This window comes from Thermobia domestica, chromosome 8 (assembly GCF_964235325.1).
Source record: "Thermobia domestica chromosome 8, izTheDome1.hap1.1, whole genome shotgun sequence".
Taxonomy (NCBI): domain Eukaryota; kingdom Metazoa; phylum Arthropoda; class Insecta; order Zygentoma; family Lepismatidae; genus Thermobia; species Thermobia domestica.
This window is the reverse complement of record NC_137461.1, coordinates 253,626,854-253,698,942: the sequence shown is the minus strand read 5'-3', so window position 1 is coordinate 253,698,942 and position 72,089 is coordinate 253,626,854. Positions and strand designations below refer to the sequence as shown.

Genomic DNA, 72,089 nt, shown 5'->3' with positions numbered 1-72,089 from the left:
CAGAAGAAATGCATGAGAAATTAACGTACCTCTATCATTTAAGTAAATGTTGGAAGTGTCGTCCATTCATGCGAATGCATGCTCGTACCCGTTTTCGCAAAGATCTCGTGATAACGTGTCAGCATCCTGTTGAATATGTCCGCAATATTGTTCCACCCTTTCTCGAAGGTCTTCTAATGTTGCAACAGGGGTAAAATAAACTTGCAATTTCACATGGCCCCAAAAAAAGAAATCAAAAGGATTTAAGTCCGGGGAGCGCGGTGGCCTAGCAATAGGAACCCCACGTCCTATATACTTTCGTCCGAATTGGGCATGTAAATGTTCTCTGACACGATTAAAGAGATGTGCTGGCGCTCCATGATGCATAAACCACAGTCGCTGACGCCTATCGAGAGGTATATCTTCGAGTAGAAGCGGCAAACCGTGTTGGAGAAAAAATCCAAATATGAGACTGCATTAGGAAGAAAGAATGGTCTTACGAGCTGATCACCTGAGAGTCCTACCCACACATTTAAGGAAAACCTACGCTGATGTCCTAACTCCACTATTGCATGTGGATTCTTAGGGGCCCATACAAGAGAATTGTGAAAATTAACAATGCAATTCCGGGTGAATTGTGCTTCATCAGTAAATAGGACGTCATCAGTGAAATGAGGATTGCCAGTAATTTATCTGCGAAGCCACTGACAAAACTGCATTCTCGTGGGAAAGTCTGTGGGAGGGCAGAGGTTGGACACGTTGCAGATGTTATGGGTACAACTGCTGTTCATGGAGAATGTGCCATACGAGAGCATTGGATACGCGTTCGGCAAGTCCCACACGTCTTGTGCTCATTCCTGGGTTTTCGTCCACTGCCTGTAGTACGCGTTCTTCTAATTGAGGGGTACGTACTGTCCTTGGCCTTCCCGGCCTGGAACAATGTGTAAAGCTCCCATGTTCTCGTAGCCGCTGATGTATTCTGAGGAATGTTCTTCGGTCTGGTTGCTGTCTCGTAGGGAAAGTCTCGCGATATAACCTAACGACCTCTACCGCATTCCCGTTTGCTTTGCCGTACATAAAGTGCATGTCAGCATACTCAATATTACTGTACATTGTATCAATGGCAAGGCAAACAATAATTTAGCAACACATTAATAGCACTAATTAACACTGCACAATAGTATCCCCGTGGCTTTGCAACACTACTGAAACTATTGCACTGTTCCCCGCAATACGATGAAGTAAGTACATCCACAACACTGTAAAGGCACGCGCGTTTGACACCTCTTCAACACACAGAACTACTACATTCACTGTAGGCAAGAAAGACAAGTGAAGACAACGAACCTCTACACTCTAAATCATCCTCCCAAGCGACTACTCCGGTACAACGAAAGCATGTAGACCTGCAGCAGAACCCTTCAGGCAACATAACAAACAAACGTGGAAAGGCAAGCGTGTTTCCAATTCAAGTCTGTAATCGAAATAATGTAGTGTTCTTCCATTCCATATTTCCTGGTTTACCAGCTGATTGACAGAACTGCGTGCACAGTTTTTTTTTTCTTTACGTATACGTACAAAGGATGAACCAAATAATGAGCAACCTACAGGCGCTCGATTGATTGAGTTATTGATGTTTTAAACGAGCTTAGGAGTTTCGAAGGACGGGACTTACGATTTGGAAAATCTGAGATCAGAACCACTGCATTCAGTGGGCACTTCAGCGGATTTGAACCCGTAACATCATGCACCCAAGGTGAGCTCAACGTCTGTTGCAACCCCGATTCAGTATTTCCAGCTGGCTTGCATGTTCTACCAGTGTTCCTTTCGGCCATTCCATTCATGTTCGCGCATCGTTTGTTTTACCTTGGTATTGGTACAGTAAAGGACTACCCTGTACATGTGCATTCGTCTTAGAAATGTGCTCTGAAGTAGTTCAGAACATGCACCACCACTTTTCTTCGATTGCCTCTCTCACTCCCTGTTGGTTATGCAACCACACACGGCACGTAAACATTGTGCGGCATTTTGTATCTTTTCGAGATTTTGACATGGTACCACGACGTATGAATTACTGGTGGATAGACTCGCCCTTGATGTTCATCTCGAGCCCCTTTTCCTTGGACAATTTCCCGGGAATCCGTCCGTTACTTTGGGGAATCCCTTGCGCGCGCATTGCAGTTATCAACCATGCATTTCTGCATAGCGCATGTCTGACTTCGATAGTCATCCATTGGACCGCCCTCTGTCCGATTCATACTTTTTGAGATATTCGTCTCTAAACTTCATTTTCCCACACTTTCGACAGCCCCTATCTCCGTTACGAAGCGTTTGCGAATACATGTTTACTAAGACTTTTTTGTTAGTTTTGGCATGTACTATCTACGGTTTAATTTATGACCATTACTTATTAAACACCCTATATATATATATATATGTTCCTCTATAACTCTGGAGCAATTTCAACCAAACTTAGTACACATACGACTTACAATCTGGAAGAAAATACTGTGAGATAAGACAGCAGTAGCACCTTTAAGGGTGGGGGTGAGAAGAATGACATGCAAAAATAGTCGATAAGACTTTATATTAGTGTGTGTTTACTGAGCGGCTGAAATGAATAGTGACACTCCGGATGTCCTTTAAGTCCAAGTTTAGCCCCATCGTTATGGGAGTGAGAACAGATGAAAATTAAAATGTTCAAAATGATTAGATTAGTGACGACACAGGTTTGAGTAGTTTGTGAAAAGGATTGAAGATAAAGAAAATGAAATGAAATTTTGAGTTTTACGTCCCACGGTTATGCCGGTTAGGCTAAAGGAGACGGTGATAATGAGTAATGAATGAAAATGGTGGAATGAAGAAAGTGGGAGGAAACGGGAGAACCCCGAGAAAACCCACGCACACGGTGTTTGTCCACCACAAAGTTCACTTGGCGGGGGCTGGGATCGAACCCGGGACCCCTAGCACCAGAGGTGAACGCTCTACCACTGAGCCACCGCGGCCCCTGAAGATAAAGAAAAAAAGATTAAGTCTACAGGTGGAACTAGAGGAAGACGATAAAATCAAATATTTGAACATAACAACAGAAGGGAGATTCAAAACAACGTGATACAGGAAAGAATGCTCAGCAAATGTGTATTGTCACAGAAGGAAGTAAATAAAAGGACTAAAAGGAATTTTATTAGAAATATGGAAAAAGGACAGAAATGATAGACAGTGAAGATGAAAGCAGGAAGATAGAGATGTTCCATAGTTTATTAGTGCAGAACGGATACAGCAGAGCAAAGTTTAAGAAAAAAGAGCTAGAAAAAAGGAAAAGAAAGCGAGAAAAACAAGAAAAGATAGCTTGAAATGGAAAGTATAGGAGAAGAAACAAGTCCTGAAGAAGCTATTGAAGAAAGTAAGAGTAAGTAGATACAGAAAAGGGAGTAGGTAGGAGAGTATTAGATTTATTGAAAAGGAAGAGAAGAAAAACAGATTTAAGTGAAGAAGGGGTAGTATATAGACTTCGGTGCAAAGAATGAGAAATGAGTTATATATGAGAAACAAGGGAGAAGTTAGAAGAAAGGATTAAACATAAGGACTACGTTAGATTAAAGAGAAATAATAACGCAATATAAGAATGTGAGAAAAACAGGACACAAAATAGACTGAGAAGAGAAGAAGCATTATTAGAAAATGGAAAGAAGTTGAATGGATATGAAGAGAAGAGAAAATGATGAACTGGAATAGTGGACTGAATATCCATGATTTGTGGAGAAAGTGGTTAGAGCATAAAAGCACAAGTGTTAAAGTACGTGGAGAGGCACAAGTGTCCAACTAAGATAACATTTTTGAAAAAAGTAAAAGTTTCATAATTAAAATCGAGATGTGTATACAATTAAATGTTGTTGAAAATGGAAAGGAAGGATCTCACTCGTTCTTACTAGTTAGAAATTACCTCCTCCCATCTTCTGAGATATATAAGCTGTGGCATTTAGATTTTGTGATACATTTCCGAAACTGTAACACTATTTTTTATTAAAAGTGATTTGCCTTGGTCAGATTTTACTTTAATTTAGGACAAAGACGTTCCAAAGCTAGAATAAACGGTATTCATATTTATCACATATGTATTCACAATTAGAAATGGAATGAAAAAACCGAAGAAAGAAAGAAAAAAAAAGTAAGGGACATTACTCATTTTGTGTTCAAAATGATATAATACCCTCATGTGCAACATATATATTTTTTAGGGTCTGAAAGTGATGGGAACATTGTAAAATAATAATTTTTTCACAGTTTTTGACCATTTTAGGACCCTCAATATCAAAACTTTGAATCCAACTTTATATTTAAAAAGAGTACTTTGAAACGTTCCTTGTCACATATTTTAAGGTACCGAACCTCGTTTTGCAATTTTTCCCAAGTTTGCCGGTTATTTATTAAAATGCTTCTTTAACAGATGAATTTGATATCTATTTTATATACAATTGAAGTTGTGCTTTTCCAATTTGAAATTTTGGATGCATTTAATATTATAAATTCAAGAATTACGAAGTTAAAGCTTTAATGTACAAAAATAAAGTATAAGAGTTGAAAAATGAAAACAAAAACACATTCAAGAGAAAACGATATTTGCATTAGAGCTATATCAATGTGTTTTCATATTACATACACACATTATGTATAATATTTATTATACATATTCATTTATTTTAACATACAAAGCAATAAAGTACACATAAATATCGTCTGATAATGGGGACAAATCAAAAACCAAACACCACATAATTTGCGATAATTCATTCAATCTTTGTCGCTGTCTTTGTTGATTGGAAAATTTTCAACTTTAGAGCCTGTTTTAAATAAATTAGTGACGAAAGAGAAAGGAAAATCGTGAACTCTGGCACAGAAATGTTCGAAGTTTTGACCTTGAGGGTCCTAAAATGAGTTACAAGACTGTGAAAAAACTCTTTTTCATTTGTATTTTTATTTTTATTATATATATTTTTTTGACAATGCTGCCATCACTTTCAGACCCTGAAAAAAATATGCGTTACACCTAAAAGTATTACAACTTTTTAAACAAAAAATCAACGATGTGTCCGCCTCAGTTATTTTTTTTAAGTGTTTTTGAAATTTTCAACACACACACACACACAAAAATAAATAAATAAATAAATAAATAAAATAAAAGAAAATTTTAAAAAATTCGATTTTTTTGAAAAAATGTTCACATTTACACCTAAAACTAACATTTTGAGTCAATAACGACCCAATTTCGATCAAGGGCCGATTTCCCTATCTTACTAGGAAAGATCTTTTATACAATAAAGACATGTGAAACTGTTGAACTGGTTAATTTTTGTTGATGAAATTTGTGATGTAATTCCAATCTTTATCTAAATTCCCGTTTTCGGGATTTAATACTGGATTTTTCGTCATAATGAAACATTCCTTTCAGTATGTTTTAGCCATTCGTAGAACCTTGAAATCCTGTGTTGTATGTTTAGTTTTCTGCAAATGCTTCGATAGTCCAGAAATAGCCTCTTTCTCCTCACGGGACCCCCTTAAGTGCTCTTTTAATCTTCTATTGAATGTTTCTGGAAATTAAATTTCGGTCTGGAATTTGTTGTCAATTCTACAAAAATTAAAAAATCAAAGAAGGTAATGATTTTATTTTCTTTCCTTTCCAATGTAAATTTAATTTTCGAATCTCTAAGTTCTAGCTGTCTTCGGTTATGTAAACACTGCCTATTAAAATCTATTTTATTCAATTCACTTAGTACAGTATCGACAATGAACGAGTGTATACTAGAGCATTACTTCAATATAGATCTATACACTGGTATGATTCTTTGAGATTTTAATTTACTACCTGTATACTATTTCGGCTTATACATGGTTCCGGTTACACGTAGAGTTAAGAAGAAACAAATTCTATATGAAATGAATAAATTGAAATGAAATATCCGTACAATTCGGTCAACAAATGTCCATATGAATCGAGTATGACTCGAAATATAATTGGTATGAGAAAAGTTAAGTGTCAGGCATTATTTAACATACAACAACACAAAATTAAAATGAAGAAGAACGGATTAGCAAAAATATGAACTCGAGTTTATCCTGGTATAGTCCATCCACATATCTGAGTGATGCTACAATACAGAAGTTGGAATACAGAAGTTGATTTTTTAACAATTTCTCCAAGAATACAATGTCCCTTGTTACTGCCTTCTACATTTGTTATTGTAATTTTTTTAAAAGCTTTATTGTAACTTTTTTTTTTTTTTTTAAAAAAAAAAAGCTTTAGTTCTCAACTTGACCAACATTCAAACCATTATAATCAAACCACATGGAAATCAATTTTGAACACATTTCACATTACCATCAAAAGAATATGGATAAACACCAGAGTAAGTACACATTCCGAGAAAGATAAACATTTTACAAGATTTTTCTAAATTAGTATACAAAAGTAGTGTACGGAGGAGGCATGTGTTATTAGCAATTGCTTAGCAATGCCTCAAAATTGCTTAGCAATGTATTACACTCTAATACTAAAATGTAATCAGATAATAATTGTGTGATTACGGTTAGAATTTTAGTGGTATTTATCGATCATCCGATTAGTCACGATACTTCAGGTTAGCTTTTATATGTATTTAGGGCAGAGACATAAGCAGGAGGTTGGTCCTGGGGGTCCGAAACCCCCCTCCTCGAAATTGCGATTTTTGTGTAAATTTAGCCTAATTTTAGGGGCAATTATAGGGATTTTAATATAAAAGACTCTCATATTAAGTTTGGACCAATCTCGAAATAAATTCCTGCATACTCTACTGATTTAGGGCAAATACAATTTGATGATTTTATAGTTTTGACGTATGATGGCTGATTAATAAGCCAGAAATAAATAAGAACCATTTTGGAGATCATTTTCCATTCACCAAATCTGCGTCTCCTGCTTCTTGTTTCATGTACCTAAGGTCAGTTAAGGGCATGAGCTACGAACATTTGAAAGTCATTCTAAGAAATGTGCATTTTCCTAAAAGCTAGGTCCGATACTACCAGCCGTCTTACCTTGGAGAATGGGCTTGGTAATTAAAAGGTTAAAGAAAATACTATCACAGTTAAAATCTTTATTCAGCTATATGATGATGGCCAGTTATACTCTTCCTGTTACACGTGGAGTTAAGAAAGGAAACAAATTCTATATTTGTTCTCGGAACAGATGAAACATATTCGCAGGACAGATGCGGTCCGCGTGCCGCCATTTTGTCATCGTTGCTTTAGACGATAGCTTTGCCTTCAACCCAAGGCCTTATTAAGTTACCAGCAACTTCTGCGTTACTAAGGTATTCTATAGGGTTCAAAATTTCAATGTCACTTTCAATTTGTTAAATAAACGCACAAAATAATGTGAAGACTTGGAATATTCCGGTTAACAATGGAAGTTGGTGTCAGACAAGCGGCCTCTTCTAAAATTGCGGCATGCAACAGTGGCGGATTTAGCCAGGGTCGGGGACCCAGGTCTCTCCAGTTTTTTGAATGACAAAAATAATTTAAGCTATTACTGTATTTATAAAATTTTATAGTAAACTCATGATATATACCTATCATAGTGTGGGTTCTGGCTGATCCCCCACGTTTTACCTTCTAGACCCATCACTAGCAAGCAATCACTCTTTTTGTTAAAATTTTCAATGATATTTGCGCTTAAGCGCACGTCAAGTACTCCGCTAGGTATAATAATGTTACCCTTAAGGTCCTGGGTTGTTTGTGGATTATTGACATACCTTGTTCTTATAAATCCCTAGAACAAATCTAAAGGCGTCAGATCACATAAAGAATCTTAAAGAATTAAAATCTTATCGCTTCTGCCACAACAACTGACATGCGGTTAAACGCAAATGTCATCGAAAATTTTAACAAAGGACGAATTGCCTGCCCCAGTTCAGACGGAGTCGCTTGTCTGAACATCATCTTTCACTGCTAATCGGAACACGTGTTATTTTCTTTCCAATATTAAAGATATCACTTTTACTTCCATTTTTTAGTGGGTTTATTTAGCAAATTACAAGTAATACTTAACTTTGAACACCCTTTACTAATTTGTAAATCAACTCTCATCACATTACAGAAAAAAAAAACCAGCTGCATTTTCATTTAAAAAAAACTGTTATTAATTTCTTATTATTACAAATCACATATCCATACATCAAACTTACTTGTCCTCCAGTCTTGCCTCTTCCGTACTGGCGTCCTTCTACAAACCCTGCATCCCAATCCGTTCGAATGATTCTATCATCCAGTCTTGTTCCATTGATATATCTCATAGAATTTTCTGCATCGTGACGAACATAATATCTGGCATTCAAGTTAAGGATGAATATACTCTCCTACAGTCAATAAAGACGATCAAGTGAAGTGTACATTTGTGAATGAATAACAGATGGATAACCACCGTTACCAGTGAAGATTTTAACGGATTGACTCCATTAAGAAATTCGGCCGAGGTGATAGCCACTATTAAAGTCACCATTAACCATGAAGATAACGGATTGACTCCATTAAGAAGTTCGGCCGAGATGATAGCCACTATTAAAGTCAAAATTAGCCATGAAAATAACAGATTGACTCCATTAATAAGTTCAGCCGAGATGATAGCCACTATTAAAGTCAACATTAGCTATGAAGATAACGAATTGACTTCATTAACGAGTTCGGCCGAGACGGTAGCCACTACTTGCCACCGTTAATCATGAAGATAACGGATTGACTCTATTAACGAACTTGGCTAAGATGATAGCCATTATTAGTCACCGTTAATAATGAAGATAACGGAGTTACTCCATTAACGAGTTTGGCCGAGATGATAGTCACCATTAAAACCACTCTTACCCATGCAAACTTTAACGGATTGACTACATTAACGAACTCGGAGGAGATAATCGTTATACCTATCTTCTGAAATCCGCTTTTGTTCAATAGTTGTCACGTGTAGTAACGCACGAACGCACTAACCTTATAAGGCGCGCTCACATGATCATAATAAGGATTATAGGTTTACAGGTCTACATATAAAATGAATTCTATTATTATTATTATTATTATTATTATTATTATTAAGTTGTCTGCCTTTCGGCAAGTCCTGGGACTAATGAGGATGTTCTTTTTTTAAAAATTTTAGATTTGGGCCTGGAAATGTTTCTTCCACTTTTCTCGATCTTCAGCTTCTTGTAACTCCCAATATTTTCTCCTATCTTTCAAATCATCGATCAGCTGTGTTCTTCTTCCTATTCCTCGCTTCCCTTCCACAATTTCTTCCCAAGATGTACCCAATCCAATTGGCCTTTCTATGAAGGATGGTGGCTACAAGAGTCCTCTTCTCTCCTATCCATTTTAAAACATCTTCGTTTGTTGCTCTCTCTCTGTCCATTTTATCTTCTCCATCTTCCTCCAACACCATATTTCGAAGCTCTCTAAATATTTCTTCTCTAAAGCAATTCCGATTTCAATCCAATAGAGTTAAATGAAAAATTCTCGGGTATGAGTTACGATGCGTTGCTACTTTGTATGTGAAAGTGATATCTAACAATTTGATAAAATGTAAGCCAGATAATAGATAATTACATAAATCTTCGCTATACGTTTTAATTATACTGGGAAGAGTAACTTCTTTTGACATAGCTGTACTTCGGAGAAAGGAAGTTGGAAATTGCTATTAGTTGCTAAATCAAAGCTTACAAAGTAGTTCATATGAAATACTTTCTTTAAGATTTATAATTCAGAATTGCATAATGTCGTATGTATCTGTCCGAGTATGCATATTTAACATGCCAGTTAATTCAACGCCTTGGGATGAATTACATCTTATGAAGGGTTACAGCCACTGCTTAGGAAGATTTCAAAGACTGCGCACCCTCAACTAGACAGCAAGCATCGGGAGTAATATGCTGACCCATTATTGTGGCTATCTAGACTGATTTCATTTAATCTTTATTGCAATAGGTCCAATCGAACCCGAAACAGCGCGCTGAATATTTGTTTATACAGAAAACATGCTCAAAAATTAAAACTTTGTAAGAGCTATTCTCTTTGGATATGATAAGTTATGAGAGATTTCCTTAATTTCTTTCACTCAGTGCTAGTGGCATTCTTACAGCACATAATATTCTGGATGCTAGAAGTTCATAGGCTCGGAAAAACGTTCTTGGAAGAGGCGGGAAGATCAACGACTACCTTGATTGGGAAATTGAGGATTTGAAGGTATCAATGTGAATGAAGAATTTTTTTCCACATTATTGTTTGCACTAAAACACCAGAAGCGGCTCTACAAGTCACATCGGCAATGGTAGTGAAACTTACTTTGCGCCCTTCCCCAGTCTTAAAATCATCCTCTGGTTTCGGAGCCTCCGTCGATGTTTTACTTTGAAGGAATTCTTTAAATTTTTGATATTAGGTACAAATATTAAGAGGAAAATTTGCCATTGTATAATCATATATCCAACATGTTTTACATACACCAGCACAAAATCGAATTATTCAAGAAGTGAAAAACACGTTGCTTTCAATTCAATTTTCTCAATCGATTCTGTGAATAAATTGCATTTCTAGTTGTACGTTCCATGGTACTGCCCTTTAGCCTAATGGAGGCTTTGAAATAATTGATGGAATGAAAATGTGGGAGAAACCCACAGACATGATGCTGTACACTACAAATTCGCGTGGACAGGGATCAAACCAGGACTCATCGCATCAGAGATGAACATTCTACCACTGAGCCACCGTGCCGCCCTCTCAATTGATACTGTAAAAATCATCCGCATACATACCCATTAACATATGTACATACATATATAGGAGTGTAATTTGAAACTGCTATAAAAAGTAATAGTGAATTTCGTTTGAGTTGATTTTAATTTAGCGCCCCTTTCAGCAGTGAGGCTATATGAGACGTGGACCTACAGCTTAACGTGGGATCCGGGGATCACATGAGCTTCTGCCAGGAATCGAATCAGGGTCTCCCACGAAGTAATAGTGAAAAGTTAACTAGCATCGTTTATAGAATGTTTAATTTCCTTCCTTCTAAAATAGAAACACGTTAATATTTTCATGATACATTAAAACAAGCATGTATTCAATCATTTCTAAACAAAATAACTCATTCATTTGACCATTGATTTCCAGCACCAAGACGTAGACTAAATCACGCGTGTTCCTATCGAGAATCGAACCCTAGTATTCCATGCTGAAGACGCGTTTGCAAACCATATACGCACAAGGAAGCTTTAAAATATGCATGAAGTTCCGCAAGTCTATCAGGGATCGAATTTGCTGACTCCCGTGAGTATTGTCCACCTTAAACCTACTCTACATGACTTGGCACTTGACTATTCTCTATTTTATAATTTCGAATCACAAGTACACAATGCTTACATAATCTATGGCTTTGCACGTTTGCTTTCACTTGTGGTGATTCAAGTTAAAATGCAGTTCAAGAAATAATTTGAATATGACTGTCGCAAACAAACTGTTTCGAAATTCTACTGTGGATTCGTCTCGTCTTTGATACATATGAGCTATCCTTTCATGTGTGTGTGCGAGAAACGGAACTATTGTAATCCATCCTACTTCACTCGGATTGAGTACGTAAGCATAGCCAGAGCTTACGCTCCGCCTTATTTCCTCTTGTCCCGCGGTCCCTCTGCCCACCGAAACAGATTTTCTTTCCATTACGAAAAAATGTGCGATTACATTGTACTAAGGGCAAGTGCTTAAAGGGCTGCTCTGTGAGGCTAATAATTGCTAGAGAGAGCCAAGCCAGAACACGTGAACAGAGAGTAGTAATTATGGTGACTTATGTTGCAAAACTTTCATAGACATCAATCAGGATTGCAAACTCATAATAAAATAATTATTTTTTCCTTTGGTCGTTCCTCATTGGTATACAAGTACAAATGTCCGTATTTTAAAATTATTTTTCTTTGTATTTATTGGGACGGTACGTGACTTTGTGAGTACGCTATAAAGCCGCCCCTGTAAAACACACATACAAAAAATAAAAGTTTAAAAAATCAGCAATAAAAGAAAACATAACACTCACAGACACAAAAACTAAAAGTTTAAAAAAAATCACAAATAAAATAAAATAGATCATTCATAGTGAAAAATGACCACTGCGGACTCTGAACTATCCATTCCACGAATGGTTTGTAGATTCGTGGCATATAACTGATAAGCGTAAGATTCAACAAAACTTTTAGCCGGAAGAGTAGTAGTGTCTGATACCTTGGAATTCATTATACTTTAAGTATGAACTAAAATTTCGTCACATGTTTCAGAGAACTAAAGTCATAGGGAAAACATAATTCAAAAATTATTTCCACTGGACTTATAGATATTTAAATTTGAGGAGAAACCTACTTTTCCTCAATTATCAAGGTTTCTGTTTCTTATTATCAATATTTCTATTTCTATTAAAGTTGAACATTCAGCAGAGACGCTATATACTGCGGAACCGATGCTTGAAGTGAAATCCAAACCAGTACTTGGGCTTTCATTCTGGACGGTGTCCACATTGAGAATCAAATTCAGGACCACCCACAAAGAAGGGATGCTCGTTAGCAACTTATCACGAATAGCTATGTTTCTATTTCAAATATGTTGACACGAAACACCTTCTCGCCTTAACACAATACAAACCAATCTTAGTTATGCTCTATTTTAATTTCTGGTTCAAACTACTTCGGCGCTACTCAAAGGTCTAACCGAGTGGGCAGTAAATCCGAACTGCCGTATCGGTATTACCATAATACGAGTTTACCTTCTGTCTTAGGATTTATTGACTTATAATAATCAAAGATGTTCTTGGTAGGTTGGATTGCAATTTAGTGTCCCTTTAAGCATCTAGGCTATATGAGACGTGGACCTACACCTTAAAATGGGATCGGAATATGAACTCCTATTGGAAATCAAAGTTTGGTCTATCGCGCCTCAGGTAGGTGCTAACCATGTAGCCCTACACTAAGTGCTCACTGAATTGCGACCATCTACCTAATACTTAGTTGATCCACCTTTTTGCTCAGAGAACGGCCTGGAATCAGCGTGGCATGGATTCTGGTAGTTGCTGACATGTTTCCACGGAGATCTGACACCATACATTGCTGATGGTACCCCATAATGAGCCCATAGATGTCGGAGCAGAGATCATGGTGCGAAGAGCTCGTTCCACAACATCCATAAATGTTCTATACGATTAGGATTCAGTGAGATAGGGAGCAAATTCATATGCTGCAGCTCCATGGAATGCTTCTTAAGCCAAGCAAGTACAACCATTGGTGGCACCATGCATTGTCTTCCTGGAAAATGCCGTCTTCATGTGAGTAGAAGTGTTGCATTGTATTGTGTACGTGATTCTGTAACACCTGCAGGTATATAACGGATGTCTCACTGTGGTCCATGCACACTAACGGTCCCAGTCCATGTCAACAGAAGCATCCCCAAACCAGACAGCCGCCCCCACCTACCTCTAGAGTACCCACCATGCACGAGGGGTCCATAGCTTCGTGCTGTTGGCGCCAGACATGCACACGACAGTCCGAGAGGTAGCACAAACCGTAATTTACCGAACTAACACACCCTTTTGCAATTATCCATGTTCCAATTAGCGTATTCCTGTACCCAAGCGCGACGAGGCCGACGGTGACAGGAGTGGGTTGTCTGCTGTAGAACTTCATGCGTGCCAGTGTTCGCCGTACAATTGTGTGGGATATGGGTGTTGTGCATCCATCATTGTATTGGTCACGTAATTCCCGGACACTGATAGTTCGTTTGGCTGTCATGAGCTGCTTGGCGCGACGCTCGCCCCATGTTTTGAACTTTCATACTCCCCTGCAGTTCCGTATCTTGGAGACCGTTACACAATTTTCTTCCAACTCATTGTACATCTTGTACACTCATGTTCAAAATGATTGTCGCATATTTATAACTGTCTTCTTGTAAGAATAATTTGATAATGATTTGTAATAATTTGATAATGATTTTGCAGAGTACTTTTAATACTGATACTATGTGTATAATAGGGAAATGTATATTTGTGATAGGTTTCATAGGAAAAGAATTATAAGTAGGAAAATTAGAATGAGTAAAACAAATTATTGCTAAATGGACAAGAAAGTTTTATTTTCGTTTTATTGTTCTTATTTACTGCTCTTTTGACATGAAACTTTCCACATACATGTCTTTGCCGATTATACACATACTAACATTATAAGAAATACCGGGCGAATTAGTTATCAAATTATATTCCTACAATATATTTATAGACAAGCGACAATAACTTTGGATATGAGTGTACACCTTGTTCCTCAGAAAACACAGTACTGTACTTGTATGTATTGGTTGGTTGAGAATACAACAGAGAATAAACTACCCAATCACCCTTAAACAAAGGAAAAGTACATACTTGATGAAGATATAGAGCCTTTATTATACATGAAAATTAATGAATACACACTGCACAGTAATTTACCTGCTAAGACAAATCTCAGAAAAATATTTGAACGGGGCTGCGCGCGGATTTTTTTTTTCTTTTTTTGCCCTGCCAGGGTGTGGCCGAGTTATCCGGACTACCGGGTTATCGAGTACCGAGTTTTAGTGACTCTACTGTACTGAATGACATTTAACAATGCTTTCAGACAAAGGGTATATATACAACTTACAATAGGATCTGACTCATTACTGAGATTTGTATCCGAGGCAGGAACTCCCACTGGAGATACAATTCAGGGCCAAGCACATTAGCAACTTATCACAACAGGGCACACTTACATAGTATGTAGTTATGAGCAAAACATATTATATATAATACAAAAGTGTTATATATAATATAAAAGTATTATATATAATACGTGGGGCGTTCAGAAATGATTGGCACTACAATTAATTTGTTTTCACAGGAACCATTTATTGAACAAACGATTACAGTTTATTTTAGAGGCATTCCCCGGCAATGTCTATGCACCTTTGTTACCGTTCTGGAAGCTTCCTTATTTGTGTAACAAACCATTCTTTGGGGATATCTCTCTGCCACTGGCAGACAAATGTGTGGAGTTCATCATTTGTGTTGAACTTTTTACCTCTCATGCCCTCTTTCATTGTGTCGAATAAAGCATAGTAGCTAGGAGCCAGATCAGGCGAATATGGAGGATGCGACGGTATACTAAACCCTAGTTCATGCATTATGGCAATTGACTGGCGACTGACAAGTGGCTGTGCATTGTCGTGTTGAAGAAGAACACCACGGCCCCATTTTCCTTGTTGGCGTTGTTGAATGCGTCGGCGGAGTCTATGCAGTGAACTGCAGTAGCTCTTACTGTCGATGGACGTATTGGGAGGAAGCCATTCCACCAGCAGTATCCCTTCCTGATCCCAGAAAACGGTCGCCATTTGTTTCCGCACGAATAGTCCCATCCGTCCCTTCTTGGGACAAGGGCTTCCAGTATGCCTCCATTACATGGACTGGAGTTTCTTTTCTGGAGTCTCGTAGAGGAACCAAGTTACGTCGACGGTGACCAGACGCTCAAAGAACTCGGTCGGATTTTCACTGTACTGTTGCATCAACTGCTGGCAAATCTCCATACGCTTTTGTTCTGTGCAACGGTGAAATCATGAGGCGCCCATTAAGCACACAACTTGTGCAGCTTCAAATCCTCATGAATGATAGTGTAGAAAGAACCCCGTGATAGACCTGTTTCTTCCTCTAGTTTATCAAACGTGATTCTCCTGTGCTCCATTATCAAATCATTCACTTGTGCGGCATTGCTTGGTCTGCGTGCAGTTGCTGTTTTTTTGGCAGCACTGTCTTTGCCTTCTTTGAATTCGGATATCCAATAAAACACGGATCTGCGACTTGGTGCTGTGTCCCACATACGGCTAATAATTTGTTATGGATGTCTGAAGTATTCACTCCTCCTCTCCAGAGAAACCACACTGCCCACCGTTGCCCATGTGTGTCTGCTTCCATGCTGTCTTTTCGCTGTCCACCAGCGTCCTGGCAAGTTGGAACAACTGCTGCTACAATGTACTACCTACGGAAAGAACAAAACCATTTAGTACTATAGTCCATCTTAATGCATTCATCAACAAACATTTCAAACTGCTACTGGCACCAGTTATAGGGGGGAGTACCAATCATTATTGAACGAACTAAATAGTTTTCAAAATTGAATGTCTTGTCATCAGGATATAGAAAATAAATTCAGACAAATGTGTCACAGCCAGACATATTGAATATAAACAGTGCAAGCTTGTAATTGCCCCCTCAAAATTAGCGATTAAATTAATTAGCTAAAAATTTGGTAACTTACAATTTAATCAATTTAATTTTGCATGAGTTAATTTTTAATTGATAATAATCGTTATAAAAATCTGTATCGTTATTTCTTCTCGAAAACCGACTGACATATATATTCCGCAAGAACTTTTGAAGGTATCAAAATTTACGTCTCTTGTCATCTCAGATCTTTAAAATGCGTCAGTCAGAATAAACTATACATCAAAGTCTCTTCTACATATGCTTACTGTTTCATATAGTCATCGTTCAGCTCAATGTATCTACAACAACGTTAAAACCAAGTGTCAAATCTATGGTGGTAAACTGGTCTGTACAATGTTTTGACAGCTTATTTCACCCTATCCACATCGTTGAACCTTGTTCTATGTTCCAAAGAAGTGATCCTTCAGAACTCTAAAGAAGTCTAAAAGTCAGATGGTGCCAAAGCAGGTTTTATGGTGGAAATGGCGCCACACACCCGCCATCTTGGCAATTGCTTGTGTTGTTACTAATGTCTTCAGTTCTTTGAAAACACATGTAGCACACAATATGGAATTCTAACCACAAATTAGGGCCTAAGCAAACACAAAAAAAAACACGTTAAGTACGGCTGCTAGCTCCTTGCTTGTGATGCGCCAATCTGCTTGAATCAATTCATTTACCCGGCGTTTGTGATACCGATGGACTCCGCTGCCGCTTTATTTGTAATATCGATCTTTCCTCTTTTGAACGTCTTTATTTAAAATCTGACATTCTTAACGTCCACTACAGTGTCCCTATAGACATTTATTAGCCTCCTATGAATTTCTACAAAGGTGTAAACTTTTGCCAGGAACTCAATCACAGCACACGTGTATCACATGTCTCCAAAATATGGCGTTATTTAGTCAATCTGAAACAAACAGTAAACATGCCAAGGTGTAATATACAACATACATCAACAATGCCTTACTTGTTACGAAAAATTGTACGAGGAGACATTACTTTTGACACACCCTGGTATACTGTATGAACTGTGTTTCTTGTAGAACTAACAGATACACAAAAAGTTACATTTAAAACATACATAATTTTCACTACTTTTTCCAGTTGTATGATTTTCTTAAAAAATAATTATCAGTTTTGATCGAAAACAGTAACTTCTACTAATAATCGATTACTTTTCCCATGGTCTTAATTTTATCGATCAAAATTTGCATTAAATTTTGCAACTCGAGACAACTCTCATTGCATAATAGTTGAAACTGTCATATTTAATTTTTACAGTTACTTTTCTTCTTACATTTTTAAAACATAATCAATTATAGTTTTCTTTATCTTAATTTTAAATTTTAATTCGTTACACTATTCACTAATCTATTCAAGTATGCAACAGTAACGCCCGACATCCTTTCCTGTGTATATTTTCTTTTCTTACGTCACACAACCCTTCCTTAATATCTCCACCTTGCCCCGGTGGTGGGGGAGGTTGCGTGCTCTAATGATCCCAAAAGCTACGCCGGAGATAGCTTCGCTATCAGAGGGTTTCCCATGCCGGACAGGTTTCTAGGGGTAGGAGCCAGACGAAGAGAGAGATTATGATAGTAAGCAGCAGTTCTACTATTACCACACTGAGGCTGAAGATGGTTGACATACGCAAAGCTCAATTGTGGACAATAATAGGCTGTTTCACTGCGAGGTGGCAGGACCTGGGACACCACCACCTTTCTCAGTCGCTAGAGAACAACATAGAAAGAAAAATAAGAAAATGGAATATTGAGGAATACGACATTACTGTTTCACAGAGGGTCGTCCCCAGCAGTCAGGGCCGCCTCAGTCATCATCAAACGAAATCCCTGCAGGATAGGAACCTGAATGTACGATCGCTGTTACACTGTGGAAAACTGGAAAACCTAAAGGAAGAAATGGAACGCATGGATAGAGTTATCTTCGGAATTAGCGAAGTTACGTGGCCTGATGGAGGAGACATGCCGAGCGGAGATTTCAGAATGATTTACTCAGGAGCTGTAAACGGTGCAGCAAGAGCCGGTTTCGTCTTGAATAAGAAGATAGGATAGAAATTTATGGGCAGCTGGAGATACAATGAAAGGATAGTAAAGTTGAAGATAGCAATCGAACCGAGGAGTATGACGATAATCCAAATACATATGCCTACATCAAGCTACACAGATAAAGAAGTAGAAGAAACCTATGAGTAAACAGAAGAACTATTGATGGAAGTTCAAGATCAGGACAACTAATCATCGTGGGTGACTGGAATGCAGTAGTCGGAAAAAGGAAAGAAGACAACTGGAAATTTCGGCCTAGGAGAAAGGAAAAATGAAATGAAATGAAATCTTTGAGTATTACGTCCCACGGTTATGCCGGTTAGGCTAAAGGAGACATTGATGATGAGTAATGAATGAAATGGTGGAATGAAGAAAAGTGGGAGGAAACGGGAGAACCCTGAGAAAATCCACGCACACTAGGAGAAAGGAATGCGAGAGGCGCACGACCAGTTGAGTTCTGCAAAAGCCATAATCTGACTGTAACAAACACACTTTTCGAACAACAACTAAGAAGAAGGTACACATGGACAAGACCAGTAAACAAAGAAAGATACCAAATAGACTATATACTGGTCCGACAAGCATTTAGAAATCAAGTGAAGAACAGTACGAGTTACCCTAGAGCGGACGTTGACTAAGACCATCATTTAGTTTTCATGAATAGCGAACTACGACTAAAAACGAAAAGAGTGACAGCACCAAACAAAAGATGGAACATAATCAAGCTAAGAAGAGATGAAAACAAGAAAAAAGAATTAGCAACGGCGATAAAGAAACGCCTAAGGTAGCTTTAGCAGGCGATGACAACTCGGAATGGGAAGCCATGAAAGCAGGGATTTTAAAAGCAGCCGACGAGCACATAGGAAGAGAACCGAAAACCCAATATAAACCCTGGATAACAGCAGAAATATTGGAAAAGATGGAGAAAAGAAGACAGTTCAAGACAACAAACAGGAATGAGGAATACAGAAGGTGCAGAAATCACATCAACAGAGAAGTAAAAACGATCTAGCTTGAGAACTATGGCACCTAAGCGGTTCAATGAATTACACAAGATCTAGTATGCGCTCTATCAAAATATCCATATTCTGGAATTCTCAGGAATGTTGCTGCGAAGTGTATAATGATAGTTGGGTTAAGGGGAGATGCTTTTAAGACTACTAACTACGGATAAATAATATTCAAGTAGATACCATTTAAAAATTATTTCATTTCTCTGTTATAATCAAAAGTGCGTAAAGTAACTTTTTTGTGTGTTGTTTTTGTTGTTGTAACACTCAACAATATTCTCAATTTATGGAACTGCACACACACACACACACACACAATTATATATATTTCAAAGGAAAGTTTCTGATAGTAAAGTGGAGTAAAATTTCAATGTTGAAATATGATACGGTAAGGTTTTCAAGTGCGCATTTAATGACTGCTTTTATTTAAGAATAAAAAAAATACGAATCCGACTATCATTTCTATTTTGCAATTACTTATTTGTATTATTTTATAAGAGCGAGGGACTGTGCAGATTAATCGTTAGAAAATAGAAATGCGTTACAAACAAAAATCTCATCGCTCAACTGGCAAAGAATTGAGCCCAGATCTCGTGTTTACCATCTATTATTCTACCAATTAGGTGCTTCCAATATTTTTTTAAAAAAAAACTCTGTTCCACGTCATTCTGGAAAATTAAACCCAATTAAATTTAAATTATTATTTTGAATTTGCCTGTCGGCAGTACAAAACCAGAAGTAAAAAACCCTTCAGATGCTGGAACGTATAGAACGGAATTCACTTATAAGTTAATTTAAAATATTCACCAAATAGTTGGTTGACTTTGTAAACTATTTTCTGAACCTATCACTTCACTTAAGATTTGCTTGAAAAATCGTAGTTCAGTGCGTGCAGACTTAAATTCGGTTCCTCACCACCCCAGCTTGTACCTAAACGATGACTTCATCGTTGGATTGGACGCACTGCTGAGGATAATTTGGTCTCCTTGCTAATAAACGCTACAAGATAACACACAAGTGTCCAAAACTCAAACATAATACAAGAAGTTGCATGTAAAGTCCGGGTAGGCATCGCGAGAACAGGAATTGTGATGGCGTGTATTGTTTATGAGGAGCATTTAATCGGCTATGATAAACTCTGCCTGGTCCCCTATGGACAGAAATCGAACACTAGTGCTTTGATTCGAAATAGGTGCATTCCGTGTGTACAGTGAGTTGAGTGCTGTAGTGAGCGGAGGGCACTGCTCAGTTGAATGTGGCAATAGATTAATGGAATATGGCATAAAGACGTCATTTAGATGCGTTTACCAAAGGCGGGATGATCGGGTGCTTGGAAAAAGGTGACACACAGTCAACAGTAGCATGAGCCATCAATGTGCCACAAAGTGTCATGTCAAGGTTGTGGAAACAGTTTATCGACACCGGAGACATCAGCCGTAGGCCCGGCGGAGGACGTCCACGAGTGACAACTCCACAACAGGACAGATACTTATCTGTAACTGTGTCGGAACCTGACCAGGCCAGCAAGACAACTCACGGCTGAGAGTGTCACGGCAGATTGTGTACCAGAGACTAAGAGCCAGTGGTCTGTATGTCCGACGACCAGCAACATGCATTCTACTGACTCAGGCACACAAAGGGCCCGTTTACAGTGATGTCGAGATCACTACCGGACCCCCAACGAATTGGGCTGCGTACTGTTCACGTATAAATCCCGATACAGTTCCCAGAGCGATTCCCATCGCACTTTGCTCTGGCGCGAACAGGTAACTCACTTATATCCCAAGAACATTATGGAAAGGAATCGATATGGTGATTGTGACGTACCGGTCTGGGCAGGCATTATGATGAATGGTCGTACTGACTTGCACATCTCTGATGCTGAGTCCATCACTTGCCAGAGGTACAGAGACGAGGTTCTGCATGCCCATACGCGGTTTTCCAGGAGGTCAGTAGGCTCACAATTTCTGTTCATGGATGATAATGTCCGTCCTCATCGAATCAGACTGGTAGAAGAATACATAGAAACGGAAGACATTCAACGTATCGAGCAGCCAGAGCGATCTCCTGATCTAAGCCTCATTGAACATGCTTGGGACGCCCTAGGAAGACGTGTTCGACGCGTCCGCAGCTGCCTTCCCCCAAGACACTCTAGGAGCTCTTTAACAACCTGATCTTGAGCATGGAACGTCGCGTCGTTGCCAGATATAAATGGTTGTTCTGGGCGACCATATCCCATATTAACCTGTTTCCGATGCCGCCAGTGTGTCTCACAGTGTTTCTGTGGTATGTGTATTTTGGTACCAAGTTTTGAGTTTGTGTTGTGTGACCATTGTACTATTTTTTTTTTTTTTTCAAATTTGGCCTGTTCTGTGTGTGTCCTTTATGTGTGATATGGTGGTTCAATTGGGTCTGACTTGTTTACATTCTTCGTGCCCTATGTACTCGAACAGTCATTATGCTTAAGTTTTGGACACTTGTGTATCTATAATTAAACAAGCACTCTCTTTCTATCTAAAAATGATTATTTCTTCTTTATATAATTTCGGCTTTCTCTCGAGCCTTCCAAAACAACATTTCCTCTAGTTTACGTTACCTTCATATATTTTCTCCTTACATTTTCATCTTCAAAAAATAATGTTTTCCAAATATTTCAGAAACACAGGATCATACGAAAACCATTTAATTCGTAGTATCACTTGTAAAACCTCGCATTTCTCGGTTATAGAAATCTGTCCTTGGAATTTTTTTAAACTATGAATGCCACTGATAGAGAGTTTAGGGAACTATTTTTACGAATGGCTGAAAAGAATGTGTTCTTCATCCTACCACCGCACGGCTCCAAAGAGGACATAAATTTATATAAGGAATAATTAATATTTTTCTTTCTTTTCTTTTCTTTTTCTTTGATACAAGTAACTACCTGTTGTATTACAACTTATATTCACATAGCAAATCAGGTCTCTTTTCCAACGCTCTTGTAACTTCCTTTGGGAGTACGTTAAGGACCACGAGTAAGTACCTCCGTTACCAACAACACTGGTAAAGCTTAGGGAATGTTGCTATGATGACAATTACATTAACACGTGAATGCTCAAAATATATGGTCTGGACTCAAATATCAGTTTCACGTCTGACCAACGAGAAATATACAGAACATTCATAGTGTATGATCAACTTAGAAAGCTTCCGCTTCTTTTTATGGATCAACCACTATTGCACGTGTAATACTTGGAAAGCAATCTGATGTATCACTTATAGTAACCCTGTACTACTGGTTTTCAATCTCAAACAGATATCTGTTGGAGTAACGGAAAATCAAAACCCGGTTCCCGGCCTCCTAGGTGCATCGCCAATACAGCAATAAACCTATTTGATCTCTTCAAGTATTATTTCGTAATTCTAGTATTGTAAAACAAGAATGTTAGGAACCAAAAAATGGATCAAAAGATTGTGATCTCGGCCAATAATCAGTTTTTGGATCAGGAGCTACAAAATTTTTGAATAGCCCCTAAATCGAGTTTTCGTATTTTCTACAGAATAAGCACATCATACTGAGTTAACTGACAGTTTGGGTTTGGCTACACTATATGTAGTTCTCAAGATATAAGGCCTAGAAGAAAACTTTTGATTGAAATAGTTATATTGGATCTTTTGATCCAAAAAGGTAATAATTTAAAATACTATCACTTATTTACTCATCTCTTTACGTTTGACAGTATTGAAAATGATGCACAAAGAAACAATGTTACATCATCGAGAAACGTTTGGTGTAAAATATACAACACAATCAGTATTTGACATTATTGAAACTAGAAGACAAAATGAACTGAATAAATCATCTTTCTCTACTTAAGGAAAAATAAATAATACACTTAGATAAAGTATGAAAAGAACATGTATTTCATGTGAAATGGTATTTTTAAAAATCAACAAGCTGATCAAAACATCATTACAGATTTTCAAATACCATTTACACATCATGAAACTTTGAATGAAAAAAGCACCGAACTCAATTGAAGTACAACGCCTGAATTTAACCAGAAATTTTAAAATACGAAATTGGAAAAGACTAAACTCTATTCTCCATAAATAACCGAATATTTGCACTGGAATGATTATTCGTTTGATTTATCGTAGGATATTATTTGAATATGTTGAACGTAAATTTTTACACATTTCGGCACAACTTTCTTAAGATGATAAATGGTAACATTCTACTTACACGCCAATAATAATTATATGAGGTGGGGGATGGATGTATGACAATTAATGATTAGTTATAACTTAGCCTTTCTGAATTCTAATATTTCTGAAAAAAGAAGAAAAGCATTCAAATCCATTTAGTATTCACTTCTACTAAATCAATTTTTCGTTCGAAATATTTTTTCTTCTTCTACAACTGTCAATATAAATAGTTTCCATCTTAAACTACCAGCACTATCCATCTTACGCTGAAAGAATACAGGAAAAAAAAAGTCTACGACTATTGAAACCAATCAAAAGTCTACTTGTCTCTTGTAATCCATACTTCAAGTTGCCACACAAGAAATGGATGAATGAAATGAAAATGTCACGATCATGATTCACCAAACACTACTTTACACATTCATAAAGTACACAGTCTTCTGTTTCTTCACGGTCTTATTTAGCACTTATCATCTTGCAAAAACCATGCTGTTGTCTGTGGCCACTGTACCAATTTTCTGTTGGATTATCTTGCCATAACCACCTCTTCCACCATCATAATCTGTTCGATATTCATCTCGCACCTGAAATAAACACATTTACGGAAAACTTAATTATTTCAATTTTATCGGTGAAGTTATTAATCCAATTACTCCAATTACAAGTAAAAAGCTTCTCGCATGAGCCACGACTCTGATAAATTTAGAAAAATCTTACCAAGACATCTATGGTATCCATCAAGACATTCGCAACTAGTGTCTTCTAAATAAACCCAGAAATTGCTCATCTGAATAGTTAAATCTTCAGTGCCTTCAAAGGGCAACATTTTCAAAACCGGATAACAGAATAAATGAAAACTAGGAACCATAAATGGCAATTAATTACACAGGTATCAAATGCACAAAAATACACGTACATGCATATGTAGATTCCAATGTGGAATTTTGCGTAACATTTTCTAATACAAAGATGGTTGAACATCAGGTTTTTCAAAACATTCATAAGAAAAAACAGAAATGACAAACTATGGGTTATTATAGTTTTGATACATGAGACTTTCCCTTCAAACAAAAAGAATAGAAATTAAACTCAGACACGCATTTCAGACGGAAGTTGGAATAACAACACTAGCACCTTCAAAATTATTACCAACCATACAATACGAGGTTCTTCACGCTTTAAGACAATAAAGAAAAAGAAAAAAAAATCACGGTATACGATACTGGTTTATGTGTCATTAATTTAAACAAATGAGTTTCGCTTCACAATGTAGAACTATGGTAAACTTTCAAAGTACGCGAATTCAATACTTAAACTTGCAGTAGGACGTCTATAGCTAGTTGAACAGGGGAATAAGATCAAAGACAGAATCTGTTAACAGGATGCTGATTCTTTATTTAAAAAAGCCATTACTCGCTATCCCTTACTGTTTTTGCTCAATGGACATTAATATTGAAACCAGAAGGGCTAACTGATGTATATCACCTTTTATTGCAATAGAGCAATAAAATTTGAGGTGAAACTTATTCTTGCGGTACTGAATCTATATAAACTTCCTTCGCTATCTATTTCCGTTTTATCCATTATGCGATCAATGTTCTAACTAAAAATCGTAAATTTTCACCTCTTTCGGTTTGAACACACAGATAAAAATCATTCTTGAGACGCTCAATTTCTATCAAGACACTGCTTTTCGATATATCTTACGGTTTTTGCTCACGAAAGTAGGTATTGAAACTGAAAGCTCTAGTAAATTTCAACCACTTCCGGTTTCAGTATGTTGCTGCAGGTGGTGGTGTGTTGAATCGATTGCAAAAACCGCTTCTCTCTATCTATTACTACTTTTGTTATATGAAGAGATCAACGTTGAAACCGTAAATAGTTGATTTCTACCACTTTCAGTTAGAATAGAGGCTTAACAATAGGAGATGGAACTTAACTCTTGGGACCCTGAGTCGACTGCAGTAACAATGTTTCTTAATATATTTTTTCTGTATGGAAATCAATATTGAAACTGGAAGTACTAGTACATTTCAACTATTTCTGGTTTTGGTAGAGTATTATGTCTTTTAATGATATGTTTTCTTCAGACGCTACATCGTTTGCAAGTAAAGCTTCTCGCTATTACCATTACTGTTCTACAGTGGTAAATGTTGAAACCGGAAATGGCTAATTTGAAACACTTCTGGTTTGGGTAGTGTTGTAGATACTCATGATATGAAATCTTGAGACGCTGACAAATGTTACAAAATTTTTTTTCTCTATTTGTTACGGTTTTAGTTTTACGGCAAAAAACGTTGAAACCAGAGATGGTCGATGAAGTGTTGTGTAAACACTGTTTACTATAGCTTACCTTATTCAACTCAGTATAGTATTGGCTATGAACGAGTGTACATTTGGGCATTTCTTCAATGTAGTAAAGCTTATTTTCAATTGTTACACCTGACAAGTTTGTATGAGATCTTAATTTACTACATGTATGCCATATCGGTTCAATTCGACCAACAATTGTCGAAATGAATAGAATATGACTCGAAATATAACTGGAAGGAGAAAAGTTGTCAAGCACCATTCAACATACAACAGAATTTCTTTTTAAAATGAAATATCTCAGTTTAACGTCCCTCGATTATGTCCTTTAGCCAAAGGAAAACGAATGATTAAAGCAAGTGAATGATGATGAAATAATTGGTGGAATGATAATGTGACAGGAAACGGAAGTGTCCTCGAGAAGACCCACAGGCACGATGCTATCCACCACAAATTTACCTGGTCGGAGGTCAAATCAGACCCCCCCTCCTCCACGCAGCAGAGGTAAGCGCTCTACCGCCAAGGTATTGTGCCCCCAAAAGAAAGTTAAAACAATAAAGAAGAAAGCATTAGCAAAATACAAACTGGAGTTTAGACTCGCACAATCCATACATAAATCTACATAATGGTATAAGTGTTGGAATATAAAAGTTCATTTAACAACTTCTGGAAAATTAAAACGCTCTTTCTTACTATCTTCTACATTCGTCATTGTAACTTTTTCCCCTCCAACTCTGAACAATGTTCAAATCATTATAAGTCGGATTACCTGCAAATCAATTTTCGAAAATATTTTGCTTTACCATCAAGAGAATATGAATAAACACCAAGTATACAATCTCAGAGAAAGAGAGAGAGAGAAAAAAAGTAACTTTGTAGACTTCCTAAATTACTATACAACGGTAGTATACGAAGGAGTATAGAAGGAAAGTGTAAGACTCAAAATTCCTTAGAAACCTTCTAATATTCTATTACCTTCTAATACTGAAGTATAGGATCGTTGGTAAACTTGTAGTAGTATTTACCAATCATCTGATTAGTCACGATGCTAAAAGTTAGGAACAGGAATTTAGATTTCTGGGCTTTCGGTATCTATGGCCATTAGGGAGGAAGATGTAAGGAAGCGGACTGGAACCATTATATTAGGTACCATCCCGGCATCTGCCTTGTGTGAATGAGGAAAACTGGGTATCCACACAGGGAATCGAACCCGGAACCACTCGCACAAACAGGAAGAGCGTTGGCGACTACACTACGCGGGGTCACCACTACAAGTTTGTGATTATATGTATTTGGAGCTATTAAAATTTGATAATTTTATAGTTTTGAAGTGGCTTTCCCTTCCACTGACGTCTCTATTACGCTATCTAGAACTTCAGGGTGACTAAGAAATTGCATTACATGTACTTCGTAGATCAACTTTCATCATTTTACAATCTAACCAAAAAAAGTTCTTGCCGTTTTTGATGTCTCATTAACCATGCGCTCATAGAGAGGAAACGAAATAACGCACGTACCTGCAAAGCGATCGGGAGTTAGTCTGACTATCTACTTTCAGTAATACAGGCTTGTGTTGGGCACATATAGCAGTCACAGCTCGTCAGTGTCGACGAGAAATGGAGGTATCAAAGCAGTTTGTTCGCGTGTGCTTTATATATATATATATATATATATATATATATATATATATATATATATATATATATATGTAAAGCCATTTGGGGAGAATGCCACGAACAAGTCCAGAAATTCCGTTCGGGAGATGTGAGCTTTTCGGATGAACTTCTCAGTGGAGGACCACATGTGTTCGATTACCGACGCTCTGAAAGCAACCTCGATGAGGACAGTGGTCTAACCTGTGATGAACTTGCAGAAAGGTTCCATGTTTCCGCTGAAACAGTCCGACTGCACCTGTATAGAATAGAGATGTCATACAAGTTAAGCAAGTGGATACCCTACACATTGTCGGAACAAGAAACACCTCGGTATCTGAACACACCCGTTTCTGATCGCTTGCTCACTGGTGACGAAAAGTGAGTCCTCTATTACACTCCCAAGAGTACCAGACATTTGTCACCACGTGACCCCGTTCCTCACACCTCAAAAACATGGAAGTTATGCTCTCTGTGTGGTGTAATTGTCGTCAAAGGGTGCACTACAAGTTCCCTCCAGCTGGTCAGATCGTCATTGGTGAATCGCAAGGATGTGCTTGCTGTTAATGCACAACAATGCCAAGCCACATGTGGCAAAGAAGACCCAGGAGACCCGTCAGTTACCTGAGACTGATATACACCATATTCATCGGACCTTGCGTTTGTTTCATTCCCTCGACAACCACTTCCGTAGAAGATCCTTCGCAAATAAGGGAGACCTGTAGAACGCATTGACGGACTTCTTTGCATTCACAACCGCCGAATATTATCACCAGGGTATGGTGCAGCTGAAGGAACGATGCCAAAAGGTGATGGATGCTGACGAAGATTACTTGTCTACTGATATTGCTCTTCGTTTATCACTGTTCTAGAATGGCAAGAACTTTTTTGGTTACCTTGTACTTGAAAGAAAAAACGGGGAAAAAGATATAGGTTACTTCTTATGAAGATATCAGTTACTTCATCATTAAAAAACACACGTTACTATTTCCGTATTACTGCAAACGACATATGCACACATCAAACTTACCTGTCCTCCAGTCTTGCCTCTTCCGTACTGGCGTCCTTCCACAAACCCTGCATCCCAATCCGTTCGAATGATTCTATCATCCAGTCTTGTTCCATTGATATATCTCATAGCATTTTCTGCATCGTGACGAATATAATATCTGGGATTGAAGTTAAGGACGAATAAGGACTATAGGTTTAGAGGTCTGAATACTAAAGGCATACATTGAGATAAAGGAATCTAGATTAAAATCTAATAGAGGTGAATGGAAAAATTTTCGGGTATAGATTACCGTGAGTCTCGAAATAAAGTCCTAAATGTGTGATAAAATATAAAGCCAGATAATTACAAAAACATTCACTATATGTTTTAATTATGTTGGGAAGAATAGCTTTTTTTGACGTTTTTGAACTTTGCAAAAACAAACTTGAAAATCGCTATTAGTTGCTAAACCAAAGTTAAGTAAATAGTGAGACATTTCATGTAGTAGTAAAAAAGACCACACCACTTTTTATTTTCATTAAATTTGATATGGACATATATATCAGAAGGTAAGCAATTATGCCAATTCTCCGAGTTTTATTATGAAAATTATCCAGTCAATTATCAAAATGTTAAAATGGCCTAGTGCTGTATCTGAAATCTATTATAAATAAATAAGATACTGACATAAAAAAATTAAAATTGTCCTTAAAAAATGGCACACACACATAATTTACAAATGGTCGTAACCTTTTCCCTAACTGGAGTACAGCAAAAATTGCAACACCAATTAGATAATAATTAACAGACCTTTCCAATGATACCCTACATGACCTTCTTATGATTCACTACAGTTTCAATGTCATTCACTATAGCCTTGACTTTGATTATCTCAAAACACGCCACCACACAATTACTTACCTTATCAAATGGTGCGGTCAAACAGACGATTGATCCGATATGGAATGTTCCTAGGTGCAAGGTCGTATGTATCGGCCTAAATATGCATATTTTGCATGCCAGTTACTTCGCCTTGGCATGAATTGCATCTTATGATGGGTTACGGCTTCAATGATAGATTTAAGGAAGGACTTCAAAGACAGTGTTCATCCAACTAGGTTAGCACGCATCGAGTCATGTGCTGATCCAGAACTATGACTATTCATACTGATTCCACTACCTCTTTATTCAAATAGCCCCAATCGAATATGGAACTGCGTGCTGAATATTTGTTTTCACAGAAAATGTGCTCAAAAATTAAAACTCTGTAAGAACTTAACTAACTTTGGAAGAATTAAGTAGAAGTTCCTTAACACCTTGCACTCAGTGCTACTCGTATTGTTACAACGAATTATATTTGTCGATATGTTACAAACGCATAGGTTCGGAAAAAAAGCTTATTGGAGGAAAATATATTCACCGCTCTAGTTAGAAAATTTGGGTTTGAAAATATCAATTTGGATGGAAAAAACAAGAGTTTGTTCCATATTACAGTTCGCACTATAAAACACACACACACACACACACACACACAAAATATTAAAAAATCAAGAATAAAAGTAAGTAGATCATCTATAAAGAGAAAGGAAGATCGTGGTTCACTGGACTCTTGTAATCTATTCATTCCACGAATGGCTTGCAGTTTCGTGCTGTAAAACTGATAATGTTCATAAAATAAATAAATAAATACATAAATGAAAAACTACTCGAAAAAGTAGAATTAATTATCTGAAAGTAATATTTTATTACTTAAAATTTATTTCCAATTTAAGTCAACTTCGTTACATGTTTCTAAGAATAAAGTCATTTTTATGGGGGAAGCATAATTCGAAAATTATCTCTACCACATTTATAGATCTCAAAATTTCAGAATAAACATACTATCCCGCAATTATTAAAGTTTCTGTTTCAATATACGGCGGAACCGATGCGTAAACTGAAATTTAAACAAATATCTGAACTTTTGTCCAGCCCTTGTATGTCCATGGCAGGACTACCTACACAGAAGGGACGCTCGTACGCAATTTATTACGAGAAGCCAATTTTTCCAACTCAAATATATTGATAAGAAAGAGCTTCTTCGCTTAAGACAATACAAAATCACAAACTCACCTCTATTTTGATTTCTGTTGCAAATTATTTCAGCGCTGTTTACTCTGCAACCTTCATTACAGCACTTAAAAAGGTGGTTCATAAACAGTAAAGAAAGAGATTGTCCCGGGATCGAACTAGGACCCCACGTATCAGAGGGAAGCGCTCTATCATTGCGCCATCATGGCCTCCTAAATATGTTGTACACCGCAACAGATGTACAATAAAATATATCTATCAAGATACAAACATAACCTACCTGTACGTATTTTCAAATTAGAAAATCTCTGGATATAATGTATATTCTTCTACTATTCACTGCAAAATAAATTATCTTGAATACAGGCTGTCTCTTGAAAGTATAACAGAGGAAAAGGTAACTCCATAATTTAAGGCAATAGCGTTTCTTTTTTTTTTCACAAATATAATTTGGTTCTCTCATACAGTAACTGAAGAGTCATATCATATCATTTAACACCTAGTACCTCAATTCACGCGTCGTTAGTGATATGAATAATATACAACCAATATTCTGTTTTCCCTCAATACGCTTAAAAGCATAATAGGCACCTCATTATCGACAGCATCAGGAGGGGTGGGTGGCTGTAGGTATCATGCGCTAGTGTTTAGGATACTTCTAAAAATCTTACAAAAATAAAATAAAATAATCCGGAGACATAGCGGCAAATGAAAGGATAAGAACCTCTCCCAAACTTACATCATTCACTACCAACGCGTAAAAAAACTCATAAGCACCGTAAAATATAAGCCAAGACTCATAAGTATGGGCGTGAGAAATGTTCAACATATCTCACGCCCATAAGCATAGTTTGTAATGCGACACAGGCACCTAAAGGAAACCTTTGGATTCGTGCATTACTTACTGAACTGTAAGTGAACGAATTGAGATTGCTGATTTTATTACACTTTATTTAAGCAGGACACGTTGCACAAATATTAATGAGCTCTATTTTCACATACATACATATACACCCACATACACAAAAAACAATCACTTCATACATAGCAAAATATTGTTTTTCAAAGGATACTCGACAAAACAAAATCCACATGGCGTCTTCTTGAACTTATCAAGTCCCATGATAATTCGTTTAACATCACCACACTTAGAGAACAATTCGTAGATCTGTTCTTCTGTTGTGTAGAACGAGAGATTCCCTACATATAGCGTAGTAGAGATTCGAAGCAGACGCTCCTGTTCGGCACGCGATCCCTGTAACATACATTAATAAACCATGAATTGAAGAAGAAAAAACAATTGCGTTTGTAACACAATGAGATTCTAACAATGCAATGGTACAAAACGGAATCAGCAATTGTAAATGGAAATGGAAGCTTTACTGTAGTGAAATCTGCATTACACGTACTAAACAATTCTTATAACAAGTTCAAAATGGTAGAACAGAGCAAAATTTTTCAAGCACGACGCATTGGTTACGAGGTATGGCAATAAGGAAACGAGGCTGACTTTTTCTCATTTCAGATCACGTCGCTGACGAAGAGAATGACAGTGCAGTTGACTTGTAAGACTCATACATAAGGTTTCACGCACGGACAGCGGTTAGTCTGAATGTAACCACCGCTAGAAGCAGATTGGGTGTGAGAGATCGTTGGAATCATGGTAAGTGCTAAACTGGAACAACGTGTAAATATCATTTCTCATAACATTGGGAAAATCCGCAACCGAAACTTACAATTTGTTAACAATTATGGTGATCAGTGTTCATTTCGCATTGAAGCCTTGACTGGTATAAGAAGTGTAACGACAGGGAAGAAGTCGGAGACAGTCCTTCCACTGAAAACTCACAAAAATGTGAAGAAAATCGGTAAAATTCGTCAAGAAGACCGCCGCTTGAGCATTTGCACAGTTATTAAATTTATCAACATCAATAAGGAAATTTCTAGACAAGACTTTGCTCGACAATCTGGACACAAAAAAGTGCTACTCAAGTAGTGCCAAAAATTCTCACACTCGAGCAAAACCAACATCGAGTGAATTACTGTGCTGACATTCTTGACAACATTCAAAATGAACCTGATTTCCTCCAAAACATAATTACGTGTGATGAAACTTGAATTTTTCATTTTGAGCCAGAGACTAGGCGATAATTCGTGCATTGGAATAGCCACCAAGCCCCTAGGTTGAAGTATCTATGCATTAGAACGTACAAATGCAAAACAATGGCACTTTTATTTTTGATATCCGGGGGATAGCTACATTGATTAGGTGCCTGAAGTCATATTATCAATCAGGCTTATTACAAAAATGTTTTGAAGAGCCTCCGTGGTCGTGTGTAAAGGAGACCAGAAATGTGGAAAAATGCCTCATAAATCCCTCATCAGGACAACGCGCCTGTATACAACGTGAGATCTGTGAAAAGGTATTTGCGCGAAAAATATACCAGCGATGGAACGTCCACCATACTCGCCGGGCTAGCATCGTGTGACTTTTTTCTCTTTCTGAAAGCTAAGTCAAAGGAATCAGATTCGACTCTGTGCATGCGGTGAAAGAAAAAGCGACATAACTCTTAAAACAACACATCACGAAGTGAGCTGCAGCACTGCTTCCAACAGTGGAAAATTCGCACAGAGCGGCGTAGGAATTGAAGAGGGGACCATATTTGAATTGTCTGACTTTTTCATTAAAGGATTACAGCATGTGTCCGTTTTGTTTATTGGCATACCTCGTATTTCGAACCATCTGTAAAAGTGGCAAGTAAGTATTACGTATCTAAAGATCCTTGAGTTATTAACAACTACCCACTGAGGCAACGATTTTTACTATGCGTTTAGTCTTTCAGCACGCTAGCAATGAACAGAACTACAAAGGTAAATTTTTCACAATACAACCGAAGCCTCAATAAATAATTGTGACAAGAACACTGATTTACTGGAAGCTATTAAAACTGCTAGAAACTATCATAGTAGTTTATTGACAATGTTACAGTAAGCGCAACCATAACAGAAATTATTTTTAATTATATAATGGGAACCATTATGAGATGTGATGAAACAGTAGTGTGTATGTTTATGTAAACAGATAACCTGACGATGAAAGTGGCAATTCCACTGGAAATTTTGGCATTAATAAATATCAGACATTTTCTTGAGTGTAAATTAATAGTTATAATCATGTGTCAGTTTAATTACTTCTGTAGAATAAAACTTAGAACTTTTACTTTAAACCCACCAAATATTAGAAAATATCTGCAAAATCTAAAGATAAAACCAAATCGAAAACCTAAACGTCCCAACACCATACCCAACAAAGGCTACATTTCTGAAGTGTGATTGTATATCGTTTTATCTCATCGTTACTTATAGTCTTCTACGAGAAATAATCGAGATGTCTTTGGGCCTATATTTATTTATTTTTAGTAAGTAACAGATTTTGATACAAAATCGAGATATACGGGTGATGCGGTAGACTTTTCTTGGAATGCCCCAGCTTAACTTTCGACTTCTTTCATTACATGGTGCAGTTACCAGTTGTCAAAGACGACTGGAGTGCTCAGGATGTCCACACCATATGAACAGCGAAGTTTTATTCGTTCTCTATGGTGCAAGGGGTACACAGCCACAGATATCCATTGTAAAATTGAGACGGTGTATGGAGACAAATCATTAGCAGTGCGGAGTGTGCAATGGTGGTGCAAGGAGTTCCAAAATAGATGAGAAAAGGTCACGACAATGAACAATCAAGTCGACCTCGTTCTCCACTGACACTGGACAACATTAGGAGTATTGACGAAATGGTGAACGCGTATCAACGTGTTCATCTGAAGGACCCTGCTAGGAGTTTGACAGTTTCTATGGCACGATACTATCCACGATTCATTGGGATACCGAAAGGTACTATGTCAGTAAATTTCTAAGCTTCTAATATCAGCAAGAGCAAGCGAATGGTCATATAACTAAACTATTAGTAGCATTACGTCGAGGAAGGCGACAGTCTGCCACTGGTGAAACATGGATACTGCATTACACTTCAGAGTCAAAATATCAGAGTACGGTGTGGAAACATCCCTGCTCACGAATACAGAAGAAATTCTGAACACCATCGACCAGTAAATTGATGCTCACATTCTTTTGGGACTATCGGGAATTATTTCTATCGAATTTCCTGCCAAGAAGTGAAACTATCAACGCAGAACGCTACTGTCACACATACTCCCATCTGTGAGCAGCCATTTGGAAAAAGTGTCAGGGTGTTCGGGATGTTGACGTGGTTTTCTCCATGACAACGCAAAATTGCACGTGGCGAACAGAACCATCACCAAACTTCACTCTTGAGGGCGAGAGATTATGGAGCATCTCCCTACACTCCAGGCTTTGCCCCTATTAATTACTATCGATTGAAGAAGTTTCTAGCAGGACGACACAGAAGCGCAGAGCGTTGGTCGTTGTCAGTTCCGTATCAGCCAGTCGCCTTCTACGCAGCGGGCATGGGACAATTACCCCAACAGATGTGGTGCTTACGTGGAAAAATAGACAAAAGTGCGTAGAATATTGTGCAAATCTTGTTCTTCTTTACAGTTTGTAATCTGGCAATAGAGCAGTAGGCGTAAACAATTTCCAAACTACTATGGGGGATGAAACTGGAGGTGGCAGATTATCACTTTCGTTTTTGAGGGATAAGGCCATAGACGAACCTTGCTGTTAGCACGATGAATCCGTATCAAAAATGCTTCTCTCTCTTTCGCAAGAAGAATTCGGGGGTCTCCTGATGTCCTTTTCAATGCAATTCTTTTTCGTTTTTGTGTGAATAATTATTATCCAAGTGTAGTATTGAGGAAATATATTTTTGGTAATTTTCTTCTTTAAATTTGTAACCTTTGAGTTACAGTATTGCGAAGAAGTGATTTGCGCATTTGTAATTATCAGAAGAGAAGACTTCGTTCCCCTTAGTAATTTTCTTTTTAAAGAAGTGTTTTCGATTTGTAATTAGCTGATATATGGAGAAAAACATTTTATAATCTGTTTTCACTAATAGGCGAGTAAATACCACAAAAATAAAGAGAATGTAGTTGCATTGCTTTCTTTTTCGATTACAGTTCAACACTGTTAGGTATTATATCAAGCGCCAATAAAATCAGTTTATGCGTGATTCCAAAATATTTTCTTTTTAATGGTATTCTTTTCTGAGATTAATTCATGATAAATACATATTTTAAACCATATGAATCACTCTATTTCAATTTAATTAATGACGAAAAATTCATGGTCTCACATTTTGATAATATTTTGTACATTGAAAAACATGTTTCAGAATAGCTATTTGCCAAAATAAAACTTTTCCAGCTCTCATAGTAAATTAGTAATAAATTAAGCAATTAGCTTCAACGCCATGACAAAAACAGCTCATTTTGCATTTTATTGTTTATTACAATAACTATAAGAGCTATGAAGCTAAAAATTTGCATCCACATGTAATTTTGCCTGTAGATTTCAGATCAGCAATCAGAACTAATGAATATTGTATAGGTAGAGTTATATCAGCATTTATGATCCTACGTTTGGGCTATGGAATGAGCATCTGGTGAAAGTTGTACATGTGTGAAATTTTAGCACATGTGAACCAAATTTGGTTTTGGGTATTTGATCCTAGGGCCAAAATAAAACTTATAATATGTAGTAAAATTTTCAGTATTAATTAATTTGCAAGGGATTAACACATGGCTATTTCTTCATATGGATATTTCATGTTGATGAACCACGGAAATCACCCAGAACAGCATTGGAAGGTTATCACTCCACGAAATGAAAAAAAAAAAAAAAAAAAAAAAAAAGTGCAAGGAATTCTAGCCATGCCTTGCAACAAAAAAGGGCATCCTATCTCACCTGCAATTGAAAAAAAAAAAAAAAGTTTGTATGAAGATGATGAAATCTCTCGTCTGTGCCCAGGAATTAAGGATTACAAAAGTATTGTCATTAATGGCACCCTTATCCGAAAACGGAAACGGCTGCTTTCATCCAATCTACGAGAAATCTACATTGAATTCTGTCGGCGATACCCAGAAATCAAAGTTGGATTTTCAACTTTATATCAAAAACGTCCTCCCTTGTGCGCGACTGCGGGAACAGCTGAAATGCACAATGTTTGTGTGTGCTCCTACTACCAAAATGTGAAACTTTTGACCTGCATTTTTCAGATACCACAAGAAAACTTCAATTACAAATCCTTGATGGGCAAAATTGTGTGCTATTCACAAAACAGATTGAAGCTTTAACCACTCACCATTTTAACTCCAAATCACAAGCAGCCTTATTTCGTCAGACAAAAGAAAACTTAAATAGTGATACAGCACTTGTAGTTTTGGACTTTGCTGAACATTTTTCATTTATTGTACAGAATGATGTTCAAGAGTACCACTGCTCTAACGATCAAGTGACTTTGTATCCCTTTGGAGTTTATCTCATGCAAAATAACCAGCTGAACTTCTTCAGAAGTTATTGCGTAATCAGTGACTATTTGAAACAAGACAGTGTGGCTGTACATAAATTCTTAGCAGTGTTCTTGGCAAAGTTAAAAACGGAGTTACCATTCCTTAAGCATGTCATATATTTCAGTAATGAATCTGGGGCTCAATATAAAAATTGTAGAACTTTTAAGAACATTTGTATACGCAAATCAGATCAATTTCTTTGCCACTTTAATGGTAAAAGTATTCGCGATGGCATAAGTGGAACAACAAAGCGATTAGTTATTCGTGCGAGTTTACAGAAAACAACTGCGAACCAAATGTTAAATGCACAGCAGTTTTATAATAAATGGCCTGTGGACAATATCACATCCATTATATATATATATATATATATATATATATATATATATATATATATATATATATATATATATATATATATATATATATATATATATATATTGTATCAACTGAGGATATCCAGCAGTATAGCACGACTCAAGAAAATAGGCTTTTCCCTGTGAAAACAATACCTGGAACAAGAAATAATAATGCTTTTATTCCTGACAATGAAATAATTTTTAAAACAGAAGACATCAGAATTAAAGTCTTGGATCCAGAAAAATTAGTAGCTTGTGTCTATGGCTGCAAATGGTGGATTGGGATAGTGCTGGAATATTCGGAGGAATATCAGGACTACAACACAAAGTTCTTATACCCTGCAGGGAACGCTTCTACTTTTCACTGGCCTGGAACCAACGACATCGTATGGGTGCCAGCCGATCACATTCTTAATGACGCAACAGATCAAATTTCTATCACAGCTAGTGGAAGATCATATAGTGTGTCACATGAGACTGTTAATAAAATTAACGACTTATTTAAGAATTTCAGTAAACATTGATACATTGTACAATGATGATGTTTAGTAGATAAGCCAATTGATACTTTTTGGAATAATTGTAGGCTACTGTGTGGAAGAGTTGTAATAAAAGTTATGCAGTATCAAATAGCCTATATCATTATTTCAGAAGCTCGTTACGGGGCAAAAGACATATTCAGAAATTTTGGAGGCCTTAGGTTTAAATACCTAAAACCAAATTTGGTTCACATGAAATATACGTATTTCTTAACCTTGTGCTAAAATTTCACACATGTACAACTTTCATCACATGCTCATTCCGGGGCCTGAACTTGGGACCATAAATGCTGATATAACTCTACACCTATACGATATTCATTAGTTTTGATTGCGGATTTGAAATCTACAGGCAAAGTTACATGCGGATGCAAATTTTTAGCTTCATAGCTCGTATGGTTATTGAAATAAATAATAAAATGCGAAATCAACCATTTTCGAATCTTGACCTTGAAGCTGCATAATTAATTACTAATTAACGATGAGGGCTGGAAAAGTTTTATTTTGGGAAATAATTATTCGATGTACAAAAAGGCAAAATCTGAGACTATGAATTTTTAAAATGCTTTTACTTTGGTTGATTTGAGATAGAAAGGCTCATATCTGAAATTAGACATGTACTGAGAAACCTAGTTGGAGAAAGTAATTCTATTCACATTAAGATTATAGTTTCAAAGTTCTGAAGTATATATGGAGATGGTTTTTCTCTCCGCCTCGGGTTAAGTTCCACAGGTGGCACCCACATCACAAAATTTACGGGAAAATTGTTGAAATTATATGAAATTTAAGCATCAAACAAACGGAATAAGTAATAAGTCACCACCGTACGCTGACAAATTACGGAGAAAAATGACGTTAATCTTGGAAGATATCAATGATCTTCAACCCGCGGCCGTATGAGACCCGCTGGCTCAAACTGTGGCACACTGAAACATGTTCTGAAACAATGAATTATTTAAAATAAAAAATAATAATAATAAAAAAAACGAACCATTGAAAGAGACTTCAAGGCGTGTCCACACTAAACAAGTAGCACGTGTCGATTTCAGACAAACGTAGTGTTTTCACGACAAATGGACGAACATGTACTATTATTATTATTATTACTTATTTTATTTTGTGAATGTGGAAGATATGCCTGTTGTTTACTTTGTAACGAATAGTTATCTCTTACGAAAGAATTCAATATAAAGAAATATTACGAAACTAACCTCGTGTCCCGATTGCAGAAATGTAAGGACAATTTCGTCTGAATAAACTATGAGGACAGCAGCTCACATTTACAAGGGATGATTTCGGACATGAGTTCATTGGAAACAAATTGATTATATCTTATCACTGCATTCTGCATGATGAAAATGTGTATGCTAGAAGTGTCGGTTCAAAAGATATTATGAAAGACGTTAAAACTGTGAACTTTGTAAGATCCCGAGGACTTAATCACAGACAGTTCCAAGCCCTTGTGAGTAAACACGCTGACGAGCTTTATTTACAGAAATTCGTTTTTACTGGCTTAGTGCAAGTAAAACGTTTAAGAATTTGACCTTAAGGATGAGGTAAGTGAATTCATAGCTAGTAAAGGTGACGGAATTGACCAGTTCAATGATCCGGAGTGGATCGCTGATTTTGCTTATCTCATGGACATTACAATGTACCTCAACGATTTGAATATCAAATTCCAAAAGAATATACAATTTGATAACCCATATCTATGATCATGTGAAAGCTTTCGAATCCAAACTTCGATTGTGGGAGAATCTGCTTAGAAATGATGAAATCTCACATTTTCCAGGGCTGTCACAGACATTTCAAACAACGCGTTGAAGATGTTCCAACATTAAGGTCTGAATTCGCCACAAGATTTCTCGACTCGTCAGTCACATACCAACGGATTCCAATTGCCCAGCTCTGTTATTGTAGATATCAAAGATTTCCCAGGCAACATGTAAATGGAACTTATTGAACTGCAGTGTAACAATGAATTACATAAATAAGTAACACTATGAACCTGATAAAATTTTAGTCTAAATATGTGGAAGAAATAAAACTTTATATCCTATATCACCATTGCCTTTTTATTGCATATTAACTAGGTTGCGGTACGAAACACATATAAAATAGGTAAATTCCGCCTAAAGTTGTGTAAAATGTACAAATTATTTAAGTTTTGGAGAGCGGATTGGATGCCCCTAAATCAGGGTGGAAAAAAATCATTTTTGTTGATTTTTTTGATTTAAATCAAATCTTTTTCTTCGTATGATACAAGTCGCGAACTGAAGAAAAAAACATTAGGAATTAGTATTAAATGTTAATTATGTCATTTAAGTGAAAGTATTGGGTTTTAATTTTGAATTAAACCCCAATCGTTAACCTATTTCAATCCCAAACAATGTTTCTTAAGCATTAAGGAAAAAGTACAGCAATGTATATCAACATGACACTTTTCTTTTCACGAAAGTTACTGATATTTGGCAGGGGCATATTTTTAAACAATTGGAACTAGCTAGCGGCACGAAATACATATAAAGTACATAAATTTCGCCTAAAATTAACTAACTCACTCTATGACCTATGGAACCCGGAGGTTCAATGCCATGTTCACAAAAGTTCTCCTGACTTCTATCCTTAGTCAACTGAATCCAGTTTCTATTTTGTATTCTTATTTCTGCGAGATCCATCTTAATATTGCCCCCTCCCATGTGCGACTAGGTCTTCCTAATGGTCGTTTTCCGATTGGACTTCCAGTTAAAACTTTGAAAGCGTTCCTACTTTCTTCCATTCTCGCTACAGTCCTGCCCACCTGAACCTCCAAGATTTGATGACCCTAACAATGTTTGGTGAATGGTATAAATTATGCAGTTTCTCATCATGAAGTTTTCCCCATTTCTCATTTCCGTTCCTTTTGGTTCCAAATATTCGTTTCAGGATTTTATTCTCAAATACTTTCAGTCTGCGTTCTTCCCTCAGCGTAAGCGACCATGTTTCACAACCATACAGCACAACAGGCATAATTATCGTTTTATATATTTTAAAGCTTCAAATTCCTCGACACAATTCGCGATGATAAGAGATTTTGAACTGAATAATAACACGAATTCCCTGCAGGAATTCCAAAATAAAAAAAATCAAGATGATCAGTTCCAGAAGAAGAAACACTTGTGATTGTTAAAAATATGCTTTATGTGACGTGAAAAACAGTTCAAATGCGAGTTGTCCGTGCATTTAAGACATCTATACATAGCAGGCACGTTTTTATACTTTTCTGTTGGCTATTTTATTTCCTCTTACAATTTTTCCTGCACAGGCGCGGCAAATTTTCTGCGATCACATCGCAGATCGCGGCATGTTCTGCAATGGGGTCAAGTATCCACTTTATCCAAAGTATTATTCGATATTTTAACGCATCCAAAATTTGTCGTATTACGATCCCGATGAACTTCTATGTATTTAGTACATAAATTTCGCCCAAAATTTTAAAATCTATATATATATATATATATTTTTGTTTCGGAGAGGGAATCGAACCCTCTAAATACGCCCGTATTATCTGGAAACAAACAAATAGACTTGAACACAAAAGAGCTTTCATCTTAAATGTCCATGGTGATTTCCCCGTTGGAACAGAAGTTTTAAAACCCTGTGTTACAACGAGAAGAAAGCAGGGTTCATCCGTAACCCGTTCAAACGGGATTTTCCCTGACAGTGCCCACATGATACTCGTTTCATGCTGTGCTTACATACATTTGAGTCTCACTGTATTATGATTATTATCTTCCATAATCGGAATAACAGAAGAGAAACGGGATTTTACTTACTTTCACTTTAAATTAATTCATTTCGGAATTTGATTTAAATCAACGATTTTTATTAAAAAAATCAAGGGATTTAAATCTTGATTAAAATCGTGATTTAAATCAGACTGATTTAAATCAATCCACCCTGCCCTAAATACACCCTTATTATCTGGAAACAAACAGACGAGCACACAAAAGTATTTTTGTTTTACACGTGTTAAATGTCGAAGGTAATTTCCCTGGTGGAATAGTTAACGATTTACGAAGAGAAGAAAACAGTATTGCTGTTACCCGTTTAAAACGGGATTTTCCCTAATCATCCTCTGTATGAAACACTCGTTTTCATACTGTACTGTACATACATTTGCGTTTCATTATATTATGATTCTTATCTTCTACAACAGAAACAACAGAACAGAGATGGGATTTCACTTTATTTTCACTTCAAATTAATTTATTTTGGAATTTGACTTAAACCAACGAGTTTTATTTTTAAAAAATCAGGTCATTTAAATCAGAATGATTTAAATCAATTCACCCTGCTTACGACTATGTATTCAGCAGCTCTTTCCCAAAATGAAGAATGCGAAATTAAAGTGAAGGAAACAGTTGACCGACACATATCTTAAAAATTATCTGCGAGTAGTATCATCCAATTTTAAAGGAAATCTTAACATGCTAGGGAAAAAGATGTAATTACTGTTTTCAATGAACGCGGAAATGACATTTTCTTTTGCCTGTGGTAATATAGCTTTTAATTTTAAGAGAGTGGTAACATGAAAAAAAGGTTTTATTATGCTTCTTAATAGGCCCTAAATCCTATACCAAAATTAACATTAATTCAGAATTTGATATTGCTCTTTTCAACGGTTACGAATATACTTAAAATTTATATTTGAATCTAATAACATAAATATATATATCGAAGTATCCAATATTCTGCAAAATAATGTAACTTTTTTTCTTCGTAATCTGTATTTTTGTTTAATATAAAAATCTGTGTGTACTAATCGTATTGGAATTATATCACACCTGCCTCTATGAAACTGATTAGACTCGTGCGGCTCCCATGGCTCTTATGAAATGTAACAGTGGTCCGCTAAAGAAAAAAGGATAAAGACCATTGGACCATATGAAGGTGCGTACTGAGGCGATATTACATAAACTGATAACCCAGCATAATGTGCGACACCCACTGTCTTAGTAACTAACCTACGAAGTATATGATGCAATAGGGGAAAGAGAGGCGCCGATTGATTCTAACAATATTCAATAGTGTTCACAAAGTATCGTATCCTTCGGGGCGGTGCCATCCTATTTTGAGGGAGGGGTATACATTTGCAAAATCTACGGAATATGTGTGTATTGCTTTCACAAAAGGATTGTAAAAGTAAAAATGAAATCTTTGTTTTACGTCCCACGGTTATGCCGGTTAGGCTAAAGGAGACGGTGATGAGGAGTGATGAATGGAAATGGTGGAATGAAGAAAGTGGGAGGAAACGGGAGAACCCCGAGAAAACCCACGCACACGGTGTTTGTCCACCACAAAGTTCACTTGGCGAGGGCTGGGATCGAAACCGTGACCCCAAGCACCAGAGGTGAACGCTCTACCACTGAGCCACCGCGGCCCGATTGTAAAAGTAATCAAAATATATAAAGATCTTATCTCATATGTATAATAAGGTAAAAAATACTAAATACTAAATATGCTCCCTACTAGGTAGTACTCCATAAGGAACACACGATGAAGTAAAGTGTTATATGAAGGTAGTCTACAAAGTGATCATGGAAATGCCGCGAAGCTGTGCTACATGCAAGGCATATGTTTTGACACCATATGAATACTCACCAATCCTAGTGTGCCAGCAACTCGCGTGGGCTCCTTTACTATATTCATGTCCTGACTCGGTTAGATAGCATCCGTGCCTTTTAGTGGACACCTAGCACAAGTTAGTTCGTGCGTTATGCATTATAACTTTTATGGCAAACATCCTCCCTCACAGTGATAAGGTAGGTAAAGAAGTTTATAATTCCAGTAAAACATTTTTTCTCGTTATTTCTGAATATGACAATTCGCAACATGAACAGCTGAAAGATACAACTACTACTGCGTGATAATACAATGTGGCTCAGTGGTAGAGCGTTCACCTCTGGTGCATGGGATTCTTGATTTGTTCCCAGCTTGCGCCACGTGAGCTTCGTGGTGGACAAACATCGTGTGCGTGGGTTTTCTCGGGGTTCTCCTGTCTCCCCCTTTCTTCATTCCATTTCATTCATTTCTCATTATCACCGTCTGCTTTAGCCTAGCCAGCATAGCCTGGACGTAGAACTTACGGATTTCATTTTATTTTTTAATACAATATGGATGCATACGTAATTAGTGAAGATGAAGAAAGCAGAATATTACCATATATTTGCGAAGTACAATTATAACTGAAACAGGAGTACTTGTGAGTAAGGTATTTTAACATAAGTAACTAGGAAAATAACGCTTAAAACAGCTTTACGTTCATCCGACCACGGAGGGAGGGGGAGGCAACAGCGGAATCCTGCCAGGGCATAAAATTTCAAATCTGAGCCTAGTATCGTGGTTGAAATTTTCCCCAACCCAAAATTCCCGTTTTTTTTTTAAAAAAAAATTTTCCTGGGAGGGGGGATAAAATCCACAATACCCGACAATAAAAAACTTCAAAAATATACTTCAAAACTTCGACTGAAATAATAACCTTAATAGGATTATAATTACTTTCTTCAATCGTGTTTTCTTAGTACATGCCTGGTTTCAGAATTGGCTTAAAATACGTATTTGTGAAGAGATCACCACCCGAACACAATACCATTGAAATATATATATATATATGTATGTATGTATGTATGTTTGGGTATCATGCACAACAATTTCTGCTTGCACTTAAATTCGCTGGCTGTAACAGTGTTCAACTGTAATCTATTATATAAAATTGAAAGGGATATTGTTTATGATCGCATCACGGCGAAAAGTATAACAATCTGAAATAAATATTGAAGTACAGTACTTACTTTCAGCTGGGGTTCAAAGTTTATAGCAAAAATCGAATATCTTATGGAGTTCTTGGGTTAACACTTTTCCTGATATGCAAATTATAACGGGAAGAGGAGACTCAAACACTTTCTCTGAACCTAATTCTTTCCTTGTAAAGAATCGGCATTTCAGCTAGTCTGGAACAAAAAGCAGTGCGATTCCATTCCCTGTGTTTCTGTAGTACATAATCACGTATTAGAACAAACAATAATAAAATGTCTTCCTCCATATTTCAGTAAAACGCTTCACTTAAAAAAAGGAAACAAAGCCTATCTTCTCAACACTAACGGCAATTAGATCGTGAAATTCCGGAATTCTTCTTGTGTATCTCGTGGAGCATGTGACAAAGAGTACAACTACTTTATGTTACCTTAGGTTACATCGAATTAGAAGTCAGTTACTTTTACAATTTGGAAGAAAAAATCACTATTCGGGTATAAATACGGCATCCGGATGTATGGTATAAAAACCACACTGCAAGAAAACATGAAAAAGCACGAATTCTATCTAACCAAGTCATTGCAAAGCGAAGCTGGTGAGCACGCGCGATAGCGAGGGATGCGTCAGCAACGGTGGGTACGCGCGTAAGCGAGGGTAGTGAAAACATACTATGGGTTTTTGGCAGTAATACGATTTCCAATAGCACTTATCATTGTTGGTCGTCCGTTTCTAGCAGAATTTTGAAAATTTACCGGAAAGAAACGGATAGTTTGCTTGTTTGTGTGTTTTGATAATATGTAAGAAGGGGTGGAAGTTGTGTTTAATTTTTAAATAAGCGGTTATAAACATCGAACTAGATGGCAGGCGGGGGGAACTACTTCGCGTAAGGTTACCGCATGGTTGGATTGTGCGAAAGTAAGAAGAATTTGTATTCTGAACATGACTGCAGGTGTACAGAGACCAGGGTTTGCCCAAGTGGGCCCAGTCCGAAAAAACCGGTGAGTTTTTTCGGGTTGGACTCACTTGAAAAAAAAAAACACCTGGGTTTTTTGAGCTCTTTGTTAGTATATTGTTGGTACAACTAAGTTGATCACATTGAAAGTAATTTTTATCAGAGTTTGGTCCGTCCTTGGTATACAACATCTTTCGCGTTAAGGTATACAACATCTTTCAATATAAGCCTTTATAAAGTTCTGAATGAATAAGAAACCTTACCTTAGATTGGAGCAAATTAATGTATGGATTATGCTTATAGCCTGTTTGAAGTAATATATGCAAATTTATATTTTAGAAAACACTTTCCGTGAATAGTGTGCTTGCCGAGTTGGCGACGCCGAGGGACGTTATCCCTTGGGTTTAAGGCCATAGGTGCCGATATTACCAATAAATATGTAGTGCATTAGTAAAACTATTTATATTATTTTTTATTATCTTTGATGGTAACATAAGTATTCTTCAGTAAAATTTGGTTTCCCAACAACAACAGTTTAGTTTAGTTATTTGTTGCTATTCTTCAAATAAGCATTCTGTAGAATCAACACCAGCAATAGCGTAAAAATACTTGTCAAATTTGAAAGCTTAATGTTTGGAGTTCCGAAGACTACGTAACGCTTATTATTTCAAGTGCTCAATTCAAAATTCCGTACTGGTTGAAGTTTCGATGTACAGGGTGGTCCGAAAGTGGGTGTGCCCATCTTTAGTTTCAACAGTATAGTATTAGTTATTGTCTGTACGCAATTAACTTGAAGTCTTAAGAGTCATAAACATCGGTATGATCACCATCCATGTCGTAGTCGTAACACAGCTGATTTCTGCGCCAAGTTCTCGCAGATGTTCTGCGGAGATACTCCGGAGTTACGAGGGTGAAGGCGTGTTCCACAGCTGCTCGTAATTCCTGCGTTGTGTGATATCGAGTGTTTCTTACTTGTTGCTTTATGAAAGCCCAGAGAGCACTGTCTGGTGTCCGCAGATCGATACTTCTTAGAGGCCAGGCAAAGGGAGCTGGTGAAGATGCATAACCTCTTCCAATTCAGCGGCCAGGAAATATCTGGTTCAGGTAATTGCGCATGTGAATCGCGAAGTGCGCTAGTGCTCCATCTTGCTGTATCATAACAGTGCCTTTGACACCATTTTCTTCCAGCTGAGGCATCAACCACTCATTAAGCATCACCAAGAATGTCCATTAACATGCTAAAACCGTGAGAAAACAATTAGGGGTACGCCCACTAACGGGCCACGCTGTACAGTAAAGAAAGCTGCATTTTCGAGGGGAAAAAAAAACTGTCGTGAAAGAAGTACTCGGCAAATCCCCGCAATTGGACCACAAAGCATCGAAAGTGAATACTTCAACAATAAAACCATTTATTTTACGCTGAAAAATATTTAATTTCATTTAAGACATTTTGGAACACTTACTTCATAAACTATGAATTATATCTTTAATTGTTTTAAATTAATTTTCTGGCAAGAACCGTTTTGCTACAAGTGCTCGGGAAGTTCCCGTAATTTAACGCACAAAGTATGGGAAGTGAACTTCAACAAAACATTCGGCGAATGTTACTGAGGCTTCTGGGATGATTCGATCTACACCCTCCATTCCAAAAGAAACCGAACTTTTGAAAACAAATAGTACCACTAGTGCCATCTGTTGTAATATTTTACCGGTAGATGGCGTAGTCCCTCATTGACAACTGGTATAAATGTCATGACATTTGGATGCACGGCAACAAAGTCATTGCGTTTCAACTGTCAGTGTGTTGTGTACATCGGTCGGAAAATGAGTTTCAAACAACGAGCTGCAATTGAGTTTTGTGTTAAACTGGGTAAAACTTTTAGTGAAACGCACCAAATGCTACAAAATGCATATGGTGATGAGTGTCTATCCCGTACGCAAGTTTACGAGTGGTTCAGGCGATTCAAATCGAGTAGAGAGACGCTGGATGATGACGAAAGATCAGGCCGTCCCAGAACCGGATTATCGGAAGAAAACATCGAAAAAGTGCGTGAATTCATCAAACATAACAAAAAATCGTCGGTGAAAGTTATTGAAATGGAATTAGCATTCCTCAAACAACCGCATATCGCATTTTGACCGAAGATTTGGGCCTTAAGAAGGTTAATTCGCGGTTTGTACCACACAAACTCACCGAAGACCAAAAAGTTGATCGAATTGCGCATAGCAAAGACATCGTTAAAAGTGCTCGGCAGGATCGAAACTTCTTGAAATCGATTGTAACTGGTGACGAGACGTGGTGTTTTGAATATGAGCCCGAAACAAAGCGGCAAAGTGCTGAATGGAGAGCGCCGGATGAAGGAACACCCAAAACAAGTCGCTTGGTGAAGTCAAAAGTTAAGGTGATGCTGATTTGTTTTTACGACTCAAAAGGAATTATCCACAAAGAATTTGTTCAGCCCGGCCAGACAGTCACTGGAGAGTTTTACTTGGGCGTCATGAAGCGTTTGCTGGCAAGAATTCGTCGTATTCGGCCCGAATATCGCGAAATCGGCAGTTGGACTCTTTTGGACGATAATGCACCATCACATCCTTCGCGACTTGTAACTGAATTTTTGGTCAAAAATCACATTATTCGGTTGCATCATCCGCCCTATTCACCAGATCTCGCTCCGTGCGATTTCTATCTGTTCCCGAAACTGCATTTGGCGATGAAAGGAAAGTGGCACGCATCGATTGATGCCATTGAGAAGGCGACGACCGCCGTCCTAAAGACCATTCCAATAATGGACATGGAGAAGTCGTTTGACAACTTGTTGGAGCGTGCAAATATGTGTATCGATGCAGAAGGGGAATACATTAATAAAAGTGATTTGTTCCAAAATGTACATTGCATTTTTGTTTTTTTAAAACGTTCGGTTTCTTTTGGAATGGAGGGTGTACATTTGTTCATTCATCCTTTAGATCATTAGACGAATATTTCACCTCCATCAGCTCTGACGGCCCCCACTTGAAGTCTATCCGCCCTTGGTGTACAACACATACTACAGGATACCACTTTCGATCCTTTAAGTGTAAATTTTCAGGGTACAAGCACGAGCCACTCTAAATTTCCTGTACAGATTTTGGCGGCATACCAACGTAAAATTTCAAAATGGCGGCTTTCTTTCGTAGCTCAAATGGTAGAGCGTTGGCCTCATATTTGGGAGGTCGCGGGTTCGATTCCCGCTGCCGACCATCCTGACGGGGGTTTTTTCAGGACTTTCCTGTCCTACCAGGCAAATGCCGGGATGGTACCCACTAAACAGGCCCTGGCCGATACCTTCCCAAATCCTTTCCATCGTTGTTAGATATCTAGTGTAAAATTGCCTCTGAGGTGTATCTGGTGACTGTTAAATAAATAAATAAAATGGCTGTTATTCACGCTACAAAGAACAATTTTCGGTCTTTCAAGTTGAAATTTTCAGAGTAGAAGAACGAAATACTCTGAATTACTGTACCGGTACATATTTTGGCGTCGATCCAACGTATAATTTCAAAATGGCGGCTATTTTTTTTTTTTCAAAACAGCAGTGAATAGAAAATTGTTGCAAGTTGTGACAATTATATTCTTGAAATATAAATCACATTTTAACACTAATCCCAAAGACTGAAATATTTCGAAAAAAAAAAGAAATAAAACCCTATAGGCCCAGGTGGGTTGAGCTTAAAAAAAAAAAAAGGTTTTTCCAAACCCTGATAGAGGCGCTATAGTCACGCAGATACAAGAAATTACACTTTATTAATTTTAATGCAGTGGTTCCAAACATCCCTACGCTAACACCACACCACTCTACCTTACCGTACCCTACTATGTATACCCTTTTGAAGTAATCCTAAAATCTGATGATTTTTAAATTTTCGTACTTGTTACTACGCTTTTAGTCGAAAAACCAGGCGGACGACCAACTTCGGAACAAATGCCCTTATCATAATTTCATGCTACTAACGCGCCTCTTATAAACATAAAATACAGCCTCTATACACAGTGGAGAAAAACACCACCGTACTGGCCACCAAGTACGTTAGGTTAGTTGAAGTTACACACTCGTTATAAAACTCAAACTCGACATGTCACAATATTGACATATAACTACGTGTTATTTCCGCAGCTACTAAACCAGTGTCACTTATATTATCAAAAACTCCCAACAACAACAACCACATTTAACTTCAACTATTCCCCTCACCTGACTTTCAGTCACTCTTCCACACAAACCAAAATAAATTCTCCAATTTACGCCGTAAATTTCCTAAAATTGGTCCGGCGATACAGCACTTAATTCAACTTCCTAATAAATGACAAGATTTTAACATTTTTACGTCTGAAACTTCGGACTTACATAACAGCATGAAAGTCGACATTTATTCCGAAGTCGGTTATGCGCCTGGTTTTATATACAAAGGATAGTAACAGGCACGAAAATCAATTTTTAGGACCGCTAGGTATAATAGACTAAGGTGGGAGTAAGTTGGGTAGGGTAGGGTCGGATTAGCTTAGGTATATTTGGATGCATTCTAGTCTCTGCGTAGGGACACCAAATAGGGCGTCTCTGTACACCTGCAAACATGTTCACAATACAAATGCTCCTTACTTTCCCACACCCCAACCATACGGCAACCTTGCGCTAAGTGCCTTTCTCTGCATGCCAAATAGTTCCATATTTATAACCGCTTATATTTAATATATATATATATATATATATATATATATATATATATATATATATATACAACTTCGAATTTTCCTTACATATCAGGCACACAAACATGCAAATTATCCATTTCTTTCCGGTAAATTTTAAGAATTTTGCTTGAAACGGATGACCAACTTTGGAACTTAAACCCAAAAGTCCTCTACACCACTAGTAGTTTATTTTTCGTGCAGATCGATGGTTTGTCAGTCGCTTGCAAGTTTTATAAGTAACTCTACACAACAATGCTCATAGCATTTCACTTAAATTTCTTATACCTACTATCGCACAGATAGAGAATACACGCACAAAGATAACAGCCAACACAGAGAAAACATAATTTGGCATCTGTTATTCGCGAATTCACCCATCACACTATGTACTGACAGTATATCACTGCCTTGCCCAAAGAGTTACCCACAAAATGACTAAAACCTTCACACTTTTGATGAAGTTTTACTATACGGATCCACAATCGTAAAATGTTCAGAAAAATTTGGGCAAGTCTATCAATATGTCGACAACAGAACCCAACCAACCCCTGCGGTGCTTCTAAACCCGTTCCTACTACTATTATTTTTAGTACTTCTACTACTTATACTATGGATCCGTATAATAAAACTGCACGTCTTTTTTTTTTCACAAGTTATACTGAATTCCATTAACAACTTTCTACTTTTGGTAATAATATACAACAGCTCCTCATCGTGTTCCGTACTCGAAGATAGTTCTTACTCTTGCACCACGTACAGAAATGGTGGTATGTCATGTACAAGTGGTAATAGAACACATAAGAAACCGAGATCATGTTGTACTCACACTGGAATATGCAGTATTAGTACACCGTGATCTGCGTTTCTTATATGTGCTATTACAACTTCTACATGAAATACCATCACGTTTGTACGTAATGCAACAGTAAGAACTATCCACGAGCACAAGACATGCAATATGCGTTCAAGTCCCTTCTCCCCCCCACACACATAGTGAAATATAAAGTACAAGGGCACTACAGAGGCGCACATAAAGTGCACCGTACTCGAGGATAGTTCAAACTCTTGCACCACGTATAGAAATGATGGTATGTCATGTACAAGTTTCAGTCGATAACTAAATGAAAATCGCTTTGTTACCCCATTTTCAAGTTCCTAGGTCCTCAATGAATAATCCGTAAAATACTGAACTTCGTGAGTCCTCGGGAAATGACGAGGACCTGTTGTATACTATATCCCTACTTTTAGTAGGTATATTTGGGCAAAGGAATTTTGCTTCATACTTACCGTGGGATGGAGGCCTAATTAATATATAACAGCTGAAGTTACAAACCAATGAAGGTAACACTAGATTTGACCCACTTGAATTTTCAAGTCGAACTCAGAAATAATTATAACACTGTATTGAATTATGAAAATAAACGTACCTTAAAATGCTGATCGCGATATGAACTGAGCTCTACTGAGGTCATGTCCATCAAAAAGTTTCTGGATACACTTTTCAAAAGTATGGCAAAGACTCTACCGTACTTCGACAGCAAAGTATTCAATGTATTTCGCGAAGTTTCCTTTTACTTAAATTATTTCACTAATATTCTCTATAATTAGTCACAAATGTAAAATATTTGAATTTGACACATCCATCGAAACTTCCAGCATCCTGGTCAACTGTAAATCGTTCACGTTCACTTCTTTAACCTCTTCTTCTTTTACAGAACGCGTGACTGAGCGGGGCACAGACAGAGTGGACAGGGCCTCATTCCCTACCGGTGTACGCAAAATATTCGAATTGCAACTCATTGCAAAGAATTAAACTTTATATATAAATAAACTTATACCCGGTACTTCCGCAAGTATTTTTATAGAGGTAGTTGGTGAGTACTTCAAATGATATGCCTGTAGCCAAACTCCCTCTATAAAAGTTGTTTCATGAATAGACAGGGATTCAGAAACATGGATTTTTGGATAGGGTACCTATAGTAGTTCGTAAGTCAAGTCTTGACCCGACTACGATAGGACTCATAGTTTTGAATCTATGGACCTAAAGTCCATTTTTTTTTCATGTTTTCGGCAGCCTAACTCCGAAAGGAAGCATTTGTGCACTCAGGTTGGTCTATACTAGGGTGACCAACCGTCCCGTAAAAACGGGATTGTCCCGTTTTTTCACTACCTTTCCCGGTGTCCCGAAAAATTCTCCCGGGACGCCAAAAGGTCCCGTATTTACGTACATTGGGTAGAAAAAAAACCTTTCGAATCGTTAAAATTTCCTAATTTATATTATTATTTCTTAAGCTATGTGATTATATTAGAATATGTCTAATTACTGAGCAACGTCATTACGACGTTTGGGGTATTGGATGTGGTGGTTCCATTGATTTTCCTCTTAGGCCTCCCCACTCCGCAGACAACAGTGCAAGGGGCTAAAAGTCTTAAGAAGAACAAATGTAACCTGTTTTTACTCTCTGTTTCGTACGGTGGAAGATTGAGGCGCTGTCATCAGAACAGTACACCCCGTGATTTGACTAACTATAAGTATATAATTTGACTAACTATATAGTAAGATGTAACACCCTACGAAAGGGGAACAAAGATACAGAACTGTGAAAGTAAAAAGAAAACTAGTTGTAAGTGGAATAAATAATGTTTAAAAGTAAGTAAATGCAAATAAAATGAGTTGGAATCCGATGCTAAGAGTAATTATAAATCCTGCCGGCGACAGATTTGAGCGCTCATATATTTTTAGTAATGTTTTCAAACATTTCATTTTTTGTTAGTTCCTGATATTTACTTGTTATCTAATTAATTCCACAACCTTTTCAATAGGTTTTAAAACGAAAAAGTGTATATTTGCCCATTTTGATGAAAGATACAAAAAAAAAAAAAAAAAAAAAAAGAGAGAGAGAGAGAGATTTGGATTTGTATTTTGAGTTTAACGTCCCGTTCAGCAGCGAGGCTATATGAGACGTGGACCTACTGATTAACGTGGAATCCAAACCACATGAGCTCCCTCCGGGAATCGAACCCAGGCCTTCCACGCCAAAGGCGTGTACGCTAACCGCTTAGCCATGGAGGAGCTCAAAAAAAAAAAGAGAGAGAGAGCGGAGAGGCTAAAAATAGGGGAGCAACCTATCCAGAAATAAAAGGTGTCCCGTTTTTTCTAGTTGACGATTTGGTCACCCTAGTCTATACTTTTTGTCTTATCTTGGTGCCAGGAATCACCTCCCAAACGTTGTTGGTGTTGTTTTTAAACACCCTGTATATATGTTGCAAACTTAAAAAATAACGAATAAACGCAAACCGTTATGGAATGAGGCTCTAGCTAGAAAATTGTATTAACCCTTAACGAGTTTTCGTTACCATTTGGCTACACATGTTTTGATCTTGCCTATTGCGTTTCAAGACTTTTATTTTTAGGTATTGCTCCTTCTGGTTATTTGTGTATATGCTTTTCGCGATCCAGAGAAGCTATTGCCCCCTGGTGACAACTCTGGTAAATTTTACGCGGAAGGTAGCCTGTGGATATAATATTTTGCAAGCAGTGCCGGAAACAGACAGAAAAGATAGTGAACCGTTAAGGGTTAAATACTAAAAAATGATTAAGTGAATATAAAACAGTATTACAAAAAGTACAGAATAGGTAGAAATTATAAGAAGGAGTCAAAATCGGATTAGAGTTCGTGAAGTTAGAGAAGGTTTGCAATGCAGGTACTCGGGATAGTGAAAGAATTACAAAATACAACATGATAATGAAAAAAAAGGAAAGAAAAAGTAAAAAAAAAAAAAACTGGACTAATGCATAAATGGAATAAGTTGTACACGAATATGCAGAAGCAGGGTGCGAATTACCGAGGGGATGAGGGGGTTTTCCCCCTCAATCATATTTTGTTTCCCCCAAGGAATCAACTGAAGTATCCCCACCGGGGATGCTCGCTTTCCCGCCCAAACTATGCTTAGTATAACACCAAATTTCACCGATTTTTGTCATTTCAAAATATACCATACACGGAACTAGACCCGACCCATACTAAGTACAGTTTTTTTCTTTTTCTTTCTTTCTTTCTTTCTTTTTCTTTTCTTTTTTCTTTCTTTTTTTTTTTTACAATAGAATCTCACAATTGTCAGTATTGTGACCAATACTTAGATTCATGTTGACAAAAATAGTTCTTCGTCAGGTGAGGAGCTACACCATTTATAAGTGGCTATGATTAACTAGCAGTTTACATGATATCCAATAAATAGAACAAATGAACTTAATAGAACATAATTGACTATTATTGTCTGGACATCATTGCCTTTTACACTTTACGGAAATGAACTTTTGAAACTGTACTCAAAATCTGAGTTTATATTCTCTCGTGGCTATATGTTAACGTACATGCTGGAGATGAATCCGTAACGAGCAGACACGTTAGTGAAGGTTGATTAAGTGCATAATTGAAGATTGGTTTCAACATTTGCTAATACGACTGATTCTCTGTGTCATTGGCCGTGTCTCCATAAGCACTTCAACTGGAGCGGGCTTTTTAAAGTTAACCCTTCAGAGTTGCCACAGTACTAGCTCTGGAGTGGTCTGAAAAATAGTATCAAATTGAAACATAAAGGGCTGAATAAATTATTTTATACCAGTGTAACACATGACTCTATAACACAAAACTGAAAGAGATAAAGTCCTAGAACACTCCCTTCACCTCTTGCAAGAGTCCAAATCAAGAAAGTGCTCTTTTAAAACTATACTTTTTTAAAAATATCTGAATAGGAGGACGTCGAACAATCGTGGAAGTAGATGAAACTTTTCTCATACGTAGGAAGTTTAACAGAGGCCGTAAATTAAGAGGAAGAACAGTTATCATCTTCGGTATGTATTGTATGGAAACCAAACGCGCCTCTGTTTCACAGTGACTAATAAACCAAAACGGTATTATGGTCATATTTTTAACAATTTTAAGTCAGAACGATATCTATTATTTCTCGATGTAGGAAAAGTCTTACTGACACTTTTGAAAATGTGACAAGTATTTCTTAAATGGTGCTAAATTGGGTAGAGTTGTACCAACTTTTTCACAAAAGGGGCTGAAAAGGGTACCAGCGTGGTGCCAACGGGCCGATGAGTGACAAAAAGAGCTGAATTTGGTACAATTGTACCAAGTGTGGCAAAACTGTAACCCTTCACTTTTTTCTTTCACTGTACAGTTTGCTGTTCACGCCAATAATGCTGTCTGGAAAACTTCAATGTATATATTTCATTAAATAACGTGGTACATAGTGAATCAACTCAGTTGTAACCTAACAGTAGGATACTTGTAATTTTTACTTCGTCACGGAATCAATATTTAAAAAAAAAAAAAAGGTGTGAAGAGCGCAGCATTAGCGGGGAATAGAAGTGCAAGCTCGAAATTTGAATTGAGAGTTTTTTTTTTTTTTAATATTTGTTTTTCGGTTTGACCTTGATGCCAGAAATCGGGACCAGCAAGAATCCATTTTTCGTATGATAGGCTAACAAGTAGATTTTTTTTTTTTTCAAAAAAAGTAAGTCAGGTTTAACTGATAATTTTAGCTGTTTTCACAATACTGAAGTAGGTTTTCTTTTGCAAGGCTGTGTGTAATAACGTAAAGTGATAGATTTCAATATGAGCGGAAAAATTGTCATATGCTTATGACCATGGCTATCGCTCGGGCCGAATTATTAAGTAAATAAACATTAGAGAGCTACTGGTACAGAAGTGAGTACAACATTTAAACATATTCAGAAAGGTTAGATGTGGTGTGTGCATGTCAAACAATATATACATAGTTATTGTCGGTAAAATTATTGAATTAACAAATCCCTTATTTATTACATATCATATTTGTGTATGTATGGAGGAGGTGGCATAAGGCATTATTGTCTCATTTTGGAATATTGCATCTCAAACTCTACGTCCTGTTGACCTAATTTTATCTCCCCCCCCAATATAAATTATCTAATTCGCACACTGTGTAGAAGTATAAAATGTGGGTCCAATCCAGTGTGATAATTGAAGGGGAAAAGGGGAACTTCTCAGGCGCCTCTCACCGGAACCTCATTCTGGTTGTGCTTTCTAGGAGGGAACTTGGTAATGACATCAAACCTTCATACTTTATGGAGACGCTCTCACAGAGGGAATCTAAGGACCTTAAGGTTGGTTTAAAGATACAAGATTTGCCGATAGATGTCACTACAGTCTTCGTACCTCTCTCATGTATTTTTTACCTTTCACGAAAATTCACGATTTCTCTTACAAATTTCAACCTACAGACTTCAAATTTTTAGAGAAGAAACTTGAAACCGAAGGCAACAATCCGTGCCGATTTTTTATTTAGAATTTTCTTCATTGTTGAAATGGCTTGAATGTTGAAATGGATATCGAAACCTTTAACAATATAACTGTTTCAATAATGAAGAAAATTCTAAATAAAAAAATCGGCCCGGATTGTTGCCTTCGATAGGTTATGAAGTTCCTTCTCTAGAAATTTGAAGTCTCTAGGCTGAAACTTGTAAGAAAAATCGTGAATTTTCGTGAAAGGTAAAAAATACATCAGAGAAATACGAAGATTCTAGTGACATCTATAGGCAAAGCTTGTCACTTTACACCAACCTTAATATGTTATGTATATTAGAACTGACTTTTCAAGTCTTTTGTGAGAACACTGCTGTGAACTGAAAAATCATAACCTTTTCCATATTGTACAGGGGTATTTTCCTGCTAGTACCTAAAATTTTATTTTGGATTGCGTTGAGAAATTAACACTTAGTCTGCAAGGGTACTCTCCTAGTACAAGTATATTTTAGGCACACAATAACTTCCCTTCACCTCGAAATGATTTAATTTCCACAGTGGGCCAATCCAATGCAATTCTTCCCGTCTCTGTGCAGCCACACAAAAATATGTGCACACTAATAAATATGTACACGAACTCTTCCAACACGTTCACTTTTCGTCGCGTGATGCTCCTGTTCTTCGCCACTGAACATTAGTTTAACATCATAATGTGCTGTAAATTACGTCTGCTGTATAGTCTAAGCAGTGGTTCCGAAAGGTGCTCCGCAGACCTCTGGGGGTCTACGGGAGGTCACCAAAGGGTCTGTGACTTATTGTTGAGAAATTAGGTTTTATCTTAAGCCAACCTTCAGTAAACATTATTGTATTAATAATAATAATCAAATCAATATTCATTCTTATGGTTACCTTCTTAGGCTCATTTTTAGGTATGACTGTTTAATTTTGTGACCGGTCGCCACCTTACAAAACACCAGACTAAATTAATAAAACTAAAAAGGATTACCTTTAGGTAAGCAGATAATGGATGTTCAATTCACTAAGTCTTTATTAGAATTTTAATTTATGACTTGAAATCGATTTGGAATTTTATGGGGTTCGCGACACGGTGGCGAAGGTATGAAGGGGTCCTCAAAGAAAACTTATTAGGAACCACTGGTCTAAGATATAATTAGAAAATGTACCAAAAGAAATACAATAATAAAAAGGTTATCAAGTCACACAATAAGCAGTCAAATATTAGATGATTAGGGCGAAAATTCTTATTAAGTAGATCATAATATTAAATTCAGGTAGAAATGCCCATGGAAAGAAAGAAGACCAAAAGGAAGGAAGAGAAAATTTGCAAAAAGTAAGCTTGAAGAAGAAAGGCGTCGTATGAAAATATGAGTTAGGTTCTGATTTAGTGATTTATACTATTTATAGCAAATGAATTTCCATTTTTATTGTTATCCCGAACAGTTTTCCCCTCTTTCCGTTCGGCCTGCACTTTAAAGCTACTCATTCGCTTTAGCTTGTAGTAACCTCTCTCTCTCTCTCTCGCTACACTCCTTGGATGGGTTCCTCACTGTATTCCAAAACTAACCTCCTGGAGCATGATTATCTAGTAAATGTATATTAAGGAGAGCAAAACATAGAACGTTAGATAATGTTACAGGAAATGAGAGAACCCTGAGACGATCTACGGACATAATATTACCCATCCATACACAAAGAAGAGGTTTGTAACCTAATACTGAATCATCGTGTCCCTCTTAAAACTACATCAATTCATTAAGGTTAATTATAACTATAATTAGTTTAATTTGTGTAAAAGATAGTAATTGTAATTTTTCATGATCAAAGTACTTGAGTCTGACTTCAACATTGTTCATATTAATCCGTTTCTCATCACCCGTTTCCTGAGCATCAAATCGATGATCACGCATGTATAATAAACTATTTGCATTTTTAAATTTCTAAATATTTATAACATTCTCATTTATTATATTACATTATATATGTTATAGTGTAAGATAAGCGTAAAATATGATAGATCCCAAAAGGCTCTGCACTTGGCCAGTGTGGCCTCATTGGAAAAACAAGAATGACGTCATTGTAATTTTTATTATTAAGTATACATACTTGTAATGTACTCTTGTCCCTTATACTTTGTGGCCCTTTACCCCTGAAACTTTGCCCACCATAGCCCCTGCATCTTATATCCCCTGAGAAATGTTATTATTACGCACATATAATGTGCTATAAGCGATAATAGCTTCTTCGTAAAACTACCTGGTACGTATATCGCACAACATACTAATAGAATAAAACTTTAAGCAGCACGTAAAATTAAAGTTAAAAAATACATATCCTTCAATGGCAAAAGATTACAAGTAGCACACCCCGTACTTAATAGATACGTGTTTGACTAATTAATATCCATCGCGAGTGAAGAAAAAGGGAAGTCTTTATTCATTTCATGAAGCACTCACGGAACAATGAAGCATAACTTCTCCGTGCTAGTGCTCTGCTAGAAACTGAAGCTTGCAACTTTCTCTCTGTCTTGCACCTCTATTAGCTCTTATATTTACTTGCGAAATGAACCTGTTTTCTAGAGAACGTGTTGAGATTTGGGACAGATGTGTCAGCACTTCGTCTTCGTGGCTCTCTGCACCTCTCTTGTATACCTACGCTTTGCTTGACCAACGTCGTCACATCGTTCTTGGGTTGCAAACATTGATATAATCATTGGATGTGGAAAGTTGAGTATTAACTTTCTTAACAATTCCCACCTCTTTTTACGTGGGAATTTTCTGAGTGCAATGAGTATACAGATGTAATTTCTTGTGAAAGTTCCTATGAATATAACGTTGTGATTAATTGATCCCACAACCACATGTGAAGTACCAGATTCTGAGGAGACAGGAAATCCTGAGAAGGAGAATTGCTCACAGAAATAGAAGACGTTCTACATCTGCGAATGTCACACCTTGAGATTTTTCCTCTACCTAAGATTAGAACTCAACCACAACTCTTTCGACTCATTTAACTTCTTCGACTTCTTTTCAAGTGAAAGGACTCCAACGGAGGGAATTTAGTATGTTCTCTATGGGGACTTGAAATGAGGGACATTGGGAAATGACTTGGGAGCTTTTAAGATAAATCTTGATCTTTGTTCCATGGAACACCCCATGAGATATAACTAACTGGAACCAATCTCAGACTTATTGAAAGCAGAATTGAGCTTAATTTACATATGATTTGTAAAGAACCCGTCTATACCCGAAACAGGAGAATCTCATGTCTTATAGAATGGTTAATACCAATAATTGAACCTCCTAGTTATGCGTTACCCCTATATTAAGATTTACATTAAAATTTTGTGGTGGTTGTCTCGTTTCGTCTTCTGAAAAATATTTTAAAGCTCTCTACAAACTCGTTAGTAAAATAAGAATGTCGTCAAATTTAAAGTGGCAACATGGATATTTTCTGTCTTAAGATAATGCCTACTCTATAGCCTTACATTATGTATTATATTAATCTTGAAATTTTAATTCATTTCGTCAGACGGCGCCAAAATAAAAAGTCGCATCTCGTTTCTAAAATTTTGTAGAAGTTGAGTCTTGTCTAGTGGACGACATTTCTTAAAGCTGTCGTCCAATGCATCATTGTAATTTTTGTTATTACGTTCACTTATTAGAATATCTCGCGTTTCGCCTCGTCTTGTCCTGCGTAAGCTCTTGTCAGGGATGGCCGTGTTGGTACATTCAGAATAACTTAAGTTAGAATATCATGTCGTCTTAAGATAATGCGTAATATTAATCTTTAAATTTTAATTCACTCCGTGAGAATGACATCAAGTTGAAAAATCGCGTCTTGTTTTGATTATTTTGTAGTAGTTTTGTCTCGTCGGCAAAATTTCTTAGCTCTGCCAGCATGGAATCGCTAGAATAACATAACGTTTAGTCTCGTCTCGTTGACATTTTAAATCGATGCATCAGAATGATGTTAAGGCAAAAATAGAGTATTGTTTCTTAAAGCGAAAAAGCTTTCGAGAAATAGATGGGGTAGAAATACCGTGACATTTCAAAGTAAACGTGCTCAAAGTAGAAAACTATTTGTAAAGAATCAATTGCATGGAATAGAGACCTATATCACAGAAATGTGAAGTTACAAAAAGTAGAAAGAAAATACTTACCAGCCATAGATTGGCTTTTGTCTCAGTTTCAGTGTAAAGCCACTTGTAGATATTACGATTCTTGATAAATGCCACAAGCAAGAAGGCCGTTTACTACTGATTTAACTGTCGCTGCTTTTCCCGATGAAGCAGAAAAAAGTCGTCGAAAACGGATTTTGTGATCTTCCCCTCTTTTGACGAATAAATGAAGAGCACTTAAAGTTTGAGGTGTTTATATATTTCTCTATCTAAGGGCTGTAACCAGTAAATTGTGTGGCTCGGAAGAAATAGCAAGGAAACGTGATTTTGAATGCAGACTTCGGTGACTTTAATATTACTATACTGGGTGGAATGCCTATCCAATATCAAGTGGACTGTCAGAAGGTTTATGATTGGCAAAATGATTCAACCACGACATGAAATTTACCTCTGTCGTGTATCCAGAATTCGGCATGGAAATAACCGAACTGGAAGGTAGCCCGGCATTTAATTCTCGCATCCGTACACCCTTGAATATTATAAAAGGGAGAATGTAGGTGCCGCTAAGAGTCTCTTCCTTTTCTCTTATGGTGGCAGCCTCTACAGTTTGTTTTCCTTTTTCTGCCGATACTTTTCGTGGTTTGGAAATTAACTGTAATCCGGTTTCATCACAATTGAAAAATGTGAAGGCAAAAGGCGCTCTATATTTGATTCCACCATTCAACTTCTAGAAGATTATAAAATGTCCTACATTCCTCTTTATTGAATGCACCTACTTAGCTCGTACGTAGGACGGTGGCTGTGCCTTTCGCACACTGATATTTGGACGTCTTCGTAGCAGTAACCAATAATATCCTGCACTTTCTCTCCTCGAACCGAACGAATAAGATGGTCCTTTCTTTGTTCCACAGTGATATGCTAGGCGCTTAGTATCGGGCATTGTAAGCGGGAAAGCATTTGACTCCAATTTTAAGATGTGTTGAACCAATTCCTCTTCTCAATCGAGTGCAATTGGGCGACGTAATTAATGATGATATCCGGATATTTTTAGGCTAGTTTTAGACAGAAGCATTTAGTGCAGCATTTCTCATAGCAAAAATCATATAATCGATATCCGACTGTGTAAAGTAGCAAAAGCCATGGCATATCCTATGGCATTACTTGTCGATAAAATCTGCTCTATTTCGTAGCATTTTCTCCGGCACTTTTAGTTCGATTGCAGCGCTGTGGTGTGTTAAATGGAGGCGAAAGATTTTGTGTCAAAAATCCAAGCTCTTTGTTTTGTGTGGGAAATTGAACTGTAGTAAAGAAAAATGAGTTGTAGTAGGGATGCTATTATTATGCTGATTGAAAAATATGAGGAGCATCCTTGTTTGTGCAAAGTTAAAAGTCCTTTGTATCATAATAAGCATATGCGACAAAGGGCTTTAGAAGAAATAGCGACTAAAATCTTTGTCTTTAGTTTCGGAGCCATAATTGCGCTCTTCTCTAGTGATCTGTTTGCTACGTCACGACAAGATGCTTATCAAAATGCTACCGTGTAAAAGCATTATGTATCTTTGATGCCATAGAATATTATACGAGATTTTTGCCAGTACATCTGTTACGATAAACACTTCCGTCTAAAACTAGCCTTAGTCTATGTTCCAATGTCTTCGAGGAATTCCAAATGATTTTCTGGCAATATATATTCATGTCTTCTCTTATCGCAGACAAAGCTGCTTGTAGTTGTCAGTGATAACCTCGAACCATTGGGTTGGAAAAGGAAGGAAAATGTTTATGTGGCTGCTTGTCAACAAACATAAACAACAGTGATCAAATATCTCATTTGCTGATATGTATATTTAAGTCTATAAAGGATCCGAAGTAAAGTTCACAGTTCATCCACTTTTAGATATTCAAGACTAAAACGTTCCTGCGAAGTAACTAACCATCAAATGTACCAGTAAGTACTATCTTGAATCAGAAAAGCAGATGTACCCATTATATAGATAGTTTTAATTCCTTGTACCATTTACTTGGATTAATTTGAGCAGATGCGTTTTTAACCCAGAAAGAACTTGGGCATTTTGCTCCTAACACATAATTTTCGTACATGTGGCAACTCCGATCAGTAGGCTTTGTTCTCAGCCACATGGACCAAATTGTAGCATTCATTAGTTCACGAGTTGTTGACTTTAGCTGTTCGTTTTAATAATAATAATAATAATAATAATAATAATAATAATAATAATAATAATAATAATAATAATAATAATAATAATAATAATAAATGTTATGTGTGGTACAAGCATTGTTGTGCAAGGTTAGGTTAGATTAAGTTGAATGTATATTTCCATAACGTTCTCAAGCAGTCTTTTAGCAGTTCGATTGTTTAACAACGAATATTATTGTCAATATAGGAAAGGATGAAATATTCCCTAGAGTTTTCTCTCAAAACAAACCTAATAACACAATCATTAAGCAATCAACTCCTCTCTTATGCTGAAACTTCATAATAAAATAATAAAAAGTAAAAAAAAGCATTGTACCGATACTCAACCAAATATTACAATATACTCTCTTTTATGCCAGATAACTATGAAACTATCGAAAAAATGAAATTAAATCTTTGTTTTACGTCATACGATTATGTCAGCTACGGTAAAGGAGATGGCGATGAAGAGAAATAGATGAAGTGATGGAATGAAGAAAGTAGGAGAACTATACACCATGATTTATTATCTCTTTCTTAACTTGTTCTAGAAGTTAATATTCTTCCCTTCCCCAAACAAAAGGATTATTGAGAGATTTTAGGGCATACAAGGGACCTAATAATTCGGCATAGTCTTTAAGAAAACGCAGATAATCTGACAGTTTGTTGAAGGATCTCTTAGTCTTAGGCTTGGGTACATCTTTTATTACCTGAACTCTCATCAACTTTAATTTTTGCATCAGAGAACTCATATCATAGAAACTTTATCCCGCGTTTTATGAGGAAAAATGTTTATACTCTATTTTCTCAATTGCTATAGTACTTTATCTAAGATTTCATTTTGTTTCTGAACTCTATCAGCGTGACAGATGAAATCATCATAAATTTTATTAAAACATTTCTCTTCAAGATTCCTAAATATCCTATGAATTACACTTGAAAGAATAAATGGCTAATTACGAAACTCAGGGATTTTTACAAATACTACTAACCTAATAGGCGTAACAAATGCGGTAAATTGTTTACATTCAAGCTTTAAGTTAATTTTATAGAAACTGTATTTCACATCAAAAAGATGATAGATTTTATGTTTACTAATTTTAACATTAGTTGAATTTAGATGTGGTGACGGAAATTCAGTTATTAAAACTTGTTTATTGATTTTTGAATAGTTTACAATCAATCCTTGTGAGCCATCTTTCGTCACCTTAAAACACGCTAATATATAAGATGAACTTACGCAATAGTAATTACGTAACTAACTAACTAACTCTATGGCCTATGGAACCCGGAGGTTCAATGCCGCGTTCACAAAAGCTCTCCACTGACTTCTATTCTTAGCTAACTGCATCCAGTTTCTACTTTGTATTCCAATCTCTGCGAGATCCATTTTAATATTGTCCTCCCATCTGCGCCTAGATCTTCCTAATGGTCGTTTTCCGATTGGTCTTCCAGTCAAGACTTTGAAAGCGTTTCTACTTTCTTCCATTCTAGCTACATGACCCTCCCACCTAAGCCTCCTAGACTTCACGACCCTAACAATATTGGGTAAACCATATAAATTATGTAGTTCCTCGTTATGAAGTTTCCGCCATTCCCCATTCCCGTTCCTCTTGGGTCCGAATATTCGTCTCAGGATCTTGTTCTCAAATACTTTCAGTCTATGTTCTTCCCTCAGAGTAAGTGACCATGTTTCGCAGCCATACAAAACAACAGGCATGATTATCGTTTTGTATATTTTAAGCTTCAATTTCCTCGACAGAATTCGCGACGACAAGAGATTTTGAACCGAATACTAACACGATTTCCCTGCTTTTGGTCGACATTTAATTTCTTCGTGAATATGATTTTCCTCTGCTAATATTGATCCTAGATATTTGAAACTATCCACTTTATCAAAAGTATTATTTAATATTTTAACGCATCCATAATTTGCTGTATTACGGTCCCGACGCACTTCCATGTATTTAGTTTTCTCTGCATTTACTTCTAAACCCATGTCCCTGCAAGCTTTTAATAAGATCTCTGCATTTCTTTCTATTGTTCTCCTATCATCACCTATTAAATTTACATCATCAGCATATGTCATAACCTGGTGAATACGTAACTTACTTAAATGTTGTAATTAATTAAACGTTTTGTCCCAGGGCCCCCACAGGGTTCCAGGTGGAGTCCAACTCAAAAGTTTCAAATGGCAAGAGGGTTAAGTAGCATATCGTTTGAAGGCTGTTGTTAAATGAAAGAAGATGGAACATGTCTCGACTCTACGATAATACCTGGGGCCGCGGTGGCTCAGTGGTAGAGCGTTCACCTCTGGTGCTTGGGGTCCGGGGTTCGATCCCAGCCTCCGCCAAGTGAACTTTGTGGTGGACAAACACCGTGTGCGTGGGTTTTCTCTGGGTACTCCCGTTTCCTCCCACTTTCTTCATTCCACCATTTCATTCATTACTCATCATCACCGTCTCCTTTAGCCTAACCGGCATAACCGTGGGACGTAAAACTTAAAGATTTCATTTCTACGATAATCCTGTGAAAAATAGCGGCGAGTCAAAATGTAAACATAAACTTAATTGAAAAATCTGTGTCCACCTTGAATCCAAGATGGCCGCTTAAAACCTATGTCATTCATAACAGTACAAATTTAAATCTCTGTTTTTCTCTATTATGTATTTAGAAACAATAAGAAGACTAAAGAACCATTGAATTTCGATTCACTTCAACTAATATTTCATTCCGTAACAACACATATGTCTATTTGTTTTGTTCCTAATGCACGTTCGTCACGTTTCTTTTGATATGAATTACGTGAATATAACGAATATGCGATCAACACACAACTCTGACTCCCTGTTCATACTGCTAAACAAAAGTTGAATACCTTCGAATATCTTTCTAATTTTATCATACGTAGTTCATACATAAAGGACTTGTTACACCAGTCAGAGTGGGGGTTCTATTGTAACGTATTCGTGATGGTTACATTCAAGTAATTTCAAACATACAAAAAAAAGTTCATTTACAAGGTTGGCGAGCAGTACTAAATCACGTGTAAATCATTTCAGTACATCGAGTTGCGTCAAACTTTGTTGGTTTGGTCACAATATTCCAAGCAATAGTATATTTATATACAAACACACTTTTCACGCTGGCAGCCATATTGGATTACAGATGATACTCTTTGATATTTTGTGGATAACTACCATTGACCATAAACTTAAATACTAGATTTCGCTTCTCCAACACTAGTAGTTTGAGGTGGACATGCGTTCGATACATAGTGCAGCATTTTGAACTCAAGATGCGCTATTGAACATTTCGCTTCTTTTCGTCACCTACTGATCAACATTCATGACAAATTTGGTTTTCCTAGCTTCAGCAGTTTGATATGCCTATCCTTTCGACATAGCTTTTAAGAGGACATTTTAGATTCAAGGTGACCATAGATTTTCCAATTAAGCTTTTGTTTACATTTTGACCTGCCACTATCTTGCACAGGGTTGTCGTAGAGAGTCGAGACTTGTTTCATCTTCTTTCATTTAATAACTGCTTTCAAACAATGTGCTACTTAACTCCCTTGCCATTAGAAAGTTTTGAGTTGGACCCCACCTGGGATCCTGTGGGGGCCGCAGGACAAGAAGTTTTAACTTAAATCGTTGTACTTTAAAAATAATGCCACACGTTCTTTCCTGTTTTCACATTTGTCTCATCATTTCCGATTTATAGGGGTGGCCATGGACTTTTCAATTAAGTTTTTGTTTACATTTTGATCCGCCGCCATTTTGCACAGATTTGTTGTAGAGCGTCGAGACTTGCTCCATTTTCTTTCATTTTACAACAGCTTTCAAACGATGTGCTACTTAACCCCCCTTCCCCCTTGAAACTTTTGAGTTGGACCCCGTCTGTGACTCTACGGGAGACCGTGGGGCAAACTATTTTACTCCAAAAAGTGCGCCGTTGAAAATGGTGGGATACGTGTTCACCGAGTTTTTCATTTACCTAACCGTTTCCAAATAAATGACTCGGTTCAAACTGTTCTGCCAGTTTTTTTTGTTTGTTTGTTTGTTTTTTTTTTTTTTGTAGCTTTTACGTTACAAAATATGTTTTAACTCACTATATCCCACCCGGTGGCAAGTATAACTTTGAGATTCTTCTAGTTGTAGCATATCAAATGCAAACACAATTGTCTCGTTCGGATCTCAGCGCAGCCTCTTCGTAACCCTCCCTTGTAAGTAGGGCAAACTAGATTGCGATGGAAATATGGAAACGCGAGCTATCGTGGTGTAAGATTGAGTTCCCTGAGTGTAGAGATAAGATAAGATCGAAAGACAGGAACGACAACGAACTATTCAATATCTCTGAATGAAGACTAGAGATGAGCAAGTTGTAAACATATTTCCTCTTACTCCCGAGTACCAGAACCCAAATTTTCCAAGTACTTCTATTGTTATTCATTCCATCGTTAATGAATTCATTGTAAATTATCATCCTAGACTCAAATTTCTCAGTATAAATTTCAACATTCTTCTAGTTGAGGAGAACTATCTCATGACCTCGAACATAATGAGGTTGTTCACCAGTGACTTTTATCCATTTTACGCACTATTTAATTTATTGGTTAGTTGGAGCTTAACATTACCTATGAGCACCCAGCTATACATGACATGAGATACTTATTTGATTCCAGGTGAGAGCTTATGAGGTTCGGACTAAACGTTAATCTGTAATACACGTCTCATATAGCTTCGGTGATGAATGGAAAGCTTAATTGCAAAACAACCAACTAAACAATATATGAGACGTAACGCTTGGTGTAACGGCCCGCTTTGTGGACCTGAGCTAGCGACGAACGCATGGTCATCACGTCGCATCGCCCTATCGATAACCGGCGTAAGGGAACTTTCCTAGTGGCCGACACGTCTTTTATTCACGTAATTCTCCAGTTTTGCCTCACGACGCTGCGTGGACGCCGAAAATTAGGTAAGCACTGGCCTGGAATCGAACCCGGGACCACACGACCATTGATTCCAACGTTCTAACCACAAGACTACGGTGCTCCCTTTAAGGTGTAATCCGAAACACTATAATCCGTTCGATCTCCCACCGTCAATCATTCCCAGGACCTCGGGCTTCAAAGTCTGCGGAATTACAACTAGACAAGCGGCAAGGACTATATTTAGGTAATTTGAGAATGGTGTTTCCTAAGAAAAAATATCTCTTCTTATCTTATTTTTATTTTATTTATGAAATAGCCTTTTCAGAAAATGGAATAAATATAGGCAAATGCTTCATATTTCTGTTCTGATTAAGTATAGAACCACTTTCTTGTCGTAACGAAACTAGGTTAAGTGGTGGAAACACGGCGTTCTCTTCCTCTTCCCCCAAACCCTCTTTTGCAAGGGCAAGGAGCCAGCGTAACGGATCGAATTTAATTCCCATTTTAAGTTGGAGATTAAAGTAGGGGATCAGAGCAGCTGAGCACAGTTCGCAAATTCTTTTTAGAATATTAAGACTTAGTTGTAAGTGGTTCTCTTAAGACAAGATAATTTTGCTTGTGCATTCTCTAGAGTTTGGATTCAAATTTATTTTAAGCCCAATGAAAGAGTGAAGGGGCTTAAATTGTGGAAGAACATAACAAGTCTGAGGATTTTGTTCTGATATATTTTTATAAACAGTGTCATGCTTTACCACACGTAAAGTTTATTTTCAATTTTGGCCATTTTACTAACCTGTAAATCAATCTATATTGTACTACAATTTCAATATTTACTTTTGACATTCACTGGAAATGGATTATTTTGAACTGCCTTGAATTTATTCAATTATTTCACAGTTTGTTCATTGAAGCGAGCTTAATGAAGTTTCTATTCGATCGCATTTGTGTGTCTGTCCATCTGTCAGTCTGTCTGTTCCACGATAACTCTCGTAAAACATCTAGTTTTAATGAAACTGGTTTTGGCCTTTATCTAACCTTCCGTTAAAAAAGTATATTCTTTAGGCTTGCAATCCATCGAGAATAGGCAGGAAATATTCACGCCGTTCTGTAAGCTTGCATAGTACATACAAAACAATTATCTTGTGTAAACCATATAAAAATTACTTTATTTTGATAAAGCTTAGTGCATATTTTTTGTGCATCCTAACCATCTCAATCGCATACGGTTCAAATCGGTCAAAGATAAGTGTTAAAAGGGGTTAAGTTTCCCCAAACTTCGAAATTTATTTATTTAAATAGTATGAAAAGAAAACATTTTTTCTCGATAATTGCTGTTTATGACGTATAATTTCTCTGAGGCTCCCCAATTACTTCACTGCTTAGGCTTAGAGTCTGTCAAGAACGAAATGGTGGATGAATTTATTGGCTATAAGAAACAGTACGTTTCACCGTGATATATAGAGGGTGTTTCAAAACAACACAGGCAACGTTTGGGAGGTGATTCCTGACATCAATATAAGACAAAAAATATAGACCAACCTGGGTTCACAAATGCTTCCTTTCGAAGTTACAGGCTGCCAAAAATATGAAAAAATGAAATTTAAAGGTCCATAGCTCCAAAACTATGGGACCTACCGTAGTCGGGTTAAGATTTTACTTAGGAACTAATATGTGTGCTATCTAAAAATACACGTTTTAGACTCCTAAGGTATTCACACAACAATTTTTACACAGGGACTTTGGATATGGGCATATAATTTGAAGTACTCACCAACTACCTCTATAAAAATTGTTGGGGGAAGTACCGCAACATTCTTCCCCATGGGGAAGTTTGGGAAGTATATATATATATATATATATATATATATATATATATATATATATATATATATATATATATATATATATATATATATATATATATATATATATATATATATATATATATATATATATATATATATCAGGTGTTCTAAAAATGGCGCCCACGGACCACAGAGCACTATTCTACAGCTCAATATAAAGCGAAAATACTATATGACGAAATACCCTCCGCGGCCTCCTTCAGCCGCTACAGAGAGTTGAAAATTTACAATGTGGCAACATTGTAGATTAACTTTGAAACATAAGCAGTTACTCTACGAGTTTTCAGCAAGTAGTTACATCGATTTTCGCCAGATGGAGTTACAGCTGACAAGTGCAGAGTAAATGGAAATTATATGACATATTTCATAACAGTCATATTGATGGTATCTGAGAATTATATCGAACCTACTGATTGGCTGATCGTCTGTTTCAGTATTTTTCATTGGCTAATCCTTTTTCGATTTCAGAATAGACTGTCATTCCCCGTATTTTCCTTGTCTCGAAGATGTTGATACTAACGCCATTTCTTAGCGTCGGTAGCGTTATATCATGGTCCAAGAAAAGAAAACTAGAGTAATGTATGTTTGTGTGTGTGTGTGTTACACAACTGAGGCAGCGGATTGATACAGAAGCAAATCTCATGTTGCTAACTTGTTCAACGTCATAACAATAAAATCCATTTGTAGTAGTGAAATAATTGTCATGTTAACTAAAACTGTAGAAATTGAAGAAAACATCCAATTGAAGAAGACATTCTTTTTAAAAATTTCTACATTAGTATTATCAGGATAGTACTTTCTGTGAAACTGGACCTCAGAAATATTTCGATGCAGAAGCGCCGGTTTTTGTAAATTAGTAGGGGTCCTTTAAGTAACTGTTCTAGATCGGGAATCTAAAAAAAATGAAATCTTTAAGTTTAACGTCCAACGCTTATGCCGGTTAGACTAAAGGAGACGGTGATAATGAGAGATGAGTGAAAATGGTGGAATGAAGAAAGTAGGAGGAAACGGGAGAACCCCGAGAGAACCCACGAGCACGGTGTTTGTCCACCACTAAGTCCACAGACCTTGAATCTAGGAGTACGGAAACCACTCAGGATTATAGGAGTGCCCTTTCCCAGATAATTCTGGAAATTGACTCTCCTAAAACTGCAATTTTAGGTATTTTGAACGAATGTATTCTTTTCGTGTTTCTTCTTTTTTCCACAGTGGAAAATATGTATTCTTGGATGAGAGTGTTGCGGTGTAACTAGGGATATTCTAAGATTCTAACTCCCTACCTTAGTTTTCCCCGCGCCATTTTCAACGTCTGTGGTTTGTGATATATGAATCATAAAAAATATAGTTCAGTCTGTCATTTAAAGAAATCGCCACTTCGTTCAGAAAATACAGTGAAGATGAATTTTGCTGTCTTTCATCATCAGCACCACAATTTCGGACTTTCCATCCCTGCTTAAATTTCAGCACAAATTTTATATATCTTTTGTCACCCTAAGAAAACGTCGGTTCCTACTATCATTTGGGGTGTCCAGAGCACAAAGGATTCAAATTCAATTATGAAAGCTGTGAGATAAAATGACAAAGTTTGTATACATGAAAGAAGGAGCACCGTTTTCTACAATATAAGAAGTATTTACAATACCTCTTATACAAGTATTCACAATAAATGTATGGGAATTAATGTATTCAATGGTTGTTTGCTCCTTGTTGTTTCTTTCTGGTAGAATGTTATGTTTTCCCATTGGTCAGTTCAGATAGATTTCCACGCTTCTGATTGGCTGTTTGAACGGGCCAATGAGAGAGCAGATAGGGAGATTAATTGTGTATATATACTTGAGTAGTTTTTTAGTTTTTTAAGATAATCCTGCTTTAAAGAGAAGAGACTGTTTTGAAATAAAATTGCTTCAACACACACTCACACACACCGCTTCCTGGAGAAATAAGCATTGCTTTCCGTCGGCTTGACCCCCTATTGTGCGTCAAGCTTCGCGCTGGCCATATAGGTTGAACAGCCTTTGGCGACAGTCGGCTGACGGGATCGCTCTGTTATCTCTCTGGGATAGCATTAGTGAAGCACCTACACAAAAGTTAGAGAGACTTTCCCTCAGTTAGTTTCCGGCCCTTATCAGGCCCACAAACGCCATGCCACGCCAAACGAAGAAGTCGCCCACAAGAAGACCGGGAAGGGAGCCATCCCAAGCCCGAAGAGACTGCAGCGAGGACTCAAGAAAG

At 37.0% G+C, this 72,089-nt stretch overlaps 1 protein-coding gene across 1 annotated transcript; it reads right to left on the bottom strand.

Annotated features, from left to right (window-relative positions):
- Window positions 1-23,241: 23,241 nt before the first annotated feature.
- Window positions 23,242-52,141, bottom strand: Cbp20 (cap binding protein 20). The gene is made up of 4 exons (XM_081769635.1): window positions 51,859-52,141; window positions 31,646-31,827; window positions 28,542-28,680; window positions 23,242-24,133 (listed from the first exon to the last, which is right to left on the bottom strand). Exons 1-4 carry the CDS (start codon window positions 51,907-51,909, stop codon window positions 24,020-24,022), a joined length of 486 nt encoding a protein of 161 aa, XP_081625761.1. The 5' UTR covers window positions 51,910-52,141; the 3' UTR covers window positions 23,242-24,019.
- Window positions 52,142-72,089: the final 19,948 nt, after the last annotated feature.

Bases quoted from the DNA above. Each gene is read 5' to 3' on its own strand.
- Cbp20 (XM_081769635.1), bottom strand. From the start codon at position 51,909: ATGGACATGACCTCAGTAGAGCTCAGTTCATATCGCGATCAGCATTTT. The intron at 28,681-31,645 runs GTATCCTTTGAA...CTTCAATCCCAG, and splicing joins TGTGGATTTTGTTTTGTCGA to ATATTATATTCGTCACGATG. The intron at 24,134-28,541 runs GTAAGTTTGATG...TGTTTATTTCAG, and splicing joins GAGGCAAGACTGGAGGACAG to GTGCGAGATGAATATCGAAC.